General features: G+C 40.5%; 1 pseudogene; it reads left to right on the top strand.

Moving 5' to 3' along the window:
• Positions 1-52,101: 52,101 nt before the first annotated feature.
• Positions 52,102-65,523, top strand: LOC149213763 (two-component response regulator ORR21-like; annotated as a pseudogene).
• Positions 65,524-72,089: the final 6,566 nt, after the last annotated feature.

Below are 72,089 nucleotides of genomic sequence, written 5' to 3'. Positions count from 1 at the left end.
CAATGCTGACCTGACCCTCCATTCACACATATTTTTGGTTTTGACCTCCTAAACTAATGCCTCAATTTACCACAATGCCAAAAGAAATTTATTGTTTAATCTACCCTCCAAACTTTAAAAGAACCCAATTTTATCAGTGCATAGACAGATGGAGGAACTAGAAGCAACCACGAATTTCAAGACAGAGGAGGCAGAAACTTGGCACGCAGTTTGAGGCAGCATTTTGCTAGAGGAGTGAAATTTCACTTTGACAAATTTTGACAAATTTTGACAAATTTTATATGGTTTCAGCACTTCTCGATGCCACAAACACAATGGTGATGTCTGTGTCTCCATTAGATTTTTGCATTTTTTGGCCATTTTCAGTATCAGGGTGGAACCATGATTGCTGCAAAAATAGGGAGTGGAACCATGATCCTTGCAATTTTCCTGAGGAGGTAATTTTTCTCCATGTCGAAATATAGTCAAGTTTACAGTCGTTTTTCATGGTTTTCCACAGGGATCACAATGGAAAAAGTAGATTCACTTTTTGAATTGCAGATTTCTAGTCCACCCATGGAGTAGAATCTTTAAGGAATCTAGGGGGAATCTAAAAGATTCCTTGAGCCCCAGATTCTCAACTTCTTAGACTTGAAAAATTGGGCAGTCGATTTTTCACTATTTGACGTCACAAATCTGATGGTGCATTCAGATTTCTCATTTTCTCATTCTATTCTTTAGCCATTTTCTAAGTGGAATGCAAGTGTTAGCATTCATGTGCGAACAACCATTTCCATGTAATTGATGCCGTGAGATTGATGGTCCGAGCAACTTCAGTAGTTTGTCATGCGCTTCTTTAGATGGCCCTTGGTTGTGAGGTATATGCAGTGTTCATGTACTTCTTTTGCTATGAATTGTGCTGCACAGGTCCTTGATTGATCTTTGATGTGGGATCTTGTTTCTTACTTGTTTTTATGATTCTTGCTTGATGTGACGCGGAATTGCCTATGTGATGTACTTGTTGTCATGACTCATCATGTTGTGTCTTGAGATCCCTTTGTTGTATGTTGATGGGATACTCATGTGTCGCCATGCATGTTGTTTTGAGATCCCTTTTATGCCATGATGGTGGGATGCTCATCGCCCATGAGTTTTGTGTCATACTGATAGGAGTCTTTTCACTGAGAGTTCCTGTATTGGAACATCTCTTAGAGCCACTCCTTCGTGAGGGCATTTTCCTTGTATGATTGTGACATCATCTCTTGTGTACATCATCACTATTGACAACACTTAATGCAGCGGCCTACGCCATCTTGACACCAAGGCCCTGAGACGTAGTCCCTCCTGGATGAACTCCATTATCAATGGATTATGTTTTTATGTTGCTGATGAATGTCTTATTCCTCTTCTTCACAACATGCACATGTATTCATTTTTGTTCTTTAGAAAATGAAATTTAACACATCATGAAAGTAAAATGTCTTGGAAGTGTCCTTTGTCACACTCGGACCTGGATCAAGTGGTATCAGAGCGGTCTTTACATTGATGTGGATTGTAGCATGAACAATGGAACGTGCAACGACAGAGGATGAAGAAGCGATGTATGAGACCATGCTCAAAATTTCCAAAAGGGTAGAGATAATGTATGAAACTCTACAGAAAGAGACAGAGGAAAAGGAACAATTGCAACTTCAGTTGCAAGCCACGGAAGATGCCCTAGAAGAACTGAAGCATAATAAACATAATGTTCAAATAGAGAATGCTGAATTGAAGATGCTTCTACATGAAGAGAAAGAGGAGAAACATATTTTGCTGTGAAAACTGCAAGCAAAGGACGAGGCCTTGGAAAAACTGCAGCATGACCCATGTGAGGTAAAAAGTAATTCTCCATCTACATGTATGTTTCTTGATGATGATTTCACTATTTTTGAAAATCATACCACAGGAATTGGCTCCAAACTGTTGAAGAGAATGGGGTATGAAGGAAAAGTCTTGGGCATTAAGGGCCAAGGCATTGTCAACCCCATCAAAGTAGAAGAACGACCCCATCATGTAGGACTTAGGTATGTCAGAAAGGAAGTTGGGGAATGTGCTGAGACAGCTAGCGAATCACCAACAACAAATGATGAGAAGCCATCAACATTTCTTTCCAAATCGACAAAGGAGGTAAAAGATGTTGATTTCCTTTTAGTTTTGTTGTCACATAGTATGATTTTTGTTGGAGATTTGGAGATCCCAATTACAGGGACAGACATGAGGCTCTTTACAAGGATGAGGCACGAGGAGGAAGAATAACTTGGTGTTAATAACCAATGCATACCTCAACCATTGGAGGTTGTACAGAGACCTCAATTTGTAGGCTCGAGATACACTAAAGGAGAATGCTCGAAGGTTTCATATGCTTCTAAGACATCGTCGAAATCGTCAAGGAAAAAGAATGATGGGAACACATCCCCATCATCCCATGGTAGGGAAGGAGCCGAGGTAAGCTCTCATCGCCATACTTACACCAAAGATGGCAAGGAAAGGTATAACCACTCTCTACATTTGAATGTTCATTTCAATTACAATAATGTTGTTAATAATGAGCGTAAAGCATGGCATCAAAAAACATGTACCTTTTGTGGATTACATAACCATACATTTTCTAAGTATTGGAAAAGAATGGGAGCACACAAAAGGATGAGGTGTGAAAGACCCTCTCAACAGCAGGTTAAACAGATATGGAGAAAGAAGATGTATTGTAGTCATTGCGAGAGAAGTGGCCATCAAAGAGCCATTTGTTGGAGGCTCCATCCAGAGCAATGCCTTAAAGACAAAGTGTTGGTGCAAGAACTAGGTGAAACGATTGTTCGACAAGCAAAATCACCACAACAAGGCAACCCATTCACCTTGATAAGTGAAAAATGGTTTCTAGACATGTTGTCATTTCATGGTCGTGATTTTGTGAATCATTTGTTGCATTTTAAAATGTAAAAGTGATGATGTGTGTTCCATCACTTGTTCAGCAACAATGATGTTTGGTCTTATTTTGTGTCACATGTTGAACTATGAGATGTCATGCTTCCATCAGTTGTCAAAGCAAAACAATAGTGTTTGGCCTTATTTTTGTAAATCATGTGTTGCAGTGATGATGTGCTTTCCATCACTTATTGAAGCAACAATGATATGTTGGCCTTGTTTTCGTAACTAGGGTATTGCGTCCATCTTATTGTAAACTTGACCACCGAGTATGTGTTATAAAATCGTGGCAAGTGTGGGGCGTTTGGGTCATTAGTTGGTCATGTAAGTTAAGCATGTAATTTGCAAAACAATGTACTATAGATTGCAGAGGTAACAGGTGTTGTCTTGTCGCTTAAGGCTCTGAAGAAAAATGGTGAAAGAGATGGAAGCGAGACCTTTTTAGGATGCTTGTGATGCAGACAAGGTACAGAGAAGTTGCAGATTATTTTTCATGCTTTTGGAGGACCAAAAGCTACTCAGTGGGGAGGATTGATCCAGATGGCTCCAGAGACACACAAGACAAAAGGGGTTTATGAACGCTTGAAAATCAGAGTGTTTACAATGATGTCGACCCAAGACCATAACATAGATCTTGTCGTCCTGATCACAGAGGTGTGAACGGTTTGTCAATTCGAGCTCGTATGAGGGAGAACAAACCAGTCAAAGTTTTGGTCAAAGTTGGACTGTAGGCCAGGTTTAAGTGTCCTACAATTTGACCAACCCCGAGGCATGAAACCTAGCTCCCGAAATCGGTCGAAATTGTGGCCTCGTTAATTTGCCCAATATCCCTTATTTTCTAAAGATTTGAAAACTGCCCTATATATATATATATATATATATATATATATATATATATATATATATATATATATATATATATATATATATATATATATATATATATATATATCTATATATATATATATATATATATATATATATATATATATATATATATATATAGATGGTGGTGGGCCAACACCACCGCCATCCCCAAATCTATCACATAGCAAAATCAAAAATTTTGGGGCCCGCCCTCCTGCAACCTTATGCCATAAAAATCAATTTAGAAAATGTGGCTCAGCGACCATCACCCCACCGAGCCCTCCAAACCCTCCAAATCATATATTTCATAATACAATTATGGAGTGGGCACAAGCCACCTCTGGTGGACCCAACCCACACCTCAAAATTCATGCAAAAACATAATACGGGACTAGTGGGGGTGGAACCCACTCGGCCCACGTGGCCGGCCCCAAAAACCAAACACTCCCCATTAATATGTAACCACACCGAAAGTTAATGTGCCTCTCACGCAACATTAATAACGCATGCCATTCAAATGTTACGAGGATTATGGTAGCAGGCTGCCCAATGCGGACTCGACCCCCCATTCACACATATTTTGGGTTTTGAAACTATAATGTGGAAAAAAATAGGAGGGGTGGGGTTTGACCACCCGACCCCTCCTCAACTAATGCCTCAATTTACCATAATGCCAAAACCAATTTCTTGTTTAATCCGCCCTCCAAACTTTAAAAGAACCCAATTTTCTCAGTGCATGGACAGATGGAGGAACCAGGAGTAGGCACAAATTTCGAGACAGAGGAGGCAGAATCTTGGCATGCAGTTCAAGGAAGCGTTTTGTTGGAGGGGTGAAATTTCACTTTGTCAGATTTTTACAAATTTTATATGGTTTCAACACTTCTCAATGCCACGAATACATTGGCATTGTCTATGTCTCCATCATAGTTCTGAATTTTTTGGCCATTTTCAGTATGAGGGTGGAACCATGATTGCTGCAAAAATAGGGAGTGGAACCATGATCCTTGCAACTTTCCTAAGGAGGTAATTTTTCTCCATGTCGGAATATAGTCAAGTTTACAGTCTTTTTTCATGGTTTTCCACAAGGATCATAATGGTGAAGGTAGATTCACCTTTTGAATTGTATATTTCCAGTCCACACATGGAGCAAAATCTTTGAGGAATCTAGGGGGAATCTAAAAGATTTCTTGAGCCCCAGATTCTCAACTTCTCATAATTCAAAAATTGGGCAGTCGATTTTGCACTATTCAACGCCACAAATCTAATGGTGCATTCAGATTTCTCATTTGCTCATTCTATTCTTCAACCACTTTTTTAAGTGGAATGCAGGGGTTAGCATTCATGTGCGAGCAACCATTTCCATGTGATTGATGCCATGAGATCGATGATCCAAGCAACTTCAGCAGTTTGACATCCACTTCTTTAGATGGCCCTTGGTTGTGAAGTATATGCAGTGTTCATGTACTTCTTTCTCTATGAATTGTGTTGCACAGGTCCTTGATTGATGTTTAATGTGGGATCCTATTTCTTACTTGCTTTTCTGATTCCTGCTTGATGTGATGCGGAATCGCCTATGTGATGTACTTGTTTTCATGACTCATCATGTTGTGTTTTGAGATCCCTTTTTTGTATGTTGATGGGATACTCATGTGTTGCCATGCATGTTGTTTTGAGATCCCTTGTATGCCATGATGGCAGGATGCTCATCATGCATGAGTTTTGTGTCATACTGATAGGAGTCTTTTCACTGAGAGTTCCTGTAGTGGAACATCTCTTAGAGCCACTCTTGCGTGAGGGAATTTTCCTTGTATGATCGCGACATTATCTCTTGTGCACATCATCACTATTGACAACATTTAATGCAGTGACCTACACCATCTTGACATTGAGGCCCAGAGATGTAGTCCCTCCTAGATGAACTCTGTTATCAATAGCTTATGTTTTTATGTTGCTGATATATGTCTTTTTCCTCTTCTTCACAACATGCACATGTATTCATTTATGTTCTTTTAAAAATGAAATTTAACACATCACGAAACTAAAAGGTCTTGGAAGGTTCCTTTGTCACACCCGGACCTAGATCACTTTATCCTATATTGTGGCATGTGCGTCATGAACCTCAAACTTATTTATTCGACGCTTCAGAGCTCACTTCTTCACATTGATATTGGATCTCTGACATCCCACAACACATCCAGGAGTCTTTCACACATCCATCTCAGCTATTTCCGGGTAAGTCTGCTTAACATGTCTTTTGCAACATTTCTATCACTTTTTATGTTTTGGCTTGTGTGAGTGTTGTCTTCTTGATTTCTGTGAACACTTTCTATCATTTACATGCATATTAGCTTGTACTAGCACCGTTTCAGTTTTCGTTAGCATCTCAATGTTGTCACATGCATGACACTATTTTGCATGAATGGTCGTCGATTCAGAAAATCCCTTCAGACACATGCATGTTGTTCCATTTTCTGAATATTCCATTCATTGTTTGCATGCACGATCATTCACTCCTTCTTACACTTAGTATCACCATGCATTCACATTGACATTTTCTTTCAGTTGCCTGTCGACGAGTCTGGGCAGCCTTGGCCCAGATTCTGCCTCAGCAAGATAGCATTATGCAATTCTGAGAGGGAAGGCTTTACCTTCCTCCTAGAAAATGCACATTTCTTCCTAGTTATTGTTCTCTAGTCTTTCATTGCGCAATTCTCAGAGGCAGTGACTCCTGGCCCAGAAAATTGCAAAATGCAATCACTGAGCCTACAACCCTTGCCAACTGAAATTGCGCATTATGTAATCCCAACAGCTAGCAAGACAGTCTAGATTGCACATTGCGTAATTCCAGCAGCTAGCCAGCCTCTAGCTGGTCTGGACTACCTTTTGTGCATTTCTAGCAGCCAGTCTCCCAGCCTCCCAAGAAAAATTGGGCAATCCTTTCCAATCAATCCCTAGGTATGATGCATGTCGTTCCTCAAGTTTGCTTTGGATTTAGCTCACAAATTTATTTCCATGCATGTCACCATGTCTCCAGATCTAGCAAGTGTTCATCTACCTCTTAGTAGTTCAGGCTTAGTGGCCTTCAAGAGAGCAAGATCAAAGGAAATTGACAGAAGCACTATTGGAGTAACAGTTGATCGAGTGTCTACAAATTTGCCAATCTATGAAGACAAAAAGCTGATTGTAGACAAGGACATCAAGCTGAAATGGCAAGAGGTCAATGATGCATTTGTAGACACATTTGGGGAAGATCTCAAAGACCTTCAAGTCTATGTGAACATCGACAAGTCGGGTTTGTACTGGATTCTATACAGGTATCCCATGTTCCCATGCACGGACATGATACATTGGATCATCTCGCACACTGATCCCGAGACGATGACATTGAGAAATGTCAGCGGGATGGAGATTTCTACCTTCAAAGCACAAGATTATGAATAGACGTACCATATGTCGAAGCCACTAATCACCATGGAGACACCCTTTAGCATACCCAGCAGTAATGCCAACTCTAGTGATATCTTGAAGAACTGGGTGACGGAGTCGGCCAAATTCAGGATGACACCCAACCAAGTCTACAAGACGAAGATACTGTGGAAGTCGTACCAATAATTTTCCATCTTTGCATGTCTCCTATATTGCCAAGAAAGCATGGATACCTTCTCGCATAGTTAGGTGATTGCGTTGGACCAACTGGCCAGTGAAGGCAAAGCATCCAACTGGTCTGACATTGATTCACGACTGAAGGAACAGGTAAAAAGAGCTCGACAGCTGCTCAAAGTTCAACAAGAAGAAATCTACATGTACGCCTAAATCTTTGATGCAATCTATTCCTGTTAGGAGTTCTCAGGCTTGAAGTGGGCATGGACATCGACAGAGACCTATGTGAACACTTATTGTAGATTATTATCTGAATGCAGCTTTAGAGGAGTTATCACACAATTGTCCGATCATTTTGTCAACCCGGTGTACAAGATGATATTTGAAAAGGATTGACCCTGCATGTCGAAGGAAGAAATGGAGGCACTAATCGACATAGTTGATTGGTATGGCTCATCGTCTGGCAGCTTCATATGGATGTACAATGTGGAGAAGCCTCCGCATGTTTTGCCGAAGTTTTCCTTTCACAAGCTCGTCATGCAGGGAGTATCATACCACATCTCGACAGCATTGACAGCTACGTTCCACCGGAAGAAGAAGGCACCTTGGCCCACTCTTCCATTGTGGATAGGGTTATATGAGATATGAAATTTCAATCACCTGGATATCAAAGAAGAGGAGATCAAAAAATATCCATTCGGCACCTGAAGCTACAATCTATATGACCTGCATTGTTGTGTAAAAGATCATTGCACAAGAGTACAATTTCAGTGGATCCACGGGGCATATCATTGGGTGAAGGAGGACCCATGGAGATATTGTTAGAGCTTCTCCAGGCCCAATGAACCAGTCAATATCACTGTGGAATGGTTAGCGAAGCAGTGTGAAGCAACATCCAGGAGGGCACTAGCAGCAACAACATCAAAGGTAAACATATCTGTGCGCGAAAAAGGTAAGAGGAAGATTACCGATAGCGCAGAGGTAGAGAAAAGCTTAAATTTTTTAGCAAACCCACTTATGGAGAAAGTAGCTATGGAAATAGAGGTGAAGAGGCAACAACACGATAGGAAGAATGAGCAAAGGCAGAGAGAAAAATTGAGAATGGAGGAAACAAAGAAGGAGTTGCATGAGTTGAAGGAGAAAGTCTGGAAGGAACATGAGCTATGCAAAAAGGAGAGGGAAGCGCAACAAGAACAACTATAACATGGAGTGCAACATGTACATATAGATGAAACTGCACCCGTACAGGTAATTGACTGATCTGAAGAGCTGTCATGAAGCAGGCAGGGTGAGCAGTCGTAGGAGAAGGACTTTGCTCAAGAGATTTAACAAGCACTTTAGAATATTGATATGGACATGGAGCAACAGGAGTTAGAGAAATAGATTGACCTCATGCCTCACCACGAATAGGTCGACTCACTAGCTTCACTGGATCCGGAAGCAGAGAAATTCCCAAGTGACCAAAGAGCCACTAAAATCCTTGGAGACAATTCGGAGGGAGAGATGCACAACATCTCATTCGATGAGTCCCAACATAAAGTTGTGCAATATTGCAGAGTGTTGACTCTGGATGATCACACATCTCCTGTGTAGTTTGAAGAATGAGTGATCATGTTTGATGTGTGCAAGAATCTTGGAGCATTGGTCGAGCTACTAGAGCATATGTTGAAGCCACTAGCTTGAGTGTTCACTTCTTGATAGCTGAGAATGAGAGAATGGATAAGGAGTTACTGTTTCCGGGAAAACTAGTGTCTATTTGATCTGCTAGTCCCACTAAGATGGGTAGATATCTTAGAAACAAACAATTCAAAGTAACTTGTATTTTCCTTCATGGATGATGAATAAGAGAGAAGCAGAGAGCACCAACCTTAATCTTTCGCTTGGCTCCTTGCTTGTTTCCTCTCTCCTTTGATAGAGCTTGCCACTCTTTTCTCACTTGTCCCACTTCAAAGAACACCTGTAGAGGCAAAGCAATAAGAAACCATCAAATCATAGAGATCTATGATACCATAAACAATGTAGAATCAGAAGTACATTAACCATACAATCGTATACACAAATACAAGATTCATAAAAACACAAATATATGGAGGAAAACTCAAATAACTTTATTGATAGTAGAAGTAGAAGAGAGGATTACAACCCAGCTGTCTGATCCAACATCATCCTCCTAGCATGAAAGCCCTCTTCACCTCATGAAAAGCAAGATCACCCAACAATACAATGTCTCAAAGAGAAAACAACAACACTTCCTTACAAATTACAAAATTCCAGCCTCCAGATCTCTGTGATGAGGGATCTATATATAGATATTTTCAGGGGGTGAGTCAGCTTATGGGTTTTTGATTAGTGTCATTTCACTGATAGTTCTTGGTTCCACTTGGAGATTTCATGATCTCTGATTCATCCCTGGGTGAATTCAGAGAAGCAAGTGTCATATGAGAAGTTTCTAGAAGATTCTTTGGGTTTCCACTTAGAAAACTGTCTTTGCCATTTGTCTACTCTCGCCCATCGCACCCTATAGAAGGCATTTTTTAGTATGCATCGCACCCCCCATGTGTAATAGGTGAGATGCATCGCGCCTTGACCAAGGAGCAGTCTGTATCGGACAGTTTTGACTAGTTCTGAGTAGTTTTTTGGGTGGAACTTCTGGGAAATGATGTAATCAGTTGACCTTGATCCTTTAGGGTATGAAACAACACTTTTAGGGGTTTAAGAGCCCTTGGTTTATCGACATATGTGATTGGGGTTGTAGTGCCCAAATATGTCTATAACAATTTCCCCCTAAAGCATGAGGTCGTAAATCCTCTGATGTCGGGTGAAATGCTTTATCATGATGATCCGAGGTTTTTCGAACTAGAAGGTGACCTGTAATAAGATACAATATAATACATTATGTTCATATTATTTTCATGATCTAGCTAAGGTGGGCATTCCCATGCTTAGCTTTATAAATTCATTTTCATGTACATAGGATAGACAATCATCTGCTGTTGTAGACCGGTGATTCTTATAGAGCCATCATCCCTTAGCTTGGATGATTATCTGTGCAGCTATGAATTACATTTGATGTCTTTATTTTTTTGAATATATTGCAGACCAGATGGATGAAACTAGATTCGGGGTCTTCAAACTCGTTCAATCTTTTCCCGATGTAAAAGTCGATCCATGTGAAAAGATGTTCTGAAGTCGAACATGGAAAGACATCACCTGATTACCAGCCAATGATGTAAGCTCTTAACAGGCACGAGAGGAATCACTGATAATGATAATGACCCTCAAGGTACTACAGTACAATTCACGTGGTGTGAATATATGAGTCAATGTCGAACACGACATAAAATCTTTCGGTCGAAGGCCATTGATGTAAACCTGTCGCCGGAAGTGAGAAACTTGCCATTGAGGCATGCAAGCTTCAAAGTACTGAAAGGGTTGTTCCTAAGTCAACTGTAGAAATTTTGAATAATTTAACACATATTCAATGGAGATTATCCTGATCATGTACTATTGCGGAAAACATACACAATACATAAGCTCCTCTACGTTGATCAACAATATAGCAGCATCAATAACAATAAAACATCAAGAGCATTCACACATTAACACAGTATGTATCACGGGGAAAGCATCTCGCTAAAAACCCCACACTATCTGTATATTAATGATTGAGTCATGTAACATTACACAACATAATACTTCTCACAAGTATCTCCACCTCTGTTACACACAATACAGCTCAGATCTGATCTCCAAATCTCTTCCACTGCTTGCCTGCCTCCACTGCTCAATACCTGCTCAAGAACTGATGAGAATTGCTTCCCAAACTCGATTTTCACCTGCAAAATAGTCACTCACTCTTTGTGGACGTGAGCAAAGGCTAAAATGCGGGCCAAATACGTGAGCAAACTCATTGGCATACTCAATCCTTTGATTGTGCAAGATCTGGTGCACAACTATAGTCACAACTGATAGCAATCTGATTCTCTACCACCTGTCCCTGTTGAACTGAACATGCACTGACATGCAACTGAGTTAACTGATGTATTCTTTAGTTGTATTATGAGTTAATAATTATTTTAACAACTCATCATTAGTCTATCTGCAGTTAGACTAACTACAACCATTTTAACTAAGTTAAACTGAACACAACTCCATCAACTGTACCTCCAGTCCACTAAACTCAACTCACTTGAGTTCTAACTGAAGTCATGCATGCAACAACTCAACTGACTCATAAGAAAAATGAATTTTCTTCTGACAGCTGCATGTGCCACTTCCGTAGCTCAAACTGAAGTGCTCTAAGAGAATAAGATTAAGTTTATAGTCCAAATATTATTATGAGATAATAATATTTGATTTTTCTATTTTTGACAGCCAGTCTAAAAATAGACTTGATCACTCACACTGTGATCACTCACACTTTCATCAAAAATAGAAGTCCATCTATTTTTCCCAACTTGATCAATCATCCATAAACATAGACATGATCCATATGTCTAAAAATAGACATAGTCTAAAAATAGACTTGCGCCAAAAATAGCCTGCGGGCCCACTTAGTGAAGGCGACTCTTTTCACTAAGCTCCATCATCTTGTTGCAATCTCAACACTCCCTCTCGACAAGATATGGATTATCAGCAACCCCTATCCTGCCTCGGTGGTACTCGAATTTGCTCCTGGTGAGAGCCTTCGTCAGAATATCAGCATCCTGATCCTCCGTTGGAATGTAGGAAAGTAACATGATCCTCCGCTGCACACAATCTCTAATATGATGGTACCTGATGTCAATATGTTTAGATCTATCATGAAATATAGGATTAGCCGAGAGTTTAATGCAACTCTGGTTATCACAGTAAATCACAGTAGGATCCAAATGAGAACCGAACAAACCAACCAGGATCTTCCTCATCCATATAGCCTCGCATGCAGCCAAACTTGCTGCCATATACTCGGCCTCCGCTGAACTGAGTGCCACGGATCTCTGCTTCCTGCTGTACCAAGAAACTGCTGTCGATCCGATACTGAAGACCCCTCCTGATGTGCTCTTTCTGTCTGTTGGGCTCCCTGCCCAATCTGCATCCGTGAAGCCACATAGCTTCACCTCATCCTCCTGTCTGTACCACAAACCATATCCCAATGTGCCTCTCAAGTAGCGCAATACATGCTTGCCCGCCTTCCAGAAGAGCTTGGTAGGCTTAACCATAGCTTGTGAAAGCTGGTTAACTGCATAGCATATATCAGGTCGTGTATTGACCAAATACATCAGCGACCCCACCAACTGTCGATAAACAGTGGCATCCACTTCTTCTCCCGAAGTGGCATCCTCCTTCCTCCAACCTCCAGGAAGAGGAGTATCAACAGGCTTGCAGCCATGCATGTTGAACTTCTCCAGTATCTCCCGAGCATACTTGCCTTGAGAAACAAACAGTCCACCACTGCGCTGCCATATTTCCAATCCTAGGAAATAGTGAAGGAGGCCCAAGTCCTTCATCTCAAACTCTGTAGCAAGATCCTTCTTGCATGACAGTATCAACAGCTCATCACCCGTTAGAATCAAATCATCAACATACAGTACAATGATAAGCAACTTACCCTCCACCACAATCTGGTATAGGTTCGGATCCGCCTCGCTCTTGGAGAATCCAAGTCCTGTGAAATAGCTGTCTATCCGTGTGTACCAAGCACGTGGTGCTTGCTTCAACCCATACAGCGCTCTCTTGAGCCTGCACACATGCGACTCGCTGCTGAAGACTTCAAAGCCTTCGGGTTGCTCAATGTACACCTCCTCCTCAATGACTCCGTTGAGGAACGCAGTCTTCACATCCATCTGATGAATGTGCCATCCCATCTGCACTGAGAGAGCAAGAATCGTCCGTATGGAAGAATACCTTGCGACAGGTGCAAAGGTCTCCTCATAATCGATCCCCTCAATCTGTGAAAAGCCTCGGGCAACAAATCTTGCCTTGTACTTCTCCACACTCCCGTCAGCTGCCTGCTTAACTTTGTAGATCCATCTCGAACCTACCACTGATTTCCCTTCCGGTCTAGGAACAATCTCCCATGCACTGTTTCTGACAATAGAATCATACTCTTCCACCATGGCGTCTACCCATGCGGGATCCTCCACAGCTTCCTCGAAAGAGGATGGCTCAGTCACAACACACTTGCTCATAAGAGCCATGTATCCAGTGTACCGATCAGGTGACTGTCTCTGCCTGCGTTGGGCTATAGGTGGTCCTACAACTTTCTCTACATCTTGAGCCAGTCGCTCAGCTTCTGTCAAGCGCTTTCGCCCTCTGATGGTTGGCGCTGCATGAGTGGTCTCTTCCACTCCATGAACCTCATCCTGTGGCTGATCCATGTCCTGAAGCTCATCCTTAGGAACTAATAGCTCCTCATCTGCATGCAAGTGTAGCTCCCTCTCAAGCGAACACTTCATGGCTTTCTCCTCCTGAAATTTTATATCCCGTCGCACAACAGTTTTACCACTATCTGGAAAATACACACGATAGTTGTGGGGCGTATCAGTGTACCCCACAAATATCCCAACCTCTGCAGTCAGTTCCAACTTCTTTCTGGCATCCTTCGTCACATGCATGTAAACGTTAGCACCAAAAATCCTCAAATGAGAAAGATCAGGCTTCTTACTAGAATAAGCCTCCTCGGGTGTACTCATGCCAAGTATCCTATGAGGACAGTGGTTCTGCACATAAACTGCTGTATTGCATGCTTCCGCCCACAAGTGAAGGGGTAGGCCCTGATCATGCAACATTGCCCGTGCAGCACCCACAATCGTTCTGTTCTTCCGCTCAGCTACCCCGTTCTGCTGTGGGTTATGGGGAGCTATGAGCTCTCTACGAATCCCTTCTGCCTTGCAGAAATCCTTGAACTCGTCCGAGATGTATTCACCACCATTATCGCTCCTAAGAGCCTTCACCTTCTTCCCCGACTCCTTCTCGACCAGTGCTTTGAATTCACAGAACTTTGAATATGTCTCGCTCTTCTTCTGCATGAAGAAGATCCAGCACTTACGAGAGAAATCATCAACAAAAATCACATAATACCTGTGTTTTGCTGTCGAAGCAACTGAGAAAGGTCCACACACGTCTGTGTGAATTCTCTCAAGGATCGTCGTGGCGCGACTATCCTTCTCGTGAAAGGTGGCTTTCACAAACTTCCCCAAAGTACACCCCTTGCATTGATCTGACTGTGCAAGTGTACCTTTAGGAAGCCCTGTAGTGATCTGCTGCAGTATCTTCAAGGCTCCATGGTGAAGGTGACCCAATCTCCTGTGCCACAACTCGCCATCATCCCGGCTCACCAATCCTTCTGCCTTGCCTGCCATTACTGCGCATCCATCTACATGCAACTGATAAAGGTTCCTCACTCGAACCCCTATCTTCCGGGTCTCACCAGTTGTCTTGCTGCGCAGGAAGGCCTTTCCCTCGCTGAAAACAACATCATACCCCTTGTCTTCTAACATCGCCACTGAGATGAGATTCTTCTTCAATCCTGGAACATGCATGACTTCCTTCAATACAAAGGGTTTACCAGACTCCCTCTCAAAGGAAATGGTACCGATACCGGTCGCACTGTATCTACCATCATCGCCCATCTCGATGTGCACTCCAAGATCTTTGTCCTCCAGATCAGAGAACAAATCTCTATCTCCCGTCATGTGAAAAGACGCACCACTGTCCAGAAACCACACTGATCCCATCACACTTGAAACCAAGCATGCGATCAATGAAAAATCAAGCTCAAACTGAGAAGCTAAAGCCTCTCCCCCTGCAGATCCAGCAGCTTGCTTGTTCTTCTTCTTCTGCGGACAATTTGTGGCATAGTGTCCGTGCTGGTGACAGTGAAAACACTTCACCTTGGACATATCCTGCTTCTTGCCTTTCGCACCGGAATGAGAAGCTTTCTTGTTCTTCCCCTTCTTTGCTTTGGCAGCCAAAGCGCAATTCTCTTCATCAGATACCTTTGATGAAGATCCATTCTCACCTTTATTGTTACTGATTTTATCCTTGAGCGCCAGGTCGCTCTTGCTTTGGAATAAGATTTGCAATCCGTTGAAAGACATTTCAACAACACTGCTGCAAATTTGATTTTCCACCAGCTCCAAACTCAACTGCCTCCGATCAACCCTCGCTTGATATCCTGTAAAAATCTCTTCTACAAATCAAGCTGCTCCGATACCATGTAGAAACTTTTTCTACAATTATCTAGCTCTGATACCATGTAGAAATTTTGAATAATTTAACACATATTCAATGGAGATTATCCTGATCATGTACTATTGCGGAAAACATACACAATACATAAGCTCCTCTACGTTGATCAACAATATAACAGCATCAATAACAATAAAACATCAAGAGCATTCACACATTAACACAGTATGTATCACGGGGAAAGCATCTCGCTAAAAACCCCACACTATCTGTATATTAATGATTGAGTCATGTAACATTACACAGCATAATACTTCTCACAAGTATCTCCACCTCTGTTACACACAATACAGCTCAGATCTGATCTCCAAATCTCTTCCACTGCTTGCCTGCCTCCACTGCTCAATACCTGCTCAAGAACTGATGAGAATTGCTTCCCAAACTCGATTTTCACCTGCAAAATAGTCACTCACTCTTTGTGGACGTGAGCAAAGGCTAAAATGCGGGCCAAATACGTGAGCAAACTCATTGGCATACTCAATCCTTTGATTGTGCAAGATCTGGTGCACAACTATAGTCACAACTGATAGCAATCTGATTCTCTACCACCTGTCCCTGTTGAACTGAACATGCACTGACATGCAACTGAGTTAACTGATGTATTCTTTAGTTGTATTATGAGTTAATAATTAGTTTAACAACTCATCATTAGTCTATCTACAGTTAGACTAACTACAACCAGTTTAACTAAGTTAAACTGAACACAACTCCATAAACTGTACCTCCAGTCCACTAAACTCAACTCACTTGAGTTCTAACTGAAGTCATGCATGCAACAACTCAACTGACTCATAAGAAAAATGAATTTTCTTCTGACAGCTGCATGTGCCACTTCCGTAGCTCAAACTGAAGTGCTCCAAGAGAATAAGATTAAGTTTATAGTCCAAATATTATTGTGAGATAATAATATTTGACTTTTCTATTTTTGACAGCGAGTCTAAAAATAGACTTGATCACTCACACTGTGATCACTCACACTTTCATCAAAAATAGAAGTCCATCTATTTTTCCCAACTTGATCAATCATCCATAAACATAGACATGATCCATATGTCTAAAAATAGACATAGTCTAAAAATAGACTTGCGCCAAAAATAGCCTGCGGGCCCACTTAGTGAAGGCGACTCTTTTCACTAAGCTCCATCATCTTGTTGCAATCTCAACATCAACTTCTTGGATAATGAGCTAATGTCGAAAAGAAGTAACCTATCGTAGGAGGGCCTTAATGAATCTCGCATCTACGACATGAAACGAACCAAATGATTTTGTGGAGGTGAAAATGATCTGATGATACAAGGTTCAAGAATGGCGGTCATGAAAAATGGAGAGTGAAGGTATTGCAGTGGATGAGGCGTTAGTTGGGTTGGTGAATTCTCTGAGTGACTTCTCTTGAACATATCGACGACACTGAAATGGATTGGTAGCGTTAACCCCAAAAATGGATGGTACGGAGGACCAATGGTGATGTGACCGGTGAACGGAATAACCCAACCTGACTCAATCATGGTGATGGAGTGAAAGTGTCATGTTCAAGAGCGACCTGCTACCAATGAAGTTCTTCAAGTTTTCTTCCCTTTTTCCCTAGTCATTGCTGACCAGTACCTCTTTATTTTTGTCAAGCTTGAGGAGGATAACATATGCTTGTTCTATAATTTTCCCTTCGGGCAAACCTGTCACTATGTTTTAGCGAGCCTAGTGATAGTGAAACTTGCTCTTGTCCGGATGGACAAGTTTGTCGCTATTGTTTTAACGAGTTTAATGACAAAGATAACTCGGTCCTTTTCATGTTTAGAGAGTTTGAAAAGGGAGGAAAAGGAAACTCCAGCAGTCATTTTTCATTGTATATTCCCTTAAGTCTGAAAAAGTATAAAATAATATGAAAGGGATGGCTTTCGATAGTTTTAGCGAGCCGAAAAGGACAAGCACTCGATCTTTTTGTGGAATTATCCCTCAGGTCCAAAAAGATTAAAATGTAGAGGAGGGATGGTGCTTCCCTTTACTTTAACGAGTTGGAAAGGCCAGTAGCTCGGAAATATTTTCATATTTTACGAGTCTAAAAAGAGCTTAAAAGAGACTCGTCTTTGAGGAACGAGTGATATTTTCCGATAACAACTGGTTCCAGGTAAGTTTGGAACTTCTCAAACACGGCAGCGTAAAGAGGGTGGCTAACAGAATCACTCGTCCCAGCTGTTCCTCAAAAGGGTAAACAATCAAGTGGAGGCGTATGATCGGCTAAAAGAGTGGAGGTGACGATAAGAACACGACCAAGGCTCAAAAGGCTGATAGAAATGCAATCATAGATGTTGTTTACTTGAAGGTGGGTTTATTTTTAATGAGCTTGAACCTTGTGCCAACATGTGCTCAGTGCTATGTTTATTTTTTAACGAGCTTGAACTTTGCGGAAACATTGCTCGTATTATTTTATATGAGCAATACGAGAAAGCTAGTGTCTATTTGATCTGCTAGTCCCACTAAGATGGGTAGCTATCTTAGAAACAAACAATTCAAAGTAACTTGTGTTTTCCTTTATGGATGATAGATAAGAGAGAAGCAGAGAGCACCAACCTTAATCTTTCGCTTGGCTCCTTGCTTGTTTCCTCTCTCCTTTGATAGAGCTTGCCACTCCTTTCTCACTTGTCCTGCTTCAAAGAACACCTGTAGAGGCAAAGCAACAAGAAACCATCAAAGCATAGAGATCTATGATACCATAAACAATGTATAATAAGAAGTGCATTAACCATACAATTGTATATACAAATACAAGATTCATAAACACACAAGTATATGGAGGAAAACTCAAATAACTTTATTGATAGTAGAAGTAGAAGAGAGGATTATAACCCAGTTGTCTGATCCAGCATCATCCTCCTAGCATGAAAGCCCTCTTCACCTCATGAAAAGCAAGATCACCCAACAACACAATGTCTCAAAGAGAAACCAACAGCACTTCCTTAAAAATTACAAAATTCTAGTCTCTGGATCTCTAGGATGAGGGATCCATATATAGATATTTGCAGGGGGATGAGTCAGCTTCTGGGTTTTTGATTAGTGTCATTTCACTGATAGTTCTTGGTTCCACTTGGAGATTTCATGATCTCTTACTCATCCCTGGGTGAATTCAGAGAGGCAAGTGTCATATGAGAAGTTTCTAGAAGATTCTCTGGGTTTCCACTTAGCAAACTGTCTCTGCCATTTGTCTGCTCTCACCCATCGCACCCTACAGAAGGCCTTTTCAGTATGCATTGCACCCCCCGTGTGTAATAGGTGAGATGCATCACACCTTGGCCAAGGAGCAGTCTGTATGGGTCAATTTTGACCAGTTCTGAGTAGGTTTTCAGGTGGAACTTCTGGGAAATGATGTAATTAGCTAACCTTAATCCTTTAGGGTACGAAACAACACTTTTAGGGGTTTAAGAGCCCTTGGTTTATCGACATACGTGATTGGGACCGCAGTGCCCAAATATGTCTATAACAGTTGCCCCTTAAAGCATGGGGTCGTAAATATTCTGATGTCGGGTGAAATGCTTTATCATGAGGATCCGAGGTTTTTCAAACTGGAAGGTGACATGTAATAAGATATAATACAATACATTATCTTCATAATATTTTCATGATCTAGCTGAGGCATGCATTTCCATGCTCAGCTTTATAAATTCATTTTCATGTACATAGGACAGACGATCGTTTACTGTTGCAGACTGGTGATTCTTGTAGAGCCATCATCCATAGATTGGATGATCATATGTGCAGCTATGGAGTACATTTGATTTCTTTATTTTCCTAAATATATCGCAGCCCGGATGGATGAAACTAGATCCGGGGTCTTCAAACTCATTCAATCTTTTCTCGATGTACAAGTGGATCCATGTGAAAAGATGTTCTAAAGTCGAACATGGAAAGACATCACCTGATTACTAGCCAATGATGTAAGCTGTTAACAGGTACGAGAGGAATCACCGATAATGATAATGACCCTCAAGGTACTACAGTACAATTCACGTGGTGTGAATATATGAGTCAATGTCGAACACCATGTAAAATCTTTTGGTCGAAGGCCATTGATGTAAACCTGTCGCCGGAAGTGAGAAACTTGCCATTGAGGCATGCAAGCTTCAAAGTACTGAAAGGGTTGTTCCTAAGTCAACTTCTTGGATAATGAGCTGATGTCGACAAGAAGTAACCTATCGTAGGAGGGCCTTAATGAATCCCACATATATGACATGAAATGAAGCAAATGATTTTGTGGAGGTGAAAATGATCTGATGATACAAGGTTCAAGAATGGCAGTCATGAAAAATGGAGAGTGAAGGTATTGCAGTGGATGAGGCATTAGGTGCGTTGGTGAATTCTCTGAGCAATTTCTCTAAAACACATCGGTGACACTGAAGTGGATTGGTAGCGTTAACCCCAAAAATGGATGGTACAGAGGACCAATGGTGATGTGATTGGTGAACGAAATAACCCAACCCGACTCAATCATGGTGATGGAGTGAAAGTGTCATGTTCAAGAGTGACCTGCTACCAATGAAGTTCTTCAAGTTTTCTTCCTTTTTTCCCTAGTCATTGCTGACCAATACCTCTTTATTTTTTTCAAGCTTGAGGATATAACATATGCTTGTTCTATAATTTTCCCTTCGGGAAAACCTGTCGCTATGTTTTAGCGAGCCTAGTGACAGTGAAACTCGCTCTTGTCTGGATGGACAAGTTTTTCACTATTGTTTTAACGAGTTTAACGACAAAGATAACTCTGTCCTTTTCATATTTAGGGAGTTTGAAAAGGGATGAAAAGGAAACTCCAGCAGTCCTTTTTTGTGGTATAATCCCTTAAGTCCGAAAAAGTATAAAATAATACCAAAGGGATGGCTTTTTGATAGTTTTAACGAGCCGAGAAATACAAGCGCTCGATCTTTTTGTGGAATGATCCCTCAGGTCCAAAAGGATTAAAATGTAGAGGAGGGATGGTGCTTCCCTTTTCTTTAACAAGCTGGAAAGGCCAGTAGCTCGGCAATCTTTTCATATTTTACGAGTCTAAAAAGAGCTTAAAAGAGACTTGTTTTTGAGGAACGAGTGATGTTTTCAGGTAGCAATTGGTTCTAGGTAAGTTTGGAACTTCTCAAACATGGCAATGTAAAAAGGGTGGCTAACAAAATCACTCATCGTAGCTGTTCCTCAAAAGGGTAAACAATCAAGTGGAGGCATATGATCAGCTAAAAGAGTGGAGGTGATGGTAAGAACATGACCAAGGCTCAAAAGGCTGATAGCAATGCAATCACAAAGGTTATTTACCGAGGGTGGATTCATTTTTTAATGAGCTTGAATCTTTAGAAACTATGCTCAGTGATAGGTTTATTTTTTAACGAGCTTGAACTTTGCAGAAACATTGCTCGTTGTTAGGTTTATTTTTTAACGAGCTTGAACTTTGCAGAAACATTGCTCGTTGTTAGGTTTATTTTTTAACGAGCTTGAACTTTGCAGAAACATTGCTCGTTGTTAGGTTTATTTTTTAATGAGCTTGAACTTTGCGAAAACATTGCTCATTCCAGTCATCTTTAAAGATGTCTCTTATTAGTAGGTTCATTTTTTAATGAGCTTTCCCCATGTGAAACTTTGCTCAGCGCCTTTTGTATGTAGGCTAGAAACGACCAACTACAGAACTAAGAGTTAATGAACTACTGAGGTTAGGTGCGATAGTTTCCTACAAAATATTTCCTTTGCTTTGCCGGGGTCTGCCGACAAAGGTGAATGGTGGACCAGACCAATCACCTAACCTAAGCAGTTGAACTAAAAGTTAGGCTAAAATACAACATGGGTTAGAGTTATGCTGGTGGCTTTTCACTTGTGTAAAAAAGGTTTGCATGCCCCCAGGTATAAAGAAAAGTAGAGTTTCTAGGTTACCATATGGAAGTCCTTGCATTTAAGCAAGATTGTTTTTTCCGCAGAGCAGACAAAACACTTCCTTGGCTTTGTCCATCAAAATAGACAAAGGTGAATGGTGTGGGTCGGCACTTCCAATCACATAACCTATAAGGAAATGGTGTTTTGTACCAATCACATAACCTTTGAGGAGATCCTGTTTCGGGCTGATCCCACATCCTAAACAGAAATGGCGTTTTAGACCAATCATATATCCTACAACAAGGAGATCATGTTTTGGACTGATCCCATATCCTACACGGACTTGGGATTTCAGACCAATCATATAACTTACGAGGAAATTTATCTTTTCATCTAGGTTTACCTGCCGAGGTAGACCAGGGTGTATGCCCCCTGGGTTTTGTCACATTCACTGAATTACTCGCGTTAATTAGGTGGATGAACTAGAGGTTGAAGAGACATTCCTTGTGCAAAGAGACCATTTAGGGACAATGTTTGACTTGTAGCTGTGTTTGAACTGGGAAATGAAAGCTGGTCAACAAGCTGTACCATTCCGCCTTCATACGGGAAACACATCACCCGAAAGAGTGAGGAAACAATAGCTCCCATGCTATAAACGTAGTCACACCCAAGGAGTATATTGTAATCTAGTGGCCCTTGGACTACCATCACGTTCAAATGAACGGTTTTCCTTCTCAAAGTTATAGGCAAATTTGGAAGGATCCCTAATGGTCGACTGGTTCCTTTATTGAAGCCTGACAAATTTCGATTCTCAGGCAGAAGCGATGGCAAACCAAGCGCTTTCCAAGAAGTTGAGGAAAGGATACTCACGGAAGCCCCTTCATCTATGATAGTGCCAGCCATGATCATTCTGTAAACTTGTACTATGATTCAGAATGGTACATTAGATGGAAGGCAAGGTCCCGCTAGTAGATTCCAATCAAAGGAAACAACTAGATTGCTTGGAGGAGGGACTGAATAAACGGCCAGATGAATCTCTTGAAATGGGGAACTTCCTTCCTGTGGTAAAGGAACAAGTAGATTTCCCCCATGTTCATCAGACTCTGTGTTAACAAAAAGAATTTGAATGGTGTCGTTCTCATTCTCTTTGGAGACTGTATCATCTGAAGGTGGACCTTCTAAAGGAAATACTAGGTCGACTGCTGTCTCAACCTGTTGACTTTGGTCCGGTACGGACTCAGAGGGTTTATCTTCAATGATAGGCGTTGCAACCGACAACTGAGGTATGTCAATTAGATTTTCAACTAGCGATGGACTCGGCAAGATTTTCTTGTATCCAAGCAGAAGTCGCTGCGGTGAAGCAGGACGATTATCCAAGACACTTTTAGATTCATCCAGAAAAGGACAGCAGTGGAGGGCATGATCGCCTTCACACAACCTACAAGGAAATCTAGATCTTCCTTTTTGTCCATTGACTTCACTTCCACTAGTCGATGGTGTACTCTCAACATGATCAACAGAGGTTGATGACACCGAATGGTGCAAGCGGGGAGACCAGTCTCTCAAGATCCGTGGGATGCAAGGACAATCTCGATGATAGTGGTTTCCTTTGCAAATTACGCATGGAGATTTGGGTTTGGAAGGTGTGGTGTGTGGATTTTCGCCAGACGATGCATGGTTTCCCCCTTGCGCAACTGGCTTCTTCTTCTTCTTCTCCTTCCCTTTCTTCTTCTTCTTCTTAGTTACTTGGTTTTTAGTATCACTAGTTTCACCAAGTGAAGAGGAAGAAGGAGAGGGAGAAACAAACGAAGTAGAAGGTGAGGGAGCAACTCCAATATCATCCGATTGCTGATTTGATTGCTGAGGAATTACGGTGTTTTGAACAACAGAGGTCGAGAATAGCCATATTGGTAGGCCAATTGTGAGTCTTGGAAGGGACAATGTAGCCATATAAGGAGCACTAATATCTCCCCAAGAGGAGAAAGGACTAGGATTTCCCCCAAGGGGAAATCCTTGATTGATGGACTCCATTACCTCAACCTATTATTCCAAATTAAATAAATTTTATGACGCTTTGACACAACTTTCTTTCTCAATTTTTAAGAGTTGAGAAAAAGCTAAAGGTGACTCTAGTCGCCTTCAATTTTTAATGAGCCTGAAGTGACAAGTGCTCAGATGGACCTTTTCTTTTAGGGAGTCAAAAAGGAACGAAAGTGACTACTTTGGAAGTCTAAACAGAGGGATTACCAAACCAATCACAAAACTGCAATATACACCTTGGTGGTAAATTAAAGAGAAGTTACCAAGGACTTTACGTACGACAGTCAATCTTCTCGAATGCTGTGTTCAGTGCATTGTGATCGATAGGGCGGCAGACATGGATTCCTAAGGATAAAGGATATCAGCCTATTGTGGTCTCCCAATATATACTCGATGGTATGGGGAGCACAAGTTTGTACTGGCACTTGTCATATCAAAGAGGAGGAATCATCCAACCTTCGATGAAAACGATAGTTACCAGGTTTTACGATGCCGGAAGACGTCTCTAGCCTAGACTTCTAGATGTTGTGCATAGGTTCCAAAGCGTTTTTATGTTCATTGAGGTTTATTTTAAAGTTGATATGTCTTAGGAAGTTTGCCTTTCAAGGTTCACCGCGTGATGTAGATGTAAAATTCCTAAATATGCAATCTAAAATGATAAACAATCGTTTGTTTTCTTTTAGCAATGAAAATCCTAGCTACTAAGGAAAGAAAAGTATGATTCTTTTAACAGAGAGCAGAGAGCACACACTAAATGAACTTTTCCTAAATCATTTTCCGCATGCAGTCTAAATGCAAATGCACATGCATTTTTTTTTCCGCTTCCTTAATGTGTGAATGCCAAAAATGAAAACTAAGTATAGATCTAAACTATTTTCTTCAAAGCGACACTTTTAACAATTTATTTTCAAAACGGAAGGAAGACTAAGATGAAACTTTCAATTCCGAATGGAAAAATGCTTTCGACACTTCAAATATTGAAAATTAAAATCAAATACAATGGCAAAAGTACAATCAACTATCTAAAAGAGGAAGACTTTATGACACTCTTTTCCTTGACTCAAAACGACAATTACGACACTTTCGAATCAAAAAATGACAGTTTGATTAAGCTACTTTTTGCAAAGGAGGACTGTAAATGATGAAAAATACATAAAAAACATTTTCAATTCCTAATCAATGGAGGTTGAATAATGTAAAGGAAGAAGGCTTCAACAATGATATACTGATCATAGGCAGCAAAACTACTTAATAGAGTTGAAAACAATGAAGAAAAAACCAAATTAAAAAGAGGGAAACAGTCTCATTCAATCATCGCACCTGTCCTTAAGGGAAATAGGGATGCATCTCACCTACAACACATGGGAGGTGTGATGCATCTAGACTACCAATGAGAGACTGTGCGATGGACCAATAGCTTGGTTTTTGCTCAAAATTTGCAGCTAAGTTCAGTTATTTCAGCCAAGCTATGATAGACAGTAAACATAAAGTATACAGGTATGATCTTATGAGGTTATTGAGCTACCACCAGGGCACTTAGGATGTTTTCAAGTCAGATGTTCAGTTCATAAACCAACCTGGAGATTGACTGAAGTAGCATTGATCTACTTTGCAGTTGCATAGCAAAAGCAGTTCAAAGGCTAGCTGGCTTAACTTCAGGCTTCATCTGTAGTTTATAAAGCAAACAATAGTAACAAACAAACAAACTATTCGTTCCTCAGTGGAGTCACCATTTTGTTTTTGGGAAAACTAGTGTCTATTTGATCTGCTAGTCCCACTAAGACGGGTAGCTATCTTAGAAACAAACAATTCAAAGTAACTTGTATTTTCATTTATGGATGATGGATAAGAGAGAAGAAGAGAGCACCAACCTTAATCTTTCGCTTGGCTCCTTCCTTGTTTCCTCTCTCCTTTGATAGAGCTTGCCACTCCTTTCTCACTTGTCCTGTTTCAAAGAACACCTGTAGAGGCAAAGCAATAAGAAACCATCAAAGCATAGAGATCTATGATACCATAAATAATGTACAATCAGAATTACATTAAACATACAATTGTATACACAAATACAAGAATCATAAACACACAAATATATGGAGGAAAGCTCAAATAACTTTATTGATATTAGAAGTAGAAGAGAGGATTACAACCCAGGTCTGATCCAATATCATCCTCCCAACATGAAATCCCTCTTCACCTCATTAAAAGCAAGATCACCCAACAATACAATGTCTCAAAGAGAAACCAACAACACTTCCTTACAAATTACAAAATTCTAGCCTCCAGATCTCTATGATGAGGGATCCATATATAGATATTTGTAGGGGGGTGAGTCAGCTTCTGGGTTTTTTATTAGTGTCATTTCACTAATAGTCCTTAGTTCCACTTGGAGATTTCATGATCTCTTACTCATCCCTGGGTGAATTCAGAGAGGCAAGTGTCATATGAGAAGTTTCTAGAAGATTCTTTGGCTTTTCACTTAGCAAACTGTCTCTGCCATTTGTCTACTCTTGCCCATTGTACCCTACGGAAGGCCTTTTTAGTATGCATGACACCCCCTGTGTGTAATAGGTGAGATGCATCACACCTTGACCAAGGAGCAGTCTGTATGTGTCAGTTTTGACCAGTTCTGAGTAGTTTTTCAGGTGGAACTTTTGGGAAATGATGTAATTAGTTGACCTTGATCTTTTAGGGTATGAAACAACACTTTTAGGGGTTTAAGAGCCCTTGGTTTATCGACATATGTGATTTGGGTTGCAGTGCCCAAATATGTCTATAACAGTTACAGATGGAAAAGTAGGGAGGAGAATTGGTTACAACACCCTCCCAAGCAAAGTTGAAGAAGGAAATACTGGATGAAGTATTGTCCCTTGAGACAGTCATGCAGGTGTTGTATTCCAATTTTGGTACTGTGCATAAAGTAGTTGTCTATCTCAATCGTTGGAATATGGATATGCTAGGAGAGCACGTATCTTGTAAAACGTGCATGTTGATGTTGATTACATGAAAACATGGAAATGAGATACAAGGGAGACCCATTGCACTTGCCCAAGAGTGATCAAGTTGAAGGCATGCCGAGAGCAATCGAGCTGAAGGCATGCATCTGGAGTCAGATCTGGAACTATGAAGATCTTCCGTAGCTCATCACTAGTCTGCAGGCTTCCCATGCATGGGTACTCAGGAGTATGGATGTTGTTGTGCATGCACACACGATCCCATATATTGGGACACTCACTGAGGCAAATAAAAAGGAACAAGTCTAACTGGAACTTGACTCGTACTTTGACGAGGTTATGCGCATAGCCACTAGCGTAGACTTGGTGATTAGTGTAGACACCATGCATAAGCGTGTCACTGGTCCAATCAAACTCAAGACAATGATGCGCATGTTATCAGACGAGTTGGACAGAGGATCTTGACCAGTGTATCTGGATGCTATGGAGGCAAGAGTTCGTTTCTAGAAAGATGCCACCACAGAGTACACAGACACAATAGTGGACTACTAAGCATGGCATCAATTCGCCATTGTCGATCATCATGAGAATGTCGAAGAGTTGGTCTTCCTATGGTTGTCTGAGTCATAGTGATGTCTTGCATGGATTTCTCAAGCCTATTTTGTCTCACATGGGTACATGTGCAGATTGTATGTGATGTCTTGTCAAGTGTAAGTTCAAGTGTCAATAGTTGGATTTAATAGTCATAGAGTAGATGAAGAGTCATGAGGATAGATGAACAGTCACAAAGGGGAATGCCAAGGGCCACCCCACCCTTTACTATAAATAGTTCCTCATAACTCATTGGAAAGGCTTTTGGTTAGCCAAGCTTCTGATAGGAGTATCTTAGAGAGAGCTTGGACAATATTGTAATGAGCCTTGGCTTCTCCACTGTGAAGAGCTAGTATATCTCTTTGGAGGAGCAGGAGGTAGTGATTGTAATGTTCCATTGTCGGAACTAGTTGTTGGTCATGGATGTATTATATGACTGGAACTTACACTTCTTAATATAACAGAGCCAACATGTTTCATGCATATTTCATATTGTATTTTAGCTATCTAGTTTACTCTAAATGATACATGTATATGTTTTCTTATGCATGCATGTGTAGCTATTTTATGTATATGTATGTATGAATCTTAATGAAATGTTCTATTGGTTTAACCATCAATTTTGATTTCTAGCTTGCTTGCCTTCCATGTTGTGATGCATCTTTGCTTGTCTGTTTCCTTCTTAACGTCTTGCTTTCACAGGTTTCCAAGGGGCGCACTCACCTAACCCTCCATGTGTTAGAACCACTCATGCACCTTCCTTGACTTACTGCATATGTCACACACTTACTACCAATAGGGACATCTTGCTTGCCTTTGTGTGAAACTATGGTCAAGGCGATACTGTACGACCCATTGCTGGGACTCCTACACCAAATGGTCTAAGGTCTATTTGGGACTTCTTACCGGGGAGATCCCCTGACATGTTGGTAGGTTTGGCACCATCAATAGGAGGAAAATGGAGAACAAGAAAGATATCTACGAGCACCTCCTGAGGATGGCACGTATGGTAGATTTCATATATGCATATTATGAGGAGAAAATGACAAGAGAGAAACAAGAGAAAGAAATGGCAGAGGACGATTCTCCATTTCCATCTTCCAGTGATTATTCATCTTCTTCATCATCTTCTCATCATTTAGATGAGGAGATCAAACAGACCCTTCAAGTAGAGAATGTTGAATTGAGGATACTACTACGAGAGCAAAAATAGGAGAAGAAGAGATTGCAGCTTCAGTTATGAGCCACGAAAGAGGCCTTGCAAAAATTGAAGTGCAACGAAGTCTTAGTGAAGCCATCATCACCTGCTTCAGAATTGATAGCTAAGGTAAATAGTGTTAATTGTTTTTCAGTTTCATTTTCATCTAACACTATTTCTGTTGGAAGCCTTGAGGTACCCATTTCAGGAACCAACCTGAGACTCCTTACTAATATGGGAAACACTGAAAGAGAGTGCTCGAAGGTAGCAGAAGATTCCAAGGAATTTTCCAAGCCATAAGGAAAAGAGGATTATTGGAACACATCACAATCCTCGACACTAATAAAAAATGATGAAATTAGTGACTAGGTAACTAAAAAAGTTAGTCACCACAATTATTTCAAGTGAATTACTAGTAATTTTGAGCAATTTTAATTGAACAAACTAGAAATGACTAACTTAAACAACTAATTTAGTCTAGGATTAAAATATATGACTAGATAATAAATGACAAAATTAATAATGATTAACGTAAATGACTATTATAGTCCAAGAATAAAAATATGACCAAATAACAAGTACAACAAGAATATGAATTAGTCATTTATGATAGTAAATTTTAATTGTATCACTTTAGAAATGGAAAATTTCAATTTTGATACCGAAGTGTTACATTTCACTACAAGGGTCTTTGAAGCCATCTGCAGTGTTAAAATTTAGAGACGAAGGCATCTCTGATTCATATACAATGTTAAAATTATGAATACCCTTTTGTCTCTAAAGTTTAACACTGCAGATGGATTCAAAGACCCCCTTCTTTGAATCCATATGCAGTGTTAAATTTAGAGACAAAGGGGTCTCTAAGTCCATCTGCAATGTTAAAATTTAGGTAGATAGATTCAACGACCCCCTTAAAGGGGTCCATGAATCCATCTATAATACTAAAATTATAAAACTTTTATACAATCACTACTAAACCAACATAAAAGTTGCTATTAAAATGATTAACCACAACACATATTAACATACTCAATATCCTTGTCATAAATATAAAAGATTATATATATATATATATATATATATATATATATATATATATATATATATATATATGTAAGTTTTTTCTCAATGGCTATCATGACTACCACATTTTCACTATAATTTAGTTTTTAACAATTCAATATATAAATATACATAGAATGAGAAAATATGTGTATCAATGTGGAATAAACACTTGAATCTAAGAAATTGGTCCTTTTTTACTATTAACATATGGGGTTGGTGAAGCTATAATAAAACCCTCTTTATTTCCTTCCCTCCATATTTTTTTAGTGATCACAAATTTATTTTATTTTTCATTTTAAATTTTTTAGTGATCACATTTATTTTATTTTTCATTTTAAATTTCCCTCTACACATTTACATTTATTTTTCATTTTAAATTTGGCTCTGCACATTTACATTTACATTTATTTTTCGTTTTAAATTTAGCTTTTCACATTTACAACTCAGCACATCCCTGTGAGAGGTGGTGCTTCCCTAGCCACTTGAGAATCATTGAATGTCCAAGTATCAAATCAGAAAGAGAGGCTAACGCAAGTGAAACTACTACAGGTTGAAACTGGAACAACCTTGGATCCAACAGTTCACAAATTGAAGCAGGATGAAATTAACGAGTTGGACCCTCAATCATTGAATGGTCGAGTATCAAGTGAGAAAGAGAGGCAGACGCCCTGCAGGACAAAGTGAAACTACTACAGGTTGAAGCTGAAACAACCTTGGATCCAACAATTCACAAATTGAAGTAGGATGAAATTAATGAGTTGGACCCTCAAAGACTTCTCATCGATTCAATGTGCCGAGTTACTAATGAAACTAAATATTTCAGAATAGCTGGTCTTCATGGATCCTACATTGATTTTGGATATTCATTCATGGACTCTGAGTCATGGAAGGCTCCTCCTAGACTGAGTTGAGGGGTTGGGGTTCTATCGGTATGATGGAAGCCAAGAGTTTGTGGAATGGGAGTTTGTGGAAGTGAAGGAATTCTCTGTACCCAACGTGGTCAAGTCAATGGCATGGTGCGGGGACAACCTTTGCTTGGGAATTATACGTTATTATGAATACTTTAACTGGAGCCTTCTTCGAGCTCTTCCCTTGTGGCAGAAGTGCCCCTCCTCTTGTTGTGTCTCTTCCCTCTAGAGAGCTTCTCCTGGGCAAGGTACTCCCCTTTCAAATTCACTTTTCTTCTGCTCTCTAAAAGTTTTTCCATTTTATAATATCAACATGGATTCTCAACCTGATTGGATGTAGATTATTGCCTAATAAATGAGGCCTACATATTCATCATAACTACAAATTCCATAGCCATTTCCATGGCCCTGTACCCACACCACAAATTCATTTCCTCATGCATGTAGGTGTTTAGTATGAAAAGGAACTTCTCTACTCATGTCCAGAGCTCCCACCACTACCTTATACACTAGGAATTTTACTACTATAGCTTCTTTGATAAAGGAAAACAATGGCTTTAGACAACTTATTTGCAGAGTTGTACATAATGATTTCCTTCCATAATCAGGGTTAATGACTCTATCTACTAACCTAATACCAGTTACGAATTTTAAGTTTTGAGCCTTGGAACACCACTGTATACTAGTGCTTGTATTTAATTGAATATAGAATGGGAGAACATATAAGGCTCCCTGGCATGTACACTGCAGCAAATCAAGCCATCTTATATCGTATATTTTCCAAAAGATACTTTCTATTCACACTATGTTCCTAATATGGTGTTGGAATGATCATTGGCCTATTAAATTCATTCAATTTTAGTCTTTTGTTGTTATGACCAAAGGGTGGAATGACACTATCCCGTAAACAACAAGGCTCAACATTATAAAAAATTCCTTGTTGGAAAGTACTGTCACAAAAAAGAAACACAAAAACTCATTGTACTCCCTTTTTTTCTCTCAAGAAATGGCCTTTGGTTCTATGCAGCAATTGGCACAAGAATTTTCAATTTTTATTTTTTATTCATCCTAAAATTGTGAATGGACTGGGAACAAGTACCAAGTGGTCATTTCCAATCTAGAACAAATGTTTTCAAGGATTTATATATATATTTTTAATTTAATATTGAGCAAGTGGTTCTATGATTCTTGCTTGAAGGAATGATATTACGTTAATCCTCTATATTTATACTTGGTATTTGGTAAAGACATAAATATTTCTAATGTCCCTTTTACTATGAGGTTAGAGGTAGGTTCGTCTACCGAGGGTTTCCCTAACCTCTTAATTCCTCCATTTAGACTGAAGATTCCTAGCTCTTAGAGGTGTTAGCGCATGGACTTAAGATATTATAAGGACTTCCTCTAACAAATTCCATCAGGTATATCACTTCCTTCTTTTCTTCTATCAGTTCTATTGGTGGCAGTAGGTGACAGGCATAGACCTAGTATACTTATGGCATTAGATCTATAAAACCATGGATCTCCTCTCCCTCTTTAGCTAGTAGACCAACTCCCACAACTCTTGAGGAATTTGAGTTCCTGATATTAGTAGTGACTAAAAGATAGTTTCTCCTATCCCCCACCCCCCAGGGTCTGTCATCACCAGGTTCTTTCTGGTGCCCTGGATTGTTAGGAGATTATCAACAAATCGTTCTATATTTCCTTGTAGGGTTTTATTGTTTGAACCTCTCAGACATGGACTCCCTCTTGAGGAAATTCTCAAATAATGTATTGGCTCATTTTCCACTATCAATGATCCTACAGGGACATTTCCATTCTCTTCCTCCTTGATGTACACCTCTATCTCTGTTATGGGTGGAGGGCTTCCCTCTTCTCCCTCTCATTCCTCTCCTGCTTTTGGCGATGCATAGAATTTTATCTTTTTATTTTTAGGGCCATGTTTAGTAGTTTAGTTTATGTTATTTTATGTTTGACCTCTTAGATATTAACTTATAGGAGTTTCTCTAGCACTCCTACAGTTTGTCACCACTGATTGTACCTTTGCATCCCATTGACCTACCCTTTTGGTCATTCATGGACATTAATAAAATTATCTTATATCATCTTTAATGCCAACAAATGATTTTCTGTTTCTTTATTCCAACAGAATCCCAAAATACCTTAACAACTTCCTAAACTAAATTCTCAAGTGTAACCTAATAACTTCCTGAATGGAATTCCCAGGTATAACCTAGCAACTTCTTAAAACCAAATTCTGAAGAATAACCTAACAACTTCTTGGAAATGCAAACTAAAAACTACTAGAATTAGTAGATTATACTTTTAGCTGGTGAGTTGATATTGTGGGGACTATGTTGCCCTATAATCCGGGTGCCATGTGTCAACCATATTGTTGTTAGGGAATTCCACCCTAGAATTGGTATGTTGTAGAATTAAGAAGAATTTTGCAGATGCCCTAAGGAAGTGATTTTGGAGATTCTGCAACTGTCTTTAATCATTCTTTCTAAGGATTTCTATGGTAGGTGTTAATTCTACACAAAATGTTGATGAACATCGGTAACCTTCAACATATCATAATTAGTGTGAACTAAGACATTTCATTCAAAATCTTCATAGAGACCACCAAACACATTAATTTGCAATGAATTACTTATTTAAAGCCAAATTTCTATAATAAGGTGGTTAAGAAATCTAGAAAATTGGATGTGTTAGGTTTTTTATACTCATGAAAATGTCAGTGGAAGATGAGAAAACCAAGACATTTATGAGGTTCAACATCACCCCCAAACTGAAGGAATTGTACACCCTTGTGCAATAAAGTTGTCCATGTCATTCTTATCTAATTTCCCTGAAATCATAAATTTCAAATGGGTTTGTGCATTTTTTATTTTATGATAGCCCATGATTGATTCAATTTACTCCAATTGTTCATGTTCACTTTCTGCGTTTATTGGACCACTTCTCTTCCAGTTCAAAATTGGATAGCATAGCAAGGGAAATCTGAATCCAAGTCCTATCTAATGTATTTCAAGATGCTTTACAAAGCTAGTGTAAAGGTGAGCCATGAATATAGCTGGTTTGATATTTGGAATTGCGTTGGGTTCCCTTCTCTTTAATTCTTATGTAAGTTCATTCCTTCTCATTTCAGAATTCACAAAATGGTCACTTCAAGTATCAACAAAGGCTTTGAAATGATATAATAATTGTTGCTATTTTATTACCCATTGGGTTTGAGAATGTGAAGCATTTCAGTAATTCTCATAGATAGCCTCTGATGGGGCATGATCTCTGCTCAGACAAGCAACTCAACCTTGGATTTGTAATCGTTATAGGCCCACAATTCTTCAAACCTTTGAATTTCATTCTACATAGTAGAGATAAATGCCTTAAAATACCATCCTCCATAAAAGGACGAGGAGTCCATCTTGTGAGCTTACGCAGGACATAATTTTGTAAATATAACTCACATTCTAAGTTCTGCCTCTCAAGAATGCCTATGAAATATATAGAAAATACCTGGTTCATCCACATTAACAATTGGTAGATTTGAAGCATTCCTCTCTAGTAAAATTTGAACCAATTGTAGATTTGAGGCTTCTATGATCCATCATAGTTATAAGAAGAATTTCGGTGTAAATCACATATAGAAAGACCTTTGTCGACGCATTTTGAACCAACTAGTGTGGTTCATCGTCAAGACAAGTTGAAGAAATAGATCCAGTCTAGCATGTTAAATAGTCTAAGCAGAGACTCCAACAGCTACAAAAAATTAACGGCTAATTTTTTACTCTAGGACCCAAGTCAAATTTTCATTTATTAATTTAATATTATTATTATTATTTATTATTTTATTTATGGAACCAAGTTAAATTGGGTAAAAATAAATAAAATAAATTAATGGTTAGTTTTTTTTTTTTTTTTTAAATTCATTTATTTCTTTAAATTATTACTTATATATATATATATATATATATATATATATATATATATATATATATATATATATTAGTTAAAATAATAATATTCGGTTGATAAGAAAAGGTTAGGATTAATAAAATTATATAAATAAATACCAGGTTAGTATAAAAAGTTAATTTATTTGTTTATTAAATTATTCATTAATTATTATTTATTAATTATTATTATTATTATTATTATTTTATTTATCGAACTAAGTTAAATTAGGTATAAATAAATAAAACAAATTAATGGTTAGTTTTTTAAAAATAATTCATTTATTTATTTAAATTATTAATTATATATATATATTTTAATTAAAATAATAATATTAGGTTGTTAAGAGAAAATTAGGATTAATAAAAATAAATACCATTGGTTAGTTTAAAAAGTTAATTTATTTGTTTATTAAGTTATTTATTAATTATTATATATCTATATATATATCTATATATATATATATATATATATATATATATATTAGGATGTTCATAAAAATATATAAATAAATAACATAATTTTAATGGTTGGTATAAAAAGGTAATTTATTTGTAAAAAAAAAAAAGAAAAAAAAAGAAGAGGAATAATAATAGTAATAATAAAACATCAATAAATAAATAAATACTAATAATATATATATATATATACCTATATATATTAGTTAAGATTATATTTACTAGTATCAATTAGGAAAAAAAAAAAAATCAAACGGGAAGAGCGACATAGAAACAAAGAAGGCGAAGGACTGGAAAAAACCCAATAGAAAACCAAAGATTGAGGAAAAGGAAGAAAGGAAGGCACCAGGGGGAACGACGAAAGCGCAAAAGATAAAAAGGGGGGGGGGGGGGGAGGGGAAGAAACACTAAGACGAAAGGGCAGGGATCCAACATCTACTGATCTTCCAGCCGTCATCTTTACGCCGAAATTCTTCTTATAAAAATTTGAACCATTGCTCCTTAAAATATAAGGCATACACTTTGGTAGGTGGCCTACATTTTATCTCAAGCCTTGATTTTGGCCATCCAAATTGATTCCTTTGATTTGAAACACAATTTGAGAGCTAAATGCATACTTACATTCAATGGCTAAAGCTCGTGGTTGGTGTGACATACTAAACCACATTCCCCTCTTGAATGGTAAGCTAGAGCAACATAACTCCCATGTCTATCAAATGTATGAAGGTGCCTATTTGTAGTTGATATACCTTTTGGAATCAATTGCAACTAATTCAGGAATGGTTCCTTTAATGCAAAGCATGAGGGTGTAAGCATCACAGGAAGAATATTCTAAGTAATTGTTGTAAGCATCACAGGAAGAAGATTCTACGTAAGCTTCTCATGAGGTTAGAAAGTTACTATCCAAGTGTTTAAGCATTCACGTTAAATTTGTTTGGGAGGACCTAGAATTTTTAGGTTGGAGAATTTATGTTGCATTAATGGAGGCATTCAAAAGGTTCATTTTTGTTCAGTTCATGTCCAAAAAAATTGATAGCAGGATCCCTTTACCTCCAAAACTCTTACACCTGCAGGATTATATCTGGGATTTGGATAGAATGAGGCATGTTGGCTGTTACAATATTACATGTTCACAAAAACATTCATGTGCAGTTATGCATCATTATCACTGGGTATTAGGTGTTAAAAAATTCAATACATTTTGGATGAAATACCTATTTTGAATGCCCCAGTTTGGCATTTTGGTGAAGGGCCCATATCCACTTGTAGTTAGTCTCGAATTTGATCCCTGCAGTGCATGTGCATTGCTACAACTTTATATACAACTCCATGGATTGAACTTCTACCAATAACATGGGTACTTTGTTGAATGCTCTGCTCTGACATTCTAGTTAAGAACTCATATCTACAGTTACGGTGCTAGTACATTGCTACAATGCCACATACAACTCCATGGATTGAATTTCTACCAATGATGTGGGTATCCCATATCCACAGTGGGTCTTAATTCTTTAGTACAAAGGGTACATTCAACATTGTAATTGAATGCTGACAAGCACAGATTAAGGGGGGATAAGTTTGCATTGAAATATTTTGGAGCACTCTGGAGTGATTCCATACAGTTCACTTACATGTATGCCCATTGGTGGTAATCACTGCTAAGAATTATTACAGAAGAATGTATATCTATCAAAGATTTCAAGGGTTTTGGGTATAACAATGGAAATCCAAATGTTCAGTTACTTTCCTCTGTTCCATCCATATTTGAGCACTTGAAACATGTTATATAATTGATAGCACAGTGGCTGTAATTGTTACCCATAAATGACATTCAGGACATTATGAGGGCAAGCATGCATCATAGAAATTCTCATCGAGATGCAAATGCATAGAAGAGAGCACAATATTCTTGCACGAATACAATTGTTCTTATTAATGTGCATGAAATTAGAGAATGAATCTATTTCATTATTTCAAGCTCTAATGTTTTCATTTTGAATCAAAATATGTTTTTATTTGTATTACATTATGAGGGATTACCCAAGCTTTGTTAATCTAGAAACTGGCTTCGAGATGCAAGTCCCTAGGTTCAGTTGGGTTGATGTGATAAGCATCTTCTGTGAGGTCCAACACTAACATTTTCTTCTGTATATTTCATCAAGTAATTGTTGTAAGTTTGACACCTTACTATGTGGGTGTCTCTATAATATAGGTATTGAAAAATTTTGATCCTTAGCCAGTATTGTAGATGAATTGTTGTCCCAAGGTTGTCATCCTTTCCCTTAACCAATCTAGAGCTACACCAAGTTGGCACAGTATCATGTCTTATTATTTTGTTCTATGCACTATTCTCTCTGTTGTTATGTTCTCTGTTCTTCTGCCATGTATGTTCTCTCTTATTAGAAGGCAGAGTCAACTTCATTTTTAATATCTTCAGTATCTTCATCCTCCCCCTGTTGGCATACTACATAAGATTGGACTATTGTTGAAGGATCAATGCTTGCTAGTAAGGACAATGTTGAAAGACTTTGGTCCTCATTTTGATCGAATCATTGTCCCATGTTCATCATCATTTACCTTAAACAATCTGGATGGCCACACTAAGCTGGCATAGTTAGACAAATAAGATAAGATAAATGTATTAGTGGTTTAGTTATTTCAATGAAATGTTTCAAATTCCATAATTTTTCTTTTTCCCACTCTTATAAGCAATAGTAGGTTTCATCTCATATTACTTTTGGCATACCTTGTTAAGTTTTAAAAGTGATTATTTTTTTATGTTTCAGAGGGTCTTCGCTGGGCATGGAATCCTCCCAAGGCATGTTTTGGGGCTTAAAGCCCAAGTTTTGACCAAGTCTTTTGTAAAAGCTCCGTGAATTATGGGCGCGGAGTGTGAAGTTGTAATAGAGTCATAGGGTTGTCCACCCTTGTTTTTGTAATGTAATGTCGGCTTGATAGACCTACCCATGGTCGGTGGACCATGGGATTATATAAATAGAGAGAGGCTCTAAGTGTAGAGATAGATAATGGAGAATAGAAGGAGAGCATGGTAAGTCTAAGAGACTGAGTCGAAGTGTAAAGTGTGTCTTTGGGTCGTAAAGTAGGAGAAGGCTCTACAGCTGAGTGCGCAGAGGCCTAGTAGTTTGCAATTGAGTGCACGGACCCCTGTAATTGAGTGCGCAGGGCAGGTCGAGTCTATAATCATTGGAAGAATTTGTTAGGTTCCTATACCAATAGGTGTCATTTTTCATGATTGACTATGGAAATGAAAAATATGTCATCCTTTCCATGCTGCTAAGGTTCCATATTTCCAAGAAAATCAAAAAATTTAAAAAAAATGAAAAGAGGGTATGCCCTAAAAGAAAAATCAAAGGGTAAAAAGAATGAAGTGGTCAGAAAAAAAATGATAGAAATGAATCCCAATCAAAAGGCCAGGAAAGTGTGCTAGCTCAAATGTCACTACTGTTCCATTTTTGAAGAATTTCATTGTATGCAATCAGTGATTTAGTCACATTTGATGGATGGTCCAACAGCTCAATCTGGGCCAGTCCATATTTAAATTTACTATTGTAGAATAGAGAATGAAGGTCTGTCCAAACAGTTCAAACTTGGCAGATCACTAGATAGATAGAGAAATAAAGGGCCCAACTGCTAAATCTGAGCCCTTGGAAGAGATAAGGATAGATTTAGATAGGAGGGCAGCCAAAAGAAAAGAGGAAAATCAGGGTTTGATAGTTCAAGTGCACCCAATCAAAGTGAAGAAAAAATGCTAGGAATTGTAGAATGGGTAAGTAGATTGAAGTTGCAGAAACAGGTCTGTCAGCAGTTTTATCTTTTTGACTATGATTTATTTCCATGGAGATCTCAAAAGTACCTTGGCAAAGGTGATCAGATGTTGCATGTCTAACTCCCCTTTTCCCCCTCACAATAATCATTCGCTAACACCCCCCTCAAAGACATTGGGATCTGCCCAGTTGTCCTAGTTCACTTCATTTTATGATAATTACTAAGTGAAACTTTGAGTTCACTTAGTCAATATAAGCCACATTTCTTGTGTAAAAGATCTTACCATCCTACTTCACTTTCCTAAAAAACCTAAGTGATTACCTTGTCAACTTAGTCTTTCCCTTCAAAAAACCATATTAACATTTTAATTTTATTATATAAACTCCCATCTATATTTCCCCGCCCCTATTATACAAAAACTATATAAAAAACCCCAAAAATACATAAATACCCCGCCCCGACCTAATATGGCATATTTAAAATTCTGTCGGGATTATTGGTCCACCCCGGTCCAATAAGAACCCTCCACGAGCTCCACAGGGATTTATTTGACATTGGTTAAATAAATAACCATAGCCGCCCACATATACCACATAAAACCCATTCTCCAAAGTTTAAACCCCGCGGACAACATTATAAAACAATGAAATTTAAAGCGGGCCTCGTACATTTACCCCACCGCCACTTACCTCACCTGTCGACCGTTAGATCGCGCCCTCCAGATCCAACGGCTGGCGGCGATATCGGAGCCCCTCACCTGCCGAACATTAGCGTCCGAGGGATTGGCGGTTTTCCTGCTGTATCCCTGCCACACGTCGACTTCCTGGCGTGATCGGAGCCCCCTCCCTCGAAACCACCATTACCCAAAGGCAGTGCGGGGAATACCGCTTACCACCTTGCCGCCTACCCCTTGACGTCATACCCACGTCACATCATGGTGTTGCATCCACGTCACCTGCCACCGCTCCGTATCAGCACCACATCATCTGTTGACATCACCACCCCACCACCGTGTCGTTTGCCACGTCCTCCAACACGTCAGCTGCCACGTCATCCTCCGTACCCGCTACACGACAAAAATGCGTCACGATGACGTCATCGCAAAAAAGCGCCAAAAAGCGCTAAAATGCCCAAATTTTGTTAAAAGTCGTGAAAATGACGATTTTACGTTCATTTTTATTTGTTCGCTTGCGGAGAACGTGCATGTCACTTATGACCAATTCACCTCTAGAACTCCAATTTGCCACCCAGACGAGTTAATCCGGCAAATTTGGCCCCCACAGCTCAGTGTGGTACTTGCAAATTGGTACCAGTTGGCTCTGAAATAGGTATTTACCCATTGTTCGCCCGTAAACCCTATTTTTCAAAATTTCTCCATTTGAAATCGACTGAGGGACTAGAATTCGAAGTAAAATGCACTCCTGCCTATGAATCACCACCTTTTAATTCACTATGTGAGCCATTGTTCAAAAGACAACCTGCAAACTTTGCCCTCCTCTGCAAATCGGCCATTAAACCACACTTCGAGCCCATTTCCGCCAGCAGAGTCTCCAAAACTGCCCATGCATTGAGTTAATTTGCCAAAATCTCCTGCAAAAGAGCACCATTTCCTCTGTTTATCCAGCTGCCCAATTTAACCCTGCAGACTTTATCTTTCTCCCCTGAATTCTGCCTAGTGAGACCATTTCTATATCAAAGCTTAGTCTGCAAATTCCCTGGGAAAGGCTTCAGAGCCAGTGTTCTATTGTCTGTTGTTGCACAAACCCGAGTTCCAAATTACAAACACGGAGAATTTAAAGATGGCCACTCCAACAGCCTTGAATATCACTCCTCTCAATGCACCCCACAAGGAACTGGAAGCATTACCTTTGGCTGATAGGGACTACTTAATCCAAGACTTGGTTGGTGACAGAAACCACCTGCAGACATTCTGTGAGCTGAGGAACAGTTATTTGAACAACAGTGATATTTATGGAATATGGGAATCAAACTTGCCGATATACTTCCTCCCTTCTGTCAATATCTTCCCTGAAATAATTCGCCTCTGCTGTGAAAATTATGAGCCAACTCAAAGGGCAGTCAAGTCTCCATTTGGGAGCATCCTCTTTCATATAACTCCTGACTCCATCAATCAAATGCTAAACTTTGAGCAAACTCAGCTTCTGGTCCCTCTTTCTATGAAGTTCCTGCTTGATGAAGGTCCCAAACTCTCCAGCTCGGAGATAGCCCGAATTGCCCGATTATCAGCCAGACTATTTCCAATGCCCCATCAAAAGATTGGACTCCAAAGGAGAAAATAGGTCTGTGATTTTTTGGACCTCAGTCTTACATGAAGTCCGCAGCTCTCCCTACTCGTACTGTGAGTTCATTGACCTATTTGTCTATCCAGTCTCTTCTCTCCTGATGAGAACTCCTCCTGCTAGGCTATCCTATGACATGCAAAAAATATTGCAGCTTTCAAAAAACTACAAAATAGGTGATTGGTACTTTTACCAGAATCACACTGTCATCAGGATGTATGGTTGTGAGCTCTATCCCTACAGGCTGCCAAGATATGTGCCAATGAGACTATTTGCCTTGGAATATTACAGGCAGTTTATCAACTCAGATTTAACTCATTTTCATAGCACCAAGAAAAAGGCTCAGTTGAAATTCAAAGACCAACTAGGCCCCTTTGTCATGAACAAAAAAGAAGGATGGCAAGATGCTGATCAAATACTGGGGGAGAAACTCAGATTAAAAAGAAGCTTTTGGTGGGTACCCTATGACCCATATGGCTTTATCAATGCAAGGGAAATAAAATATAGGCTGTCAGCCCATGAACATTGCAAAATCCCATAGATAGAACAATTTTCCAACCAAGATGAGTGGGTGGAAGGGACACTAGTTGAAGAGTTCACCCAAGAAGAAATAATGGAGCAAAATGTGAAAGATTTGGAAAAAACTCTTGACTTGGATTCTTTTGGGCAGGTGTCATTCAAACTGCCACAGCAAGTTGGAGAAGGCACATCAACTGCTGCAGCTCCACAAGCTGCCCAAGAAAGGTCTACACCAGCAACAGGAACAACAAAGGGTAAGGAGGTAGTGGATATAGAGCAAGAAACAATGACAGACCAGCCAACTACCTCAAAGGAACAGAGTTAAGGGCAAGCCCCTCCACTGTAGACAGAGGCACCACAAATTCCAGCATTACAAACTCCTCTCAATGAGGAAAGAAGCAAGAAACGGGACAGGGAAGAGACCACACCTGCAAGTGGGTCAACACAGCAGCCAGAGGCCAAAAGGCAGAGAATAGATCCTCAAATTGAAGAGGAAATTAGTGAAGAAATCATAGAGAGTCCAAGAAGAGAGAGGGAAACCAGCCAGCAAACATCCACCAGCTCTCACAGGCAAGAAAGGGAGAGGCAACATGGTATAGAAGTGTCCTCCTCAAGGCAGCAAGGTGCACAACCATCTGGTATTAAAGGAACTTTCATGGAAATCAAGGCCCAAAATGAGTTATTGAGAATACAGTTGTATGATCAATTTCTCAAGACAACACCCTCCAAACAGCAGAGATTAATGGCAGCTTATGACATTAAGGAGGAGAAAATGATCTTAAGTCATTTCAAGCCTAAGGTACCACAGCCACAGACAACTGCAGATTACATAAAGAAAAACTTAGAGGTCCTCACCAAGGACATACACCCAATGGACCAAATTGAGCTACACAAGAAAATAGGTGAAATGGTCTATGCTACTCTAGCAGACAAGGCAATGCTGGCCCACCAATTGAAGGAATCATTGAAAAATACATCTACTCAATTAGATTTGGAAAGAATGTCTTCCTTGGCCAAAGACAACAGAATAAAGACATTGGAGGAAATTATTATGGAACTAGGGCATTATCCCAAGGATGCCAAGGGCATCAAAGCCCTCATAAGAAAAAAGGAAGAAGATATTTCTGCACTTAGAAAGCAGCTAAGGCTACCTGCAACCATGCACCCTCAAACTACAAACTTGTACAAGAAAAAGAAGGTGAAGATACAATGGATTTGCTAATGAGGATGAATCAAAGGATAATTCAAATGGAGGAAGAATTGGAGAAAGCATTGCAAACCAAGCAGGGAGAGTTGACCTCCCAGCCACCTGAAGCAGCTCCAACAGTTGCCACTGCCCTTCCCATAGTTACAACAGCAGTTCCTCCTATCATTCCAGCATCAACAACAGGTACATCAACCACGGAAGCTTCAGCAGCAGTAGCAACAACAACACCAGAATCTAGCATGAGTATGGAAAAAATGATGAGAGTAGTAAAAGAGCTAGAAGTTCAAATGACAGAGTGGAAAGAGGCCAAAGAGAAGTTGGCCAAACTAGAGGTAAGCTATGACAAGTCCAAGATAACAGTGGCTGAAAAAACAAGAGAAATAAAGGCCTTGGACAATAAAATAAAGTCCTTATAAAAAGAGCTTACTCTAGATAAAACTCTAGCTGAAATCAAGAAAATTCTGTGGGCCAAAATTGGCCAATCTATTACTGACCAGTGGCTAGCAATTCAGACTATACATGAGCAAATAGAATTGATAGGCTTAGCTCAATTTGAGACTCAAAAGGCCAGAGCATCATTGGGAAATATGCCTGAGCAGGGCAATAGAATGATTCAATTTTTTAACACTCATACCAAAGAGCAGCTGGCAACCCTAGATATCAGGAACAGGACAGATACTATTTTGATAGTGAAAAAGGTGCTGACCTTGAGGAATTTTGTACAGACTTTAGAAAGAAAGTGCCAAGAAATGCAGGCAGAAATAAATGCCTTCAAGCTAAAGTTTGCAACATTGCAGAGCAAAGGATTACCCAGCTTATTAACCAGCAGTGGAAGACTGCTAAGACATGAACAGTATGCCAACAGGGTAAATAATTATGTCTCCAATCAAATTACAACATCCTCAAGCACCTCAGAAGAAACAGGGCCTCCTTCTGGACAGAGTCTATATGACAAATTAGAAAATCTATTCTACATTGAACATGAAATAAATCATCTTTTTGAAGTGCAGCCCAACTTCTACAGATATACTGAAGCTGATGAGACACTAGTGAAAATACAAAGACATCAGTTACCAACAAAAGAATGGTGGTAGGGAATGCTGGAGGTTTTACTAAGGTAATTTTGTTTCTGTTTCCTTTTTTTGGTCAGCTACAGGTCAGCAAATTCAAATGCACGGGCCACCTGTCAAAGAGTGAAAACAACAGAAAGAAGAAGTCAAATTGTGACTGCAGCTCATTAATGAACGACCAAGCACTGATGACAAGGTCGGGACAACAACATAGCAAAACAATGAGATAGTGAATGCAGGAAACACAGAGTAAAGACGCAGCTACCAGCCGACTCACTCAGTCCAAAAGTCAAATATCTCTGACAAATTAAACAGCCAGCACACCAACATTTACTGCGAGATTTATTTCTCTCATTTACTTCTTCTAAAGGGTTGGTGAAGGAAGTTATTGCTTGAGAACTTATCTACATGATATTTTGTATCTCCTTTTTGTATAAATACCTCCCCATGATATGTATTTGGGGTTGGTGATTTTCTCTTTGGACTGCGCTGTAAATTCTGAGACTTTTTAATACAAAGGCTGTTGAAGTTCACTGTTGCTGGACCGTCTGAATGTGGATTTGATGTTCTAGGACCTGCTACAGAATTCCTGTGTCTTTCTATGGATCAATAAGTTATTCTAAACTGTGTTTTACTTTTTCTGTGTTTGCAAATCTCATATATGTTCCATAATCTTAGTAACAGAGAAAAAGAATAGCCCAGAATTTGTTTAAATACACTCTGTGTTCAATCTCTGCTATTAATTGTGTTTTCTTCAGGATCAGCCATAAACAGGAATTCTTAGCTGCTCCTGTTTCCACTAATTCTTTCACTTTGAAAATTGCCAAGGAATTCTTTACTGCTCCTTGATAATGTTCACACACTTTTCCTCTGCCAGCATAATGAAAGATTATTGATTGCCTTTCATTCCCTGACCCATTCCATCAATTTCCAGATTTTAAAATTGTTCCTACATCGATTATCTTGCTCTGTAGCATTGCCTTTTATCAAAGAAAACACTCTCAGCTGTTCATTTTCATTGACTCCATTGCCCAATGGAATAAACTGTTTTACACTTGCATCCCAGCTCTATTTGAAATCACCATCCAACAAAATTAAAACAAAACCCTGTGCATCATAACTAGCCTAACATAACAAAAAACAAAGTTAAATTATAAAGAGAGAGCCCTCTCTGGCTGTAGATTGGCTAGAATCTGCAACCCAAAGATTGGTCTGTGGTTACCTCGGCCATATTCCCTTTGAGGAGCTTAGGGAACAACCTGAGTGATAACAGAATTAATAAATAGAAGTTTACCATATTACTGTGTATCTTTCCCTGTTTTAATGTATGATTGGGTTTAAATTGCATGTGTACTATTTACTTGCTGCATGAACTCTTATGAATGTGTTTTAATAAATATAATGTAAGACATCTGTTTACGCGAAGATAATTGACTAGGCATAGGAAGATAAGTAAGATCTCAGGTGAGACTTAAGGGAATAGCGCAGAGTGTTGTTCTAGCAGCATGGAAGACCCACAACCCCTAGTTAGGGTTGTGCAAAGGCAAGTATATCAGGGCGCGAAGGTTAGGGAAGTGCGCGAAGTGACCTGCACGAAGGGACTAACAGCTAGACCAGTTCAACCTCATAGACATCTCAAGGGTGCAGAAACCTGGTTCTAGCACCCTCCCATACTACTTCAGGTGAGACCTCAATCCGTGCTTCGCGGACTATTACTGAAAGGGCCAGTACTACAGGGATTTGTTTGGATAGTTAAATCCGAACCTAGGTCAGGCCCCAACAAGCCAACAAATGGTTCTGTTACTAGGACTGGGATCTGCATAGAGATTTCTGATGTCATATCACTGGAATCTAACAAATAAAGGAATTGAAGATTGGTTGGACAAAAAGATTCACGAGTTCGCGGTGTAGGAAAACAGGAATCCATGACTATCAAAGGAAGAGTGGTTAGACTGCTACTTATATACAAAGATCCACAAAATTTTCTTCGCGTCTTTCCCTACTGAGCTATACGAGTGGATCACGAAGCTAGCAGATAGCCAAGGAAGGTGTAAACTTGATAGACCTATTGTGTGGACTCCAGAATTGGTGCACAGATTGGAAACATCAGAGGATAAAATCACACACGCTGTTGATCACTGGCTCGATTGAATCATAGGAGGATTCATCACTGAGTTCATGATAGATACTTCAGTCAGCTATAGCGAGGTAGAATGACACTTCCTCAAATGGCTGCAAGGTAGGTACGTTAAATCTTTAAACACTTGGATTAAAATGCTATTGTGTGAAAAGAGAGTTATGTGAATAAATTGATGTTTGGGGCTACATGAAGTGGGAGAATCTACAGAAATGAAGATAGTGCCGAACTAGAAACTAGCCCCTTCATTTCACCTCCGTGAGGGGGCGAAGAAGAGCTCGTGAAGGTCTTACCAAGAAGTGTGATCAATTTGATAAGGTAGAGAATTCCGCGGATACCACCCCTACCCACACCAACTTCAGTTTCACTATCTTCACCCCCACCTTTGCCCACACCACCTCCACCACCACCGCAAAGCCATATGGCGAGTGCAATAAAGTTTCCAATGTTCAAAGGACTAGTGAATGAAGATCCATACTAGTTTTGGTTCATGGTAAAATCAGTATGGGAAGTGTAGGGAGTCATGGATGACAATATAAAGAAGGCAACATTGGTCAATGTTCTATAGGATCACGTGCTAACCTGGTAGAGTAAGCATTCCAATGACAATATGAATGCAGGGGTCGAAGATATCCAAGCTGTGCTAAAAAAATAATTTAGCAGACCAAAGTTAGAGGTGCAGTCGATCATTGGGTTAGACCCCTTGGGAGTTGGATCAAAGACTGAAGTGCACAATTCGCGAAGCTAACATGACATTGACGGATGAACAACACCACAAATGGTTTGTAGCATTGCTAACGTCACATCTAAGGAACACGGTGTCATAGCAGAGGCTAACAACTTAGGCCGAGGCCTTGGAGGTCGCAATGAGATTGCATGAGACCCCGATACAAGATCCCAACCTGGGAGTCCAGCAAATTCATGCACAGTTGAAAAACTTGTGCCTTCAGATGCAGAGTTTGAAACAAGACAGGACAACTCCCCCAGAAGTGCGTGATGAGGTATGGTGCATAAAGTGCAAGGGCCAGTGACATGACAAGGACCACAACTTAGTGTTCGTGAATTACCTTGCGGGAGGAGGGCCAATGCCATTGAGACCGGAGGCACAGGCATGACCAAGCATGGTGCATGCACTATAGTGCGTGATTTGTCAAATAGGAGGAAAGCATGCAACAAATAGCTACCATTTATTGCAGAAGTACACACAGAATTCAAAACAGTTGTTTTGTAATTTCTGTAGATCAGTAGGCCATGATGAGTGCACCTATAGAAGTTACAAGCTGATGATGGATCAGACTCCTACCTACAGAGTTCAAGCCAAAACGCGGCCCCTTGACCAGAATGTAGGAATGGCACAAACTTGATTTCAAGGGCATGGATGAGGCCAAGGTGGAGGAGGACTAGGAAGAGGTCGTAGACAACTAATATGTTACAATTGCGGAGGGCCAGGACAGTATGCTTGTGATTGTACAAATCCAACACAACCATCATGTTTATATTGTACATTGTTTGATCACGAGACAGAGGATTGTCCCACACTAATAGCAAGGTTACCCAATAAAAGAGCACTCCAACCTCCCCCGACTCAGAACCTGCAAATGACGAGGTCTAAGCCATGCGAAGAAGACCCTAATGTGATATTTTGCTCCGAAGTGGAATTACGACACAGGATGTGAAAGGAAAGCAGCCTGAAGAAAGTGCTTGGGTTCGCAAGGCTCCAACGAAGGAACCAAAGTTTGATTTGGAGTGTGCTAAGGAGGCCTTCATGGAAGCCAAGAGGAGCTTTGCTGATGCCTCCACTTTAGGAAGTAAAGACAAACTGGAGCTGGAAATGGACCCATCAATGCTCACCATGTTCTTGGAAACATGCATGAAGCTACTACGTGACAACAAGGCTATAATGGGGTTGCAGGAACTCATAAATAGATGCACTGGGACTACGCAAGGAGAACCGCATGTAGTCCAGAAACTTGAAAAGCACACAACGCGAACGAGAAGGGAGATGAGATTGGCCACGCAGATTGGAGAGTATGAGATGGACCAAGTGATTCTGGATGTAGGATCGGATGCAATCGTCCTTCCGAAGCAGACATGGGAGCACATGGGAAGGCCTACAATGCAATGGTATCCTATCTAGCTACAAATGGCGAACCAACAAAAGATCCTACCTATGGGGAGATTGCAGGGAATCCTAGTAGATATCGAAGGAGCAAGCGCGCTAGCAGATTTCGAAGTGATAGAGATTGTTGATGACAACAATCCCTACCCCGTGCTATTAGGAATAGATTGAGCCATTGACATGAATGGGGTGATCAATATGAAGAAGCGCAAGATGGTTTTTGAAAATAAGTCTCTGTGCGTAGTTGTACCTTTGGACCCTACAGAAGGATCGCGCTACACGGAGCCAGTACGCGACTACAACAACAACGATGACTTGGACTACATATACAAGATAACTGCATGAGAGCAAGACTGGGTGAATCCGACTGCAGATGAATGAATCTCATGGGAGCATGAAAGCTCCTGCATATCGAATTCAAACGAAGAAATAGAACAATGGCAAAACCAGTTACACGAGGTAACCACACTGAAATGTAACATGATGAAAAGATCGTTGCACTACATGTCGATGGAGGTGAGGGATCTGCCTACGTATGATGGGTTAAGTGAGGTGGATGAATTCCTGAGCAGATTTGAAAGAGAAGTGCTGAAACAAAAAATTTTCGAAGCTTTGAAATGGGTACTGCGCGCTACACCCGCGAGGTGGTGGGGTACGCACCGAGGAAGTTTTAAGGACTGGCACGAATGCAGAAGGATGATTCACATGTAGTTTGGGAAGCCATAGATGCAATTGATAGACAAGATTGTCGAACAAAATGATATGCACACCCACCTATCCTGATGGATGCAAGCCTATGGTGTGAAACTTGCACGGATGCACACAGTCTTCACGTTAGGAGACACAGTCAATAAGTAGGTGAAAGCAGGACAATGGCATGAACGACTCCTCTAGTTGGAACCACGAAGTATGGAAATACCAAGTGCGTAGAAGGTTATCCATACAAAAGCCTTTAACAAAGTGTGTGAAGCACTGAACAAGGTCCACAATGCAAAGCAGACTAACTGGGACCTGTGCATACCAGTGGTTCTATGGGCTTATAGGACTGCATGCAAGAACTTGTCAGCGTAGGCACTGCTAAGGCTGGAGTGTGAAGTGAATGCTGTAAGCCCCATAGAACATGAAATACCTAGTCTGCACATGGTAGCACCAGTAGATATGACGGTTCGCGGAACCTTGGAAGAAGAAACCCAATAGGGAAATTTTAGGCTCCAAGCACTTGAGAAAGAAAGGGTGTGATTAAAGAAGAAAAGCGCTCTAGTAGAAGCGGAAGTCAAAAAGATGGAGGATGAGATAAAAGGATATTTTCTCAATAAGAAGACCCAAGTGATAACATAGGATGCACATGATCACACTGAAAATTTTGAGGACTATCACTGTGAATTGATCAATCTGATGCCTTGGCTTGGACCGCATGTTACTAAGTGAATGAACAAGGGTAGCGTGCTGTAGATGATAAAGTGTGCAATGCCACTAGTAACAATAAAAGGTGGCTATTTTCCAGGAAAAGTGACGGATGACCAAATGACACCCTATACAAGTGGCATGGCCACCAGACTAGCCATGGGAAGTACAGTCTTAGCACTTTAGGTAGTTGAGAGGAGGCACGGGACTATAAACTACTCTACCCAGGAGCTACGCACAGAAGTAAAGAGTCACAGGGTCTGCGACCGTGCAAGGGGGGCTGCGCTACCACCCGGGTTGGCCTGAAAGTGACCGTTGGAGTCACTATTAATGATGGGATGCTTGACTTGAGACCAAATGGAGTGGGCGGCAGGCATTTATGACACGATTTATAGGCAAGATTTGGGAAAATCTACCACCAAGGGAGCATTAATGATTCAGATTTGGGGGGAATGGTCGAATTCAAATTCATAAGGTGCTATAAATTAGAAAGGGCTTCATAGCAAACAACACTTGGCCATTTGCGAATTGAGTAGTTGTATACCCCGTGTAGCCTGAGAAGAGCCTTGTTTAATCTACGTTGAGCGTTCATAGAGCCTCTGAATACGCGAGCAATAGATTTTTGGTCGAACACAATGGAAAAATCTGAGGAATTTATGGATATCATGGAGATGACCACCGAAGAGGCTGCGCAGGCCCTAACTGTGGGGGATGCCCCTGAAGGCACCAGGATTGGGGCAGAAATCTTGAAATCACTACGCATGCCAAGACCAAAGAAAGACAAACAGGTGATGGTTCCCATATGTGTGTACCTGCGAAACCTACTGCACAACAGGATGATGATGGAAGAGAAGGGGAAAGCCATTAAAATAGAAACTGATGAGGAGGAGGAAGACTTGAAGGACCTGATCATCGAAGAAGATGAGGACGAAGGCATGGAGGAGGAAATGCGCCTGCACACCCTCCAACAAACATTCCCACCTATATCACCTCATGGAAAGGGAAGGCTAAAGTGACTAAGGATCTTGACGAGAGCAAGAGCTCTCTCCAAACCCCTCTCCTCCAAGACAACATCATTTTTTAGGGCACGCACCTAGGACGAGTGTCTAGTTTAAAATTTAAAGAGTGGGACCTTGCTGACCATGAGAAGTTCCCTCACCTAGAGACTGCGTAGCTGATGAAGCCTAAGCAGAACATTGCGGCAGGGGTTACTAAATTAGAGCCACAGAAGTGGTTGCGCAGAGTGGGAAAGGCAGGCTTACTAAACCTACTTTGGGTGCTACATTTCCACCACACCCCAATAACAATTTTAGTCATTAGGTAGCTGCTTTGCCTGGTGCAGGGTGGGTGTTTGTGGCTGGAGGAGCCCATCCCCATCACAAAACATTTGATTCACCGCATCACCCAACTACCTTGCAAAGGAGAGGACCCCGTGGATATCTCAGAGGGGAAAAGCAGTGACTTGGCCATCACGGAGGCCATGAAGAAGAAGTATAAACTAGAAAAGAAGAAGAGGGGCTACGCCATATCTAGTATCAATGATAAATTAGTAAGAGTGGTGACCCAAATATTGGCAGGTAAGGTTATGTGCAAGTGTCGCGCAGACGAGGTACCCGCACTGGTGGTAGCACTTGTTGAGAAGTGCGCAGAGGGGGTCCAATTTAACTAGTCTAATTTCCTCTGTAAGGAATTCTTGGTGAATTGCCATGAAGCTCAGGAGCAAGGCAAGACGTTCCACTATGCATGGCTTTTGTTTTCCATAGTGCTTGTGGCAGGGGAATTGTTGGAGGATAGTCAATTCCCCACAATTGATAGGGATCTTCCAAAGGCCACGAAGTATACTTCACTCTGGGCCACAAAGGATGCAAACAAGATCTGCGACATAAATATATTTTGGGTGTTGGACCTTCACAACATATACATTAGAGCACGCAAGGACTCGACCAAGCAGTGGAGAGAGCTACCCTTTGTTGCCACAGATGATATAATATTTAATGTACTAGAGACATGGCCACCGAAGTCGCGCGCTCCAAACATTGCGGTAATGGAAAAGACTACGCCCCAGAGGAAGAAAGAGGAGGCCAAACTGTGCATCGCACAGTTTGCAGAAAAGAGAAGGAAGGAGGCAGTGACAGTAGAAACGTCGGAGGCGCAAGATGCTACACAAACAGAAGATGAACAGAAAAAGGCAGCAGCAGCACAGGTGGCAGCTGTGATGGTGCACAAGGGCCAAAAGTCAACTTCGCATGGGCAAGAAGCAGAGGAAGAGGAGGGAGGCATGGACCCACAAACCGCATCCACAGAGTTGAAGCGTTAGCACCCGACCGAGTGGACAAGGATGCACAAGAAGGTCAAGTCATTGAAGTTGTCGATTGATCCGATCACCCTTACCGTGGGTGATCTACATGACATTGGCGAAAGAGTGCGCGATGTCACCTCCAAGCCCTCCAAAATTTTATGCATGAAAACTATATTGTGTTGGGGTCCCTCAGAGCACAGTTGTAAGAGTCGCAGTTGGGACAACGGCAGCAGAGCAGATGTTGCACGCTCAGGTAACAAATACCATAGTGCTGTCGGAAGGGGCACTGTTGACAACAAATGAGGTCGACAGGCCTATGCTCGGCGCACTGAAGGGTATCATAATTAACATGGTTGCACTCCTACGGGAGACATTATACGTTCTACAGGATGGGATTACTATAGAACTGCGGGCTAGCGAGAGCTGCATGCTGCAAGTACTAAGCAAGAAGAAAATCAACATGGAACAGTTAAGCTTACAGTGTGACGAAGTGGTGTCGCAAAATCGGCAGCTGGTTCAGGTACTAGACGAAGCTTGTCAAAGCGTCCCTGAGCTGGCCATCTGAGTAGACACACCAGCAGAGGCGTACATCCATAGGCTAGCAGTAGGGGTGCCCGAGGCATGGGAGGAAATGACAAAGTTTCAGCTGGAGCTGAACCTTCAGATCGCAGAGCTGTAGTTGAAGGCATAGCTGTCCACCCCTCCAGAAGTAAGAGAACAGCGTGCTAGCACTATTACAACGGGACTGGACAAGATCGGCAATGCAATGTGAGACTGCACCAGAATGTTGGAAGATTCCTTTGAGGTCCTCATGAATCTGCAATATGACCCCAACATCCAGCACTTAGAGACAGAGGCACGAGAACTCCAACAGCACTATGACAGCGTGAAAGGAACTGTGCATACATGGCGCTCACTCAAAGGCTCGCACGGATGCAACAAGACAAAGCACTGAAAGAACAGGTGGCTGAGGTATGGCATAAGGAATCAATCTTGAAGGCACGCGTTCAGCCTTGGATCGATGAGGCCTTCACCATCACAGCAACAATTGAAGGCAAGCTCGCACAGATGTAGGCAACACAGGCACAGATGCAAGGAATTAGTTCTAACACCGCGGTTTCGGAGCAATGCGTACAAGAGATCCAGCAGGTAGCCGCTGAGTGCATTTTCGACCTTGCAGCAGTTTGGACAGAGTTGGAGAGACTCCTCGCAAAGATCTGCATGCCGACAGAGTGACTCGAGGGCGAGTCATGATGTTTGTGTTGGGGGCATGTTGGGCATGCAATCTCCCCAAGTCATGTTTTGGGGCTGAAAGCCCAAGTTTTGACCAAGTCTTTTGTAAAAGCTCCATGAATTATGGGTGCACAACACGAAGTTGTAATAGATTCACAAGGCTGTCCGCCCTTGGTTTTGTAATGTAATGTCAGCTTGATAAACCTACCCATGGTCTGCGGACCTTGGGATTGTATAAATAGAGTGAGGCTCTAAGTGTAGAGATAGCTAATGGAGAATAGAAGGAGAGCATGATAAGTCTAAGAGACTGAGTCAAAGGGTAAAGTGTGTCTTTGGGTTGTAGAGTAGGAGAAGGCTCTGCAGTTGAGTGCGCAGAGACCTAGTAGTCTGCAGCTGAGTGCGCGAACCCTTGCAGTTGAGTGCGTAGGGTAGGTCGAGTCTGTAATCATTGGAAGAATTAATAAAGAGAAGTTTACCATATTATTGTGTATCATTCCCTATTTTAATGTATTATTGGGTTTAAATTGCATGTGTATTATTTATTTGTTGCATGAACTCTTATGAATGTATTGTAATAAATATAACGTAAGACATCCATTTACGTAAACATAATTGACTAGGCATAGGAAGATAAGTAAGATCCCACGTGTGACTTAAGGGAATAGTGCAGAGTGCTGCTCCAGCAATGCGAAAGACCCACAACCCCTGGCTAGGCCTGCGAGAAGGCAAGTATATTAGGGCGCGAAGGCCGGGGAAGTGGCGAAGGGACTAACAGTTGGACTAGTTCAACCTCTCAGACATCTCAAGGGTGCAAAAACCTGGTTCCAACACCCCCCTACCCCATACTACTTTGGGTGAGGCCTCAGTTCATGCTCTGCAGACTGTTGCCGAAAGGGCCAATAGTATGGGGATTTGTTTGGCTAATTAACTCTGAACATGGGTCAGGCCCCAACAAGAAAACAATCTTCCTGGAGTGGAATCCATACGTCCTTAGAATTACAATGATTGTTTCATTTCTTCATTCCATATTTGATTAAATTTTTGCTTTAAAAAATGGTAAGTTGGGCCTTTTTACTACTTGCTTTTCAATGTGGGTTTATTTAGTTGTATTAACTATATTCTAATATTTTCCATTTTTTTGTGTTATTGTTTCTTATTGGTTATAGATATTCAATTTTGGAACAAGAACAAGTCAATGGAGGTCGGTGGTGTGGGTGTTAGAGAATCTTCCTTTGTTGTAGCCCTTTCTCTAGCCTGTTGATTCTCTTTAGTTATATGTTTATCTATTGGTTTCTTTATGATGTCCGTGTAGTGGAAACTAAGTATTGGATGGACCAAGGCATTTTCCTGAATGCTTCTCATATAGAGTAGAGGGTCATGGATGAAGTCTCTAGATCTGAAATTGCAAGGGTGTAACAAAAAAACACACAAGAATACAATAGAGCTGATATTCTCTATTAAAATGAAAGTTCCAACTAATAGCTTTGATGGAAGAATGTACAGATTTTAATGAGGGAAATTAGCTGCACAATGAATGAAAACATGGTTTTTAACAAGGGAAACCAATAGTTGTGCAATGGAGGAAAAAATAGTTTTTAACAAGGGTAGAAATTAATTTTCAAAAGCAAGGTCTTATCAAGATCAAGGGTTTCTAAATATAGGTGTGCATTGACCTCTTGTTGTTGAATCAGAAATGATTTGGTTAGTAAATCAACTTATCATAGTTTTTTTTCCTCTCCATTCTATGTCATTGTAAGTGATAGATGAGTCATAACTCCCATGCTAGTTGTTTTCCAACTCAATTAGTATGAATTTCCATTTTCTCAATTTTATAGTTGCTATAAGGCACAAGAGTTGAGATGTCTCTGACCACTATTTTTTTGGATTTGACCCAACTGGAAGAGGAAGTCTTAAATTCTTTCCTAATTTTTCTGGTGCTTATTTTTCAAACATTTTATCATTTTGACTTGTTAAGTTGTTAATAAAATGATGTTATCCTTGCTTTTGTATTTGCAGTTACATCATGTGGGAAAGCAATCACAGCCCTGAACCTATTAAGGGAGAATAAAGACAAATTTGACCTTGTGATAAGCGATGTCTATATGCCTGACATGGATGGATTCAAGTTGTTGGAACTTGTGGGACTGGAAATGGACCTTTATGTTATCAGTAAGTGTAGGAGTTCATTTGGTAGACCTAGAAGTTTGATTGCTTCTAGTTCTGTGTTACTTCTTTTGTCTATTAATTCCCTTAAAAGGTTTATGGTAGCTAAAATATGGCATGTACTGATGGAATGTTCCAAGCCAATTTATTTTTGGTAGAAAAAGGACTAGAAATTGTGAAGAAACATAGAGGATTCACACTAATTTGCAATGCAGGGAACTGCTACCTAAGTATAACAGTTTGAACTTATTTTTATTTTTATTTTTGGAACCTTAAGCCCTAGATAAGGCAACAGGTTTCATATAAAGTAGGAATTGCTAAGATAAGTTATGTGCTACATGTTCCATGGTCTTTTATAACTGAATTGGGGTTGGTACTGAAGTTAGGGGCATTTAGAGAGGATAGCTTGCAATTTTCAATTATTATAAGGAGCAATATTTTCCTGCTTTAATTGTCACTTACCTTGTACTGGAAGCCTACATAAGTGATCCTCTCCCTAGTCGAATGGGTAGATATTATAGAAAAATTGAGTGTATATTATTTAAGTTGTAAATACTTCCTGACATGGAGGAATTAATCAAAGAACCACCACCCATGAATTGCAATATAATTTTCTTGACTGTGGCTATGATTACTATGAACATGGCACTGAAACTGTACGTTGATTTATGGATTCTTGTAGTGTGTTGTTCTACTAAATTGTTGTCTTTTGTATGATACAGTGATGTCAGAAAATGGAAAAACAAGTGTTGTGATGAAGGGGATAACTCATGAGGCTTGTGATTACCTGATGAAGCCTGTAAGACTTGAAGAAATAAAGAATATATGGCAGCATGTTGTGAGAAAAAAGGAGGACAACGAGCAAGGATCATGACAAATTAGACCATGGAGATGCAAATGAAAAGTTTAGTCATGGACCAGAGGATGGAGAACATGGGTCTAGTGCCAATGATGGAACATATTATAGTTGGAAGCTTAACAGGAAGAGAAAAGAACAAAATGATGATGAGGATGAACATGATATGGAAGACCCTTCAACATCAAAAAAGCCAAGAGTTGTTTGGTTAGTGGAGTTGCATCAACAATTTTTCAATGTTGTTAATACATTGGGAATAAATAGTAAGAAACCTTCCTATTTAGAATTTTAACTTTGAAAATTTATCTTTTCAATGTATGACCATTGACATAATGAGTTACTTGTTACCAGAATGTATTTCTTTGCTACTCATTTCCTCTAGAAGAAATTTCTATTCATTTGAATTGGAATGTAGTTCTATGTAAACAATTATTACATTTACAAGTAAATCAATTTTCTTTAGAGGAGAATTTTGCATGATTATCTCTGAATAATAGTATTTTTTCACAGGTCTTTTGATGTTGATATGATTTCTTTGTGGTACAAAAGTCGTTCCAAAGTGAATATTGGAGCTTATGAATGTTCAAGGATTGACACGAGGAAATGTTGCAAGCCATCTATAGGTGTAGTTGAGTTTCTACCATATTTTTTACATATCTAAAACCGAGTCATCTTTCATGCTTAGATTTTGGATTTCAATCTCTAGATATGTTGCATTCTTTATTTTTTTATGATTTCATTGTTTCTACAGGTCTCTTTGATCTCTAATTTAAATATGTGTATAGCTTGATTAAATAGAGTAGTCACACATGACTCACATATTTGACTGAAATGATTAACATTAAAGCTTTGTTTTTGATGGTGTGTATTTTCTTTTTCGAATAACCTACAGAAATATAGGTTGTAATTGAAAGGGCTTAGCGGCGTGGCTAGCTAGCAGGGTAGCATGGGCAATGCATTTGGAGGAGGTAGAGAATATGTTGGAAATAATACTAAGAGGGGGGGTGAATCAGTATTATCAAATTCTTTTCAATATATCTTCCAGATTTATACTTTAATTTATTCTTCAGATATTGATCATTAATATGTATGTCAGTACCATATAATAATGAGCAAGAACAAGGAAAACAAATAGTCACACCAAAGAACACCAGATATAAGGTGGAAACCCAATGTGGGTGAAAACCACCTGCTGCAATATGTCTCTATCTTCTTTCAATTAGAAACTTCTTTTACAATGATTTTGTACTGGTGCAGTCCTTTACCAATACGCAGGCTGCAACTTGCAAAGAGCTACAACCCTCTCTCATTTTCCAGTCTCTCCTGGAAGGGAGCTACAACCCCCTTTGCTCTTCTACTTCTTTAAGGACCACATTTCATTAATTTTCAGACTGGATCCAAGAACATCAAATAATCATCAAGTACATGTGAATCAACCAATCTCCTTATACAATCAAACCAATGAACCACCCAACTTCTCAGAATGCTGTAAACAGAAAACCAATACCAGTAATCTAAACCCAGAACTCTGCAGCAATAGATAAAAGGCAGCCAACAAATATTTCAAGAAAAGTCCGCAACTTCACCAATATAAACCTGCGAATATCCGCAGCTCTTCTATGCCTGAACTGCGCAGATCCGCACCTGGTCCTTCTGCTGCTCTGCGTACCTCTGCACTTACTCCTTTCGCTGCACTGCATACCTCAGCTCAGATCCATACCAGCACTGTCTGTCTGACAGCGTACCCCCACATTGGTCCTTCTATTCCTCTGCGTACCTCCGCACTATGCTCTCTGATTCTTTGTGTACCTCGCACTAGCGCCTTCTGCTTCCTTGCGTACCCTCGCACCTGCGCCTTCTGCTGCGCCCCGTACCTCCGCACCTGCGCCGTGGATCGCCTGCGGACCTCTGAATAGAGCCAAATTAACAGTCCCCCAATGTGCCACAAACAGTCAGATCCACAGATCTGATCATGCACCCAAGAGATCACGACCTATCAATAGATTCGCCTTCAATTTCACCTTGATTTAGATCTAGCTTTTAAAACCAATTACCCAAAATTTCAGATCTTAAGATATTCAAATTTCACGAGTGTCTAGCCAAGTGATATCCTTTCCTTTTTATAGGCAAGCCCTTATTCAAACCATGGGAGAAAACCATCGAAAACCAATACAAGGGATCCAAACCAGGGTTCAATAATTTAGATCCTATACCACGGGCCAAAACCATAGGATCATGAACGACGGGCTAAATATCAAGGGCAAAACATAAGAAACCCCACGTGTGCGCACTTCTCTGCATTGGAGTGAGTGAACTGGGGTCCGCACCTTCTGAATGGAGAACCTGCGGGTATGTCCGCACTTCTTGGTCGACGAACCTGCAGGTCCGCACCTTTTGAACGGTGCACTTGCGAACCTCTTATTTTCCATTATTTTGAGAGCCTGAACACGTTTTGCCACTTGAGTGAGTTGCCATCAAGTACAACACCTGAGCCATAGCGCCAAACCTGAATCATAATGCCAACAATCTCCCCCTTTGGACTTGATGGCAACCTCAAGATCCCCAACGTCATTCTCCCCCTTTGACATCAAGGGCAAAGGGTTATGCTCCCCCTGAGAACATGCTTAAGTCTTTGCTCTGCTGATCATGCTCCCCCTGACTATAGACCAGATCTGCAAGAAAATTTCTTCAAGAAGAACCATAATCCACCATACACCATAAATGATCGTGAAAGAGATAGAGACATATTGCAGCAATATTTAGATCAGCATCCATGTTCTCCTTCTGTGCTACCATAATGCCAAAAATGCATTATATATGCTCCCCCTGAACCTATGCCATTCGATCTTCAACCAATTCATAACCCAGCAAATGTACGCGTATACCCCATATGAAACTCGCGTACAACCAATAATCTCTGAAATAAATGAGATTCAACAACAAGATGATGCATCAACTACCCCCAGCTTTTGCCTGAGGTATTCAAAGGTCTCCCTGGGCAATGGTTTGGTGAGTATATCAACAACTTGTTCCTTAGAAGGAACATACTCTAACTTGACCTTTTGTTCAAGCACTTGTTCCCTGAGAAAGTGATACTTGATCGGTATGTGCTTGGTCTTTGAATGCATGACTGGGTTCTTTAAAATGTTGATTGCACTTGTATTATCACATAAGATGGAGATAGGTGGAGTACAAGTGATTTGAAAACCCTGCAAGGTCTGCATCATCCAAAGAAGTTGAGTGCAGCAAGATGCAGCAGCCACATATTCCGCTTCAGCTGTAGATAAAGCAATCAAACTCTGTTTCTTTCTGAACCAAGATACTAATCTGGAACCCATAAAGAATGCACCACCACTTGTGCTCTTCCTGTCATCCACGCTTCTGGCCCAATCTGCATCTGTGTAAGCATGAAGTGTGAGATCTGTATCTCTAGGATACCATAAGCCATAGTTTTGAGTTCCTTGAAGGTACTTGAAGATTCTCTTGACTGCCTGAAGATGAGTTTCCTTTGGATTTGCCTGAAATCTTCCAACTATTCCCACTGCATGCATGATGTCTGGTCGGGTACCTGTCAAATAAAGTAAACTTCCAATCATAGATCTGTAGGTTGGTTGATGCACTGCTGCTAATTCATCATTTGCACTGAGGCTGCATCCTGTGACCATGGGGGTACATACTAGTTTTACATCTTCCATGCCATATTTCTTCAAAATCTGCTTGAGATACTTGGTTTGATACAAAAAGATACCACCTTCATTTTGTTGGATTTTCAATCCAAGAAAATATGTCAGTTCTCCAAGCAAAGACATTTCGAATTCTTTCTGCATCACCAAGGCAAAGCTTTGACTCATAGCTTCTTCATTGTTGCCAAAGATAATATCATCTACATACACAACAAGTATTAGCAATTTGTCATTTTCAAATTTTATATAAAGATTGCTATCTGCTGATCCCTTTGAAAAACCTTGTTGATGAAGATATTTGTCCAAATGGTAGTACCAAGCCCTTGGAGCCTGTTTAAGACCATAGAGAGCCTTTTTTAGTCTACATACAAGGTTTGGATCATTCCCAAGGATGAAACCATCTGGTTGCTCAATGTACACTTCTTCTTCTAAGTCCCCATTCATAAAGGCTGATTTCACGTCCATTTGAAAAACTTTGAACTTCTGAAAGCTTCAGAGAGCAAGGAACATTCAGATGGCCTCAAGACTAGCAACGGGAGCAAAAGTTTCTTCAAAATCTATTCCTTCTTGTTGAGCATACCCTTTACAAACAAGTCTAGCCTTATTTCTAATTACTTCCCCATTTTCATTCAACTTATTTTTGAAGATCCATTTTGTCCCTATGACATTCTTATCTTTTGGTCTAGGAACCAACTCCCAAGTGTTGTTCTTTTCGATCTGCTCAAGTTCTTCATCCATTGCCTTGACCCAGCATTCATCTTTGCATGCCTCTCTTACATTTTGTGGTTCAGTGGAGGAGAGTAATGCCATGAAGCTTCTGCAATTGTTCTCCTTGTCTGTATACCTGCCTCCTTTTGCCCCAAGATTTGAGATTCTGGATGATTCTTTTGAACATACCTAGATGGAGTATTCTCTTCTATCCTTGTCTGTTCCTCTGGTGCCTCTTGAGGTTCTTCATCATCTTCAGTCTGATTTGGAGGGTAGTCTTCATCCTCTTCGAGATTTTCATAATTTACTTGCCTAGGAACGTTTCCCTTTTCATCAACCACTACATCAATGTTGTCAACAATTCTCCCAAGTCTTTTATTGTAACACTTATATGCTTTGCTGTGGGGAGAATAACCAAGGAGAATGCCTTCATCTGCTCTAGGTTCAAGTTTTCCAAGCTATTCATCATTATTCTTAATATAGCATTTGCTTCCAAAAATTTTGAAATGATTTACCGAAGGAGTCTCACCGTACCAAATCTCATGAGGAGTTTGAGTGCTATTCACTCGGACATTTGTTTTGTTGAGAATAACAACCGCAACAAATGCAGCTTCACCCCAGAAGGTTGCGGGAGTTCCAGATTCATCAAGCATAGCACGAGCCATTTGTTGAACCATTCTGTTCATCCTTTCCACCACTCCATTTTGCTGAGGAGTCCTAGCTGTAGAGAATTCCCTTCTTATTCCATGTTCTTCACAGAAATCGAAAAATTCATTTGAGGTAAACTCCCCACCTCTGTCAGACCTGAGGCACTTAATTTTGTGATCTGATTTGTTTTTAGCCAAGGCTTTGAAGGATTTGAATTTTTCGAATGCTTCGTCTTTGTGTTTCATAAGTCCTAACCAAACCATCCTGGAGAAGTCGTCAATGAATAATATAAAGTATTCTTCTCCTCGAGGTGACCTTGTCCTAAATGGACCACATACATCTATATGGAATAGTTCAAGAGGCATGCTAGATGATCCTTCCTTCTGAGGGAAGTTAGTTCTGCTTTGCTTACCAAACTGACATGATTTGCATATCGTGTTGTCTGGAATTTTGATATCTGGAAGACCATGAACTGCCTGGTATTTTCATGCTTTCCTTATTTGTGAAAAGCTTAGATGCACCAACCTCCGGTGCCATAACCAGTGTTCATCATCCTTGCTCAAATAGCATTGTTGTTGTCCTTCTTCAAATATGTATAAATTATTTGGAGTTCTTCTGCCTTTGATCACTGTTTTTCCTGTATCAAGATCACGAACACTACATCCATTTGATCGAAATATTACCTCGGTTCCTTGATCGCACATATGACTGACACTCAGTAGATTATGCTTCAAGCCATCAACATACAACACATTTCCAGCCTTGACCTTTTCTTTCAACTGAGCAATGCCTTTCCCTTTTATGACTGCAGGGGTATCATTTCCAAAAGAAACTTTCTTTCCCTTTTCTAGAGCACTATATGATTCAAGTTTTTCTTTATCACCTGTCATATTCTTCGAACATCCGCTATCGATGTACCATTGATTTTCCTGTCCTTCTGCATATAAAGCTCTCCCACATCTTTCTGGTTGAGGTTCCTTCATTCTCCATGTTCTGGCATTTGAGGTTTGTTCCCTCTGAGTTGTCTTCCGAAACCTGCTCCTGCATTCAGAATCTTCATGACCGAAGTTATTACAAATAGAACATTCAATTTCATTTTCAAGGGCGGAAAAGTCGTTATAGGTCCTCTTCGTGATTCCAGACATACTTCTTTGTTTTTGAGCTTCTCTAGTCATGATTGTCTTATAGGCAACACATTGAGCTACTTTGTGACCAAAGTTATGGCAAGAGAAACATTGGCCATTGAAGAAACTCCTGCGATTATCAAATCTATCATCCAACTGATTGTTGTTTCTATTGACGTCCATTCTTGAGGAAAATTGGAAAGATTTTACCTGTGGCTGATTGTAGCTTCTGTTTGTCCTTAAGGTAGCTTGCCCCTGATTTTCTTGATAGTCTTTGTTCGTTCTTGAGGTAAACTGTCGCTGATTTACCTGATGATTTCTATTAGGCCTTTCCTCGCTCCTCCTTGCTGCATCAAGATAATTTTTGGAGGTGGATGCTTGAGATGCTTCTCCATTATATCCCATACCTGTCTTGATTAGTGGAGAACACTGCACATTAATAATCTCATCCAGAGTTTCAGATCCTTTAACAAATTTAAGATCAAGAGCTTTTGTTTTCTCAATCTCTTTTCTAAGACCAACAATTTCACATTCCAATTTTTCAAGATGTTTTTCCCTTTCAGCCAGTTGACATTGCAGAGAATCAATAATCACATTTTTTTTTTCTAAGCAAATTTTGAGATTAGAAATCTCTTCATAAAAACCTTCTTCATCTATAGCATCCATGTAATCATCATCTTCAAAAGCCATTAGAATTTTATAATTATTACCTCGTTCATCTTCGTCACTATTTGAAAGTCCATCACTATCTTCATGAGTGTAATAGCTTTTCTTATTTTCAATCTGTTTCTTGTTCCATCTAACAGGTTCCTTCCCTTTGTCAATCTTATCCTTATGAGGACATTTGGCAGCATAGTGACCGACCCTTCCACAAGCAAAGCATTTGAAAGGTAACTTACCTCGGAATCGTCCAGCACCTCGTTGAATATTTTTCACAAAATTTGATTCTTCTTCTTCTTCTGACATGTGTCCTGACTCATAGTAGTCTCCTTTGCTAGAAGCCTTGAAGGTAGCTTCTCTCCTGTCTGATGGTCCTCCTTTCCTCATTTCATAAGCAGTTAGAATTCCGTGCAGCTGTGACATTTTAAGGTTTTGTAGATTCTCTTTTTCTTCTATTGCTGAAACTTTAGATTCAAACCTAGGGGCCAAAGATCTTAGAACTTTTTCAACCACAACAGCCTCTTTTACTTCTTCACCCAAATTTTTCATACAATTAACAATCTCATCTACATGAAGAAAATAGTTAGCCACACTTTCATCATTGTACATTTTGAGATTTTCATACTGAATTTTGAGGGTTTGAAGTTTTGCTCGTTTTACCTGATCATCTCCTTCATAGCTCAAAACAATCTTGTCCCATATTTCTTTTGCAGATTTATACTGCATAACTTTGACAAATTCTGATTGCGATAGACATCCTAATAGAGTATTAACCACCTTTGCATTTGTTTCATATTTCTTCTTCTCAACCGGATCTGTAGGAGTTGCTGATGGAAAAGTATACCCTATATCTATGATATCCCAGACTTCTGTACCCAGAGATTGAAGATAGGCAGTAACTCTTACCTTCCAATATACGAAGTTTGTCCCATCAAAAACCGGTGGCCTGTTTGATGCTTCCCTCTCGTAGTTGCTCATGATGAAAGATCTTCCTTCAAGTGATCAAGCTTCTTCAGAAGGACATGTTATGATACCAATTGTTGGAAATAATACTGAGAGGGGGGGTGAATCAGTATTATCAAATTCTTTTCAATATATCTTCCAGATTTATACTTTAATTTATTCTTCAGATATTGATCATTAATATGTATGTCAGTACCATATAATAATGAGCAAGAACAAGAAAAATAGATAGTCACACCAAAGAACACCAGATATAAGGTGGAAACCCAATGTGGGTGAAAACCACCTGCTGCAATATGTCTCTATCTTCTTTCAATTAGAAACTTCTTTTACAATGATTTTGTACTGGTGCAGTCCTTTACTAGTACACAGGCTGCAACCTATAGAGAGCTACAACCCTCTCTCGTTTTCCAGTCTCTCCTGGAAGGGAGCTACAACCCCCTTTGCTCTTCTACTTCTTTAAGGACCATGTTTCATTAATTTTCAGACTGGATCCAAGAACATCAAATAATCATCAAGTACATGTGAATCAACCAATCTCCTTATACAATCAAACCAATGAACCACCCAACTTCTCAGAATGCTATAAACAGAAAACCAATACCAGTAATCTAAACCCAGAACTCTACAGCAATAGATAAAAGGCAGCCAACAAATATTTCAAGAAAAGTCTGCAACTTCACCAATATAAACCTGCGAATATCCGCAGCTCTTCTGTGCCTGAACTGCGCAGATCCGCACCTGGTCCTTTTGTTGCTTTGCATACCTCCGCACTTACTCCTTCCGCTGCACTGCATACCTCAGCTCAGATCCGCACCTGCACTGTCTGTCTGACAGTGTACCCCCACACTGGTGCTTTTGTTCCTCTGCGTACCTCTGCACTGTGCTCTCTGCTTCTCTACGTAACTCGCACTAGCGCCTTCTGCTTCCCTGCGTACCCTCGCACCTGCGCCTTCTGCTGCGCCGCGTACCTCCGCACCTGCACCGTGGATCACCTGGGGACATCTGAATAGAGCCAAATTAACAGTCCCCCAATGTGCCACAAATATTCAGATCCACAGATCTGATCATGCGCCCGAGAGATCACGACCTATCAATAGATTCACCTTCAATTTCACCTTGATTTAGATCTAGCTTTTAAAACCGATTACCCAAAATTTCAGATCTTAAGATATTCAAATTTCACGAGTGTCTAGCCAAGTGATCTCCTTTCCTTTTTATAGGCAAGCCCTATTCAAACCATGGGAAAAAACCATCGAAAACCAATACAAGGGATCCAAACCGGGGTTCAATATTTTAGATCCTATACCACGGGCCAAAACCATAGGATCATGAACGACAGGCTAAATACCAAGGGCCAAACATAAGAAAACCCACGTGTGCGTGCTTCTCTGCATTGGAGTGAGTGAAATTGGGTCTGCACCTTCTGAATGGAGAACCTGCGGGTATGTCCGCACTTCTTGGTCGGCGAACCTGCGGGTCCGCACCTTTTGAACAGTGCACCTGCGAACCTCTTATTTTCCATCATTTTGAGAGCTTGAACAGAGTTTTGCCACTTGAGTGAGTTGCCATCAAGTACAACACCTGAGCCATAGCGCCGAACCTGAATCATAATGCCAACATAATATTTTTTTACTTCTCTTTTCCAAGTGGATGGAAATGGTGATTTGCAAATTCTTGATTTATCTGGCAAGCTTTCTTTTCGTGCTCTTAAATCATTGCAAGAAGGGGTTTTAGGTAGATTAAATGGTTCACTAGGTTTGGTTTTTCTAGGTTTAAATCCCTCTAGAATTCTCCAATTTGCCTCTCTTCCAAGCCTTGGGAGAAATAGAATAATTGGAAGATCTCAAGGAATTGCACCTGTAAACAATCCAGGGACCACATTTCCTTGTTTATCAACTGGAATTGAACTAGATAAATACCAAAAAAAGAACAAATTACTAGACTTAGAGATATAATTTCTCCTGCGGATGATCTTGAAGGATTTCGCACAATGCAGTGGTAGCTGTGATCCAGGTGGATGTTGGTGGCTACTCACCTACCCCACTTGGATCCACACAATGGTCTCTTTCAGTTTTCCAGTTTCCTTATTTGTAGCACAATTTACTATTTTTAGCAGTTTTTCAGGTCCTAAACTTTCGGAACCATTTTGAGGCCCTAAACGACGTTTTTTGGGAAATCTGGGAGCAACATGGGTCGACAGATCGATGTTGCTCTTCCAAAATTTGTAGTTCTTAGATATATCTTTCTAATGAGATATTTTGTGCATCAAACAGAGATCGTATGCCAAAGCTACGACCCCGAGAAGTTGATGTACCAATTTACCCAAACGGGACCCATAGTTTGGCGTTTCATCTTCTAGGGTTTGGTTTTTGGATATTTAGGGTTTTCCATTGTTTCTAAACAATAAATAGGCCTTCAAGCCTCATTGTAATACAACTTAGAGGCATGTAGCTGCCACATCTCTTCTTAGAGATAAGCTACCATCGCCCTAGCTGGTTTATATCCATTTCTGTTTGTAAGCATATTTCAGTATTTTACAATAATGAAATGAAGTATTATTTCTTCTACATCGTTGTATTTATGGTTATCTCTGTAGTTTTTTGCATTCCTATTTAAATCCGAATCAGTGGTATCAGAGCGGTCTGCTCTTTCTCTGTCTTTCTTTGCATGTCCCCAACGAGGTCGGGATATAAGGAGTTAGGGCTTCAACTGGTTAAACCTTTGCAAGACCAGCCTCGCAAATCCCGATGTCCTCCCATGGCAGATGAAAAGAAAGATGAGGGGACAGGAGATCCTATCAAAGTCTTGCTCGAAGAAGCCCTCGAGCAACAAAAGAATGCGATGATGGACAACTTTTCCCAGATCCTTCAGTAGCTACCCAGAGGCGACGCATTGGCTTCCAATAGCTACTCTGGAAACACCACACCGTTTAAGGTACACGTTAATTTTGAAATCCCCATATTCGAGGCTTAGATAGATGCAAATGTCGTAGATAAATGGTTAAATCTACTGGAAGGGTATTTTTTTGTTTATGAATTTTCGAGTCAGGAAAATATTGTTTTCACTCTTTTGAAAGCACCCCCCCACGTCAAGGATTGGTGGGAAACCTATTGCGATCAGAAGGATGAAAGTACGGGCTCACTATTTTCAACTGCACCCACTTGGAATTCATTTCGGGATGCCATCAAGGAGCAGTACTACCCTGTCAAGAGCTAGGAGGACAAATACATAAAATGGACCACGCTGCGGCAGGGAAGGGACCAATATGTGCTAGAGTTCACAAACATTTTTAATAACCCTCGCACACAGTTGGGTATCAAGGATTCTGAGCTACATTTGGTACTCAAATACCGCGGCTGCTTACACAGGTACATCCAGGAAGAGATGGAGTTCCTGAAAATGTCCTCGCTAGGAACGACATACCTATACGCTATCAAAATCGAGCAGAAGTTCAAACAAAAGAAGTGAGACATTGGATCTGCGAATCCGAAGCAAGGGAAAGGCTTCCCCAAATCGAAGAACCAAGGACAAAGCCAAGATGGGGCAACCCAAGACAACCCGTCAAAGCCACAAGAAAAGAAAAACACCTTGAAGTCGAAGAAGGACATAGAAAAGTGGTGTGAGTTCCATAAGAGCCCCACTCACAACACAAGTGAGTGTTGGACCAAGCAGTTGTTGGTGGCCAAGTTGAAGGCTTCAGAATCAGATGCATGTTCTGACCCTGAGTCAAAACCTGACAAGGGGAATGGCAAAGGGAAGAAGATCACTGATGTGGAGTCTAGCGCCAGTATTGCCACCACCAAGATCCAGAAGAATGCGCCCGAAGATCTAGAGGAGGGGGAGGACCTTTTCGACTCACATATGTGGGTGAAGGGTTCACTGCTATATTTCATTATCGATAGTGGAAGCCAAAAGAACCTCATTTCAGCAGAGGTCATGAAGCGGTTGGGCCTACTGACTACACCACAATCGCAGTCATACAGTATCGGGTGGCTTCACCAAAGACGAGATCTCCGAGTCCGCCAAAAATGTCGCCTGCTCTACAACATCAAACCCTTCATAGACAAGGTATTGTGTGATGTTGCACCTTTGGATATTTGTGATGTATTATTAGGCCAACCATACTTGTGAAGGCGACATGCTGTGTATGAGTCAAGGCCTCATGCTGTCATTATTTATTTGTGTAATTCATTATATAGGATATCGGAGGTAGCCCCACCTATTTCCACCTCTTTGATCACTGCTAAGAAAGGCAGCAAGCTCATCTCTCATACCAGGAAATTCATTTTCTATCTGGTTCGCTCCTAAAGTAAGGGGAAGATCATCTCCACATCCATGACCACCGCGAAGGGTTCCTCCATGCAGTAGCAGCAAAGGTATATGGTCATGAAAGAACACAGGAAAAGCTTCTCCTCACCCACAAGGACACTATTGCACTATCAGGTCAAACATTCATTTGATCTGACTCCCAGAGCACCTCCACCCAATAGGCTGATATATCACCGCTCCATTTTGAAAAATGACAAGTACATAAGCGACATGGTCCTTACACCAGTACCAATGTTGTGGGTAATAATTCTTTGGAGAATAGCATTCCCCTATTCCTTCGCTTGCACCAAGTGTTCAATGTGGAATGCCCTCTACCATGCTTTGCACCATTACTGGACACATCAGAGATTACAGAACAGCTCACCAGGGACCAAGTTCAGCAGATGAAGGAACTCAATGCAATGGGGACCATTGCTTCCTAAAGGGGGAGGAATGATCTAGGTGGATGTTGGTGGCCACCCACCTATCCCACTTGGACCCCCACAACTGTCTCTTTTAGTTTTTCAATTTCCTTATTTGTAGCATAATTTTACTATTTTCCATGTCCTGAACTTCCGGAGCCGTTTTGAGGCCCTAAACAATGTTTTTTGGGCCCAAAGTTGTAGTTCTCAGATAGATCTTTCTAACGAGATATTGTGTGCATCGAGCGGAGATCGTATGCCAAAGTTACGACCCTGGGAAGTTGATGTACCAATTTGCCCAAACGGGGCCCACAGTTTGGCATCTCATCCTCTAGGGTTAGGTTTTTGGATGTTTAGGGTTTTCCATTGTTTCTCAACAATAAATAGGCCTTCAAGCCTTATTGTAACATAGTTCAAAGGCATGTAGCCACCACATCTCTTCTCAAAGATAAGCTACCATCACCCTAGCTGGTTTATTTCCATTTCTGTTTGTAAGAATATTTCAATATTTTACGGTAATGAAATGAAGTATTATTTCCATTGCATCGCTGTATTTATGGTTATCTCTATAATTTGTTGCATTCTTGTTTAAATCCAGATCAAGATGATAGCTATAAATAGTCTTCCTATTAACTTGGGTGGAGGTAGCAGTGGAAAAATCTCAGTGAATTTAACAAATAATTCTTAGGTATTGAAACTGATGCAACAATACTTGTAGAATCATGGCAGGGGTTTGACCACCTTAACCACTGAAAGAATTGTTGGTCAAATATTGGGGGAAAGTGATATTAACATGTTGGCTGTTGGGTAGCACAAGCCCCACGGAACGAGTATGGGGTACAAAGCATGGAATTGTGGGTAATATTAGGGTAAAAGACTTCGTGGAAAGCGCGGAGCATGAACTATAGTAGGTTGAGTCAAAGGGTAGTCTACCCAAAAACAATGTAAAGAAATATAAATAGAGTCAGCCCGCGGAGGGATTGCGGGCCAAGGGAAAGTATAAATAGAGTCGGGCTCTATGAGAGAAAGTAGTTCTTTTGAAAGATGGAATGTAATGGGTCCTTAAAGGCAATAGCTTAAAAGCGTCTGTAAGTCCAAGTCGAGCGAGTAGGGTAGAAGGTAGAGGCTCTATAGTTGTGTGTGCAAAGGCTTGGAAAGTCCGTAGCTGTGTGTGCAGACCCCTATAGCTGAGTGTGTAGGGTGGATCTGGATGTATTGTTGAAGATTGATAATAAAGATAAGTTTCTTTTGAATTCTGTGTTGATTGCGACTTTACTCTTTTATGATAAATGAACTATTATGATTTCTGCATTTGCTACGGTTGAATACATGTGAACTAGGTTAATCTTGATGCGCAAAGTAACCAAAAGTAATAAATGTTTGCTTAAAAACCGTTTTAACTAGATCAAACCAGTAATAAGTGATTCAATCTATAATAAACGCGATAAGGGTATTCCGATCTGCGCAGATCTGGCATAGCGTGAGGCTGCAGAATAGCGCATGAGCCCCAAACCATATCCAAGACATCCCCAGGGTGCGGAAACCTAGTTCCAGCACCCTCCCCTGCTACCTCGGGTGAGACCTTAGTTTGTGCTTCAAGGGCTGTTGCCAAAAGGGCCGGTAGCTACGGGATTTGTTTGGCTAAATAATTCTTCCAAACCTAGGTCAAGCCCATATAAGCCAACAAATGGTTCCGTTTCCAAGACCGAGATCTACCTAATGGGTGTTTGGTGTGAAAGGCAGGGACGCTAGAGAAAAGAGCGATGAAAGATCAGGATGATAGTAATGGCGAGCGCCATTAAGTTACCAGTATTCAAAGGAGTAGGCAGTGAAGATCCGGAAAATCCGTCTTAGTCAGCACACTGCAGGACCAAATGCTAACATGGTATATGAAGTATTCAGGCATCAACCCAATGGCAGGGATAGCAGACATCCACATGGAATTAAAAAAGGAGCTCATCTGGCCAAAATCAGAATCACAGTTGGTTGTGGGATTCAAAGAGATCACAATGATACCTGGTGAGACCCCATGGGATCTGGATCAAAGGTTAAAAAGCACTATTCGCGAGGCCAACATGACCCTGACGGATGCACAGCATCACACTTGGTTCATCGCATCCCTAACGCCATATCTGAAATTTGCTTTGTCACAGCAGAAGATCTCAACCCAAGCAGAAGTGCTGGAGGAAGCAATGCGGCTGCATGGAACCTTGGTACAGGACCCAGGGTTGGGAGTTCATCAACTCCAGGCGTAGGTCCAAAACTTTTGTTTAGAAATACAAAAGTTAAAACAAGACCAGGCGCCGGAAGTTCGGGAAGAAGTCTAGTGCATCAAGTGTAAGGACTAGGGACATGATAAAGACCATTGTCCAGTCGCAGTGAATCTTGTGGTCATGGGGGGACCAACACCATTGCAACTAGAGGCACAGGCAGGGCTGGGCGTGATCGCCCCACTCTAGTGCACAATCTGTCAAGTAGGAGGAAAACACAACACGGATAATTGCCACCTGTTGCCAAAATATAATCAAACCGCCCAACAGCTCTTTTTCAACTTTTGTAGATCGGTGGGTCACGAGGAAAGGGATTGCCGAATGTTGGTAGATCAGGCATCTGCCATCCAAATGCAGACTGAGGGGTGAGGTCAAAGTTTGCGAGCAGTGGATTCCAAGGACGAGGTCGAGGACGGGGCAGAATAGGACCAGGAAGGGGTTAAGGACAGCTAATTTGTTACAATTGTGGAGGACCAGGACATTACATGTGGGATTGCACAAATCTAACTCAAATATCATGTCCCTATCGCGAACAATTCGACCATGAACTGCTAGATTTCCCTATGCTGCTGGCACAGATTCGTGAAAAAAGGACAACACCTCCTACGACGAAATAGAATGTGCAAATGATAAGGGCCGAACCACACGACGAAGAATCTAAAGTAAATATGGTACTAAGGGGCGATGCAACCTTAGAAAGGGATCAGTCTGAGCTGTATAAAGGTCCCTCGATGTTGACAACATTTTTCGAAACCTGCATGAATTTACTTCGTGATAATAATGCAGTGAAAGGACTATAGGAGGTAATTAACAAATACATAGGGTGGGGAGAACCTCGCATAGTCTGACAAATGGGGAGCCATATGTTGTGGACCAGACAAGAAATGCGATTAACAACACTAATTGGTGACTATGAGATGGATCAGGTCATTCTGGACCTCAGCTCGGATGCAAACATCTTGCTTAAGCAAATGTGGGAACGTATCGGCAAGCCCCCACTCCAATGGTCTCCAATCCAATTACAGATGGCAAATCAGCAAAAGATCTTGCCCATGGGCAGGCTGCAAGGAATCACCGTAGACCTGGATGGTGCAAGCACTAGAACGGAATTTGAAGTTATTGAGATAGTCGATGAAAAAATCCCGTACCCCACGTTGTTGGGAATAGACTGGGCCATCAACATGAAGGGGATTATCAACCTCAAACAGAGGAAGATGATATTTGAGAAAAAGTCACGCCACGTAGTTGTTCCGCTAGATCCCACTGAGGGACCCCGCTACACGAAACCTATGCGCGATGACGAGGAGGACGAAGCATTGGATTGCATCTACCAAATTGCTGCACAAAGGCCAATAAACGGTAAGGCAATGGAGGAACGAAGAATTTCACAGGGTTACATGGAACCATACACTGATGAGTCAGAGGAAGAAGATGAGCAATGGCATAATAGAATGCATGGGGCAACTACTTTAAACTGCAATATGCAGACAAAATCTGTGTACTACGTTAAAGCTCATAACCGCGAGCTACCAGTGTATGAGGGGCTCACAATAGTTAATGTATTCTTG

This window comes from Pinus tabuliformis, chromosome 1_1 (genome assembly GCF_031772625.1).
Source record: "Pinus tabuliformis cultivar Carrire ecotype Pingquan chromosome 1_1, CPIR1, whole genome shotgun sequence".
Classification (NCBI taxonomy): domain Eukaryota; kingdom Viridiplantae; phylum Streptophyta; class Pinopsida; order Pinales; family Pinaceae; genus Pinus; species Pinus tabuliformis.
The sequence above is the reverse complement of the archived record's forward strand: the minus strand, read 5'-3'. Positions and strand labels throughout refer to the sequence as shown.